Source organism: Toxorhynchites rutilus, chromosome 2, assembly GCF_029784135.1.
Source record: "Toxorhynchites rutilus septentrionalis strain SRP chromosome 2, ASM2978413v1, whole genome shotgun sequence".
Lineage (NCBI taxonomy): Eukaryota > Metazoa > Arthropoda > Insecta > Diptera > Culicidae > Toxorhynchites > Toxorhynchites rutilus.
Window position 1 is genome coordinate 121,735,963 of NC_073745.1, and position 72,089 is coordinate 121,808,051.

The following is a 72,089-nucleotide window of genomic DNA, read 5'->3' on the forward strand; positions in this document are numbered from 1 at the left end:
CGCAGCAGCAGCAGCAGCCGCTGGCTCATTTCACACAGATCACAATGCCCTTCTTTTGCCATACATCAACTTCATATCGGCGGTGGCCACAATGCCAAGAACTCACACCCGCCAGATCCGAGTCAAAACACGCGCCAATATGTACGCGCTTGTGGCGGGCGTGTGGCGCATGCTGCATCTGTTGGCGCTTATTCTATGCAACTTATTCCCGCCCTAATCGCAGTCCATTCGTGTGCGAGGGAGGTGGAGAAGCATTGTCGACGACTCCGCATTGATCGGTGCGGAAACTTGACGCGAACGGCTTGGCCGTTGTTAGTATAATTTTAACCGTTGATAGTTTTGGACATTCTGCCGGGTACCACCGCTGTGGACGCTATCGTTTCTAAAGTTCCAATCCTAGGTACTACCGGTTCAGTGTTCGTTGGTGTTCAGTCTCGGAATTCGAAATTTTAATCTCAGAAATTGGGACCAGAGAAACAGTCGCAGAAAAGTGACCAAGTGCTCGTTGCAGTGAATGTGTAACGGATTATCTGTAGTGGATTTGTAACCGAAATTCATTGATTATATCTCAGCAAATTGTTCCAAGAAACCAACTGCCAACGATTTCGCAAAAAGGTGTACTGTGATATATGGGCTGCTCTTCAATATTTTGGCAGCTTGAGCCAACGTGTGCTACGTGCTTCTCGCCCTCGATGCAAACGGAACTCTGACTAAGGATTGATTGAGTCTCTTTTCTGTTACTTTTATAGTTGTTCATGATTCACGTGAGGAATATTCACTTGTCCAAACACGCGACGCAACTTATTTGCGTAATAAAATATGCCGAAACGTTGTTGTTTGAAAATCGAACTTATGAGTAGATTTATAATCCCAGTAGTGAATGCTCTTAAAAATCTGGATAATATGCAGACTGAGCTGTTCAAACTCATTGCGAAATTTAATTACTCACGATGAAAGGCGATTCCCAAATTTAGAATTTTTCGATAATCAGATTGTTTATCTCAATAGAGTGGATGTCTTCATCCTGAAAATTAAAAACTCATATCTGACAAACTACTTTCCATCAAAGACTCTACAAGGGAGTAATTGGTTAGCTGTTCATCCTGTTCTAGATATTTTTACTTATTTTTATCCTCAAAAGGAGGATATATCAGATATGTCTAGAGCTGCCCACAAACCGTCAAAGATTTTGCATGAAAAACAATCTGGGTTTTAACGTATTCCAGTCGGCTTTGTTTGGATTATTCAAAGCATGACTATTCTCCTAATTATTTCAAGGTAAGCCTAAATTTCACATTCTGGAACATCCTCAATTTTCAGGCGAAAATATACCTATCTGTTCGAGAAATGGATACCGGATAGATCGAAAATAGTTTCTCATTCAAGAATACGATGATCAGAAGTAATTCTTTTTCCACTAAGACAGCGATTACACTCTGTCCAACTTCTATAAGACTGATTTTGAACAAGATAGTGTCATCTATTGAATGCTTAGAATAAAGTATATTTAACGTCAATTTCGTTCAAAAGAGTCGTTTGTTTATTTATTGGGCTTAAGGCAGTTTCCAGTCTAGAAATTTAAAAAAAAAGGAAAATTCTTCATATTTCTGAAGTTTTGGCATTCAAGAATCTCTCTTAGAAAGGATTTTTCGAAAATCCCATGATTTACCATTTTAGTGATGCGGTATCTAATTCAGTACGGACAAAACAACTAGCTTCAACCGCGTTTTTTCTCGAAACTAGATTTTTTTTTTAAACGGGCCTACCTCAAACTGGCGATATTTCAAGTTCTACTGAACCGTTTTCTGTCGTTTCTATATGAAAAATTTTCAATTTTACGGTTTAAAAAAAAAGGGGAAATGTTCGATTTTTTTTTGGTTAAGTTTGGTCCATGGCATGACTTTTTTTTTGAATTTCCTAGCTTTATCAGCTTGTGACTATTCTAATTATGAATATTTTTATCCCGTTCAGTTTTTGTTTTATTGTTGAAAGATAGATAAACAAATAACGGATAGTAAAAAAACTCATTGTTTTATTTTCTCGGAGCTCCAAAAAACGTCCGTAATTTGTGCTTTACACTTTACACTTAAATATGTCAATTTCAGCTGTCCAGTTTTTATAAAACTATTTCAAAATTCATAAGTATTATCAATGAAAAATTCGAAACAATCGACCACCTTCCTCTTTGAGAGGAGGAAGGTATTCCAATCCATCATAATCCATCATCCATCATTGTTCGTCCCAAAAGCCTTCACATGCCAAATTTGGTTCCATTTGCTTGATTAGCTCTCGAGTTGTGCAGAAATTTTAGTTTCATTTATATGGTAGCCCCTTCCCCCTTCGAGAGGGGAGGAGTGTCGAGCCACCATAGAAAAATTTACTGTAACCTAAAACCCTCACATGCGAAATTTTGTTTCATTTGTTTTATTAGTTCTCGAATTATGCAAACAATTGTGTTTCATTTGCATGTTTTTTTTTTCGCTTTAGAAAGGGGTGTGAGTGTCGAACCACCGTAGAAACATTTATTGCCCTCTAAAACTTCCACATGCCAAATTTGATCCCATTTGCTTGATTAGTTCTCTAGTTATGCATGTTGGGTAGGGGCCAGAGAATGTTCGGGAAAAAATCGACCTTAAAATTTCAAAAAGTTACCCTATACAAAATGTTCACCACGTCGAAAACACACCCTATGTAAAATTTCAGCTTAATCGGACGAAACAGAGAGTGGCGTAAAGCGACCAAAGTTTGAGTTTTTTGCAAATCGAAAAATCACTCCAGGGGGTGATTTCGAATCAACATTCGCAGCAAGCTCCGAATGAAAAATCGAGATAACTATTTTATTGGCACCGAAAACATCGCCTCGTATTCCGAAAAAGTTTACCCAGAGTGTCGATTTTTGACAATTTTTTCGAAAACCCTGATTTCCTTAACCGTTTGAGTGCGGAGGAGCGCTCCTCTTGTTACTGCGGGGAGCACCTTTTAACATAAAATTTTGTCTTTCGGGAACATATTGGGGGTACAGATTGAAAATGTCTAGTCTATTGATTTTGGCACTTGAATGCTGAATCTTTAATAAATATACCCAAACTTATTCGCATTTTGGCATATTTTGCTCCGCACTCAAACGGTTAACCATCCACATCCCCCATGGGTAATTATTCAATTTAAAAAAAACTAAAACTCTGATTGCTTTGCGCCACTCTCCCTTAAATCCAATTAAGCCAATATTTTGCATACAGTGTTTTTTCGAGGTGGTGAACATTTTTTAAGGGGTAACTTCTTGAAATTCTGGATGACCTTTTTTGGGTTACCAACATTTATGTCGGGGATTCTGCGGCAGAATGTTTATTGCTAATTACATAGCGTAGTGAGGATTCCAGGATTTCAGAAATAGTTACTCCAGCTTGCTCTGAAATCATATTCTGCGCAGTATATTCTGTCAAATATATATATATCGGGAAAATGAAATCTAAAGATTCTTACTGAACATGTTTTCTTACTTGGTACTACTGTCAGTGGTTCTAATGTCAGTTTAGAGTGCGATCTGTCATTCAGTTTATTTACAGCGTCATTAAGAGAATGTTAACCGGTATTGTTTTGTGAAATCTGAGGGTCCATAATGTTATGTTTCCCTCACAGAATCATTGTTTAGATTATTTTCCATGAGTTATAAGAAATATCAGTGCTTTTAAACAGAAATTTTGCAAGTAATAGTCACCTTACAAAGCTGATATAAAACAGAGTTCACCAACCAGTGCGGGTGAAACCGGCACCCCATGGGGGTAACACCGGCACCCTCAATTTGTCAGAAAATATTCTTAACACCAGCTGAACCAGTTTGAATGTGGCAACCGCCAAATGGGAGGTATTACAATTCTAGTTGTCGCTATCGAATATGGTTCGAATCGCTCAACTGATTCCGGAGATATGGTCGGAACAAGCGCCGGCGAACATGGAATATGGAAAAGAAGAGAATTTGATATTAGGCAAATCTATAATGCGGCACCTCAAACCACACCACAATTCAATTACTTGTTCGATGGAATCTAGGTCCTAGTTTCAAGCTTACCACTTTTCACAAAACATGATCCTGTAATGTAGACATGGAGATTCCAAAGTCTTGCAAGCACGTTTGACGGAAACTCCACCAGCGATTGCCTCTGTTGCAAGAATGAGGTTGTCCTGGGATCAACTGGCACGATTTGATTTCCTTGGGAGCTGCGATGCATCTGAAATAGATGGAAAATATGTCCCAATAACCTTCAAATAAACGGAAATCATGCCGGGATTACTCCACTCAAAGGGTGACGGTCTTACCCCAACAGCATACATTTTTTAAGAAGACTATTTGTATTAATTTATCGCTTTAACTTAACTCATCTCGTTTCCCAATGATAGTTAACAATCCAAAAGACAAACTGTAGAACAACGAAAAAGGATTTGAAATCTCGTTCAAGAATAAAAGCTTAAACTCCACTACTGAAAAATTATATGTTAATATATGCGTTTATATGCGTTTATTTTGTTTAATATTATAACATTCGACGGATCACGGTGGGTTGGATTTGATTGAAAACGCCTAAAATAATAAATACTAACATGTACAGTGTTCAAAAACATAGTTAATTAGAGTTCAAGGGGTGCCGCCAGTTCTTACCCCCAGTTCCCCTATGAATGGTACGAGGCATTCAAAGGCGGTCGAGAGGAGAAGAACGATTTGCCACGTCAAGGACGATCAACCACCTCTTCAACTGATGAAAAATATCTACAAAATAAAAGGAATGGTGCTCGGAAATTGTCATTTAAGTAGATGGAGTGGCGTAGCGAGACCTTGGCGGTTGTCAAAAATGAAACCCCCCAAATAAAATTTTTTCTCAAGTCTTTGTTGGTTTTTAATGAAAAATCAAATTTATCGAACCCAGAAACTTATCTCAGGAAATACCACAGAAACGCAAACGATTAGCAACAAACTAATTTCAAAATTAGGAAGCATTCCTTGGAAGTCCCATAATTCCCTTTTTACACTTGACAAAACAATTAGAGGAACAAAGTGCGAAATTTTTTGGTGGTTTTTGCTGTAACTTCGTGAAAAATCAACGCAAGAAGATGCGATGTAGGTACATCACTTTAAAGCTTAAACATTCAAGTTTAGTAATAGTTTAGGAACGAAAGTTGTGATCCGTTCATTTCGAGGGTACACATAACATTTTGTGTTTCTGGAATAATTTACGATAAAGTGCTCCTCTAATTAACTCCAAACCGTTAAAACGTTTTATTCAATGAGAAACGTTCACAGGATACATTCGGCAAAAAAATTGCCTGCGAACATTCGAACTTACTGCAATATTAAAAACACTATAACAATCCTGTTTTTGGCACGTTTTTGAAAACGATGCAAAAAATTCAAATAACTTTTTTTCGTCGAAGTAACGGATCATCATTGTACATAATTTAGTGTTGTTTGCTGCCTTTCCATTTGCGGTGTGATAATCATTTAATGAATTTATCATTATCAAACACGAAGAGAAAATTTTTCATTCAATCAAAAATATATCTGTATTGAAAGACCCTACAGAAACGTTATAGGCTTTCAAACGAAAGTTGGTTGATAAGGTTAAATGAATTTGGCAAACAATTATGTTAGTCTACAAAATGATTTAAAAAAACGGAAAGAAATCGATTGTTAATTTCTTCCCGATATATTTGTCCACTACATCTACACACACCAAGATAAAAATACGTACGTATAATATTCCTAAAGTTTGAGCTATAAAATGATGCACATCCTGACTCCATGCGTTGATTTTCCACAAAATTGCAGCATTCAAGGATCGCCTAAAAATATCGACTTCGAACGCTGTTCCTCTTATTTTTCATCGAGTGTATTATTCATTCCCCATCAACTTATGTATGTAAAGCATCGCGAACATAAACTATCCATTATTTAGGTAGTATTCCAGTGTGTTTTAATTTTCCAAAGTGTTTTATTTCTCTAGTGCAAGCTGTATTCAAACGGTCTTTATCAAGACCCAAGTACCACATTTATCCAATTAATGAACTGTCAACATCGAGGTCACCAAAGGATCCGCCATTCCCATCAATGGTCAGAATCACCAAATGGTCTTTTTGATTAGACTGCTTCATGAACCTCTAGTAGAAGAAATTCGTGCAGTCGATCTGTTATTTGAGCTTTCGGCAGGATCTCACGAAACTTCAATAACTTTGAGCAGCCCATCGCTGTACGCATAAGTCTCCGTCGAGTTGGATCTATAAACCCAATGAATACGCATTTATATTTTACTTTCTTAACAAAACCGTGACCTGCTCCATTCGATCCTGACACGATTCGAACGATTGTGCAATGCACTCCATGAAATATCAACCGTTACTCTCAAGGTCGTGAAGGATCGTTACTCAAATCAGCAGCCTTTTCTACCCAAAACGAAAAAAACTTAAGGCAGAATCTATTTCATGGACCATGGTGAAATTTTGGACGTAGGAGTACGTCTTTATTTTCGCTAGACTTACTCAAATCCACTTGTTAATTTATTCCAAAATTTTTATACTACTCTAATTCTAAAAACTTGTTTGTGGAATACTAATCCATGCAACAAACGGCTCTTTTCACCATTTGGAATATAAGATTAGTAAAATCTACAAATTTCTGAACAATTACAAGAATCAATTAAAAAAAATTTTGAACTTTTACAGTCTTACGTTAAGCTTTGGTTGGTGCCCTTTGGGGCCCGCAAATACTAATCGAAGAATCCACAATATTCTTTGGATCGTTCCTCAATGAAACGAATTGGGTCATGTAAACTGTAAACTGTCAAAACCATTTTAGGTTTATGTGCATAATATGCGCTCCATGATACAAACTAGCTGAATTCAAACGGTTCTCTGCGTATACTTGAATTTTGTTGAATTACAGGCATTTCTGGACTAGGTTCATTAGGACTAGGACTAGAATGTAGGAAATCTAGATCAACATGTCAAAAGGGTCTATTTTCTTTGATCGATTCTCTTCATCTACATTCTCTTTCATCAATAACTCAGAAGTAACAGGATTTCCTGATGTGTTCGACGATAAGGAGTGTGAAAGGGGACCTCGTTTGTCAAATTACATGGCAAAACTGGAGCAAAATCTGTCTGAAAGGCCGTGTTTATCGAAAGAGAAAGTCGGTGAAGAGATTCGATCAAACAAGATAGACCCTTTTGACATGTTGATCTAGATATCAGTTAATGTGACTGTTATTGTATGTTTTTTTTATCAATGATCCAAGGTAAAAAAATGATTGGTTGACCATCTTGAGCAGTGTTGTTACCAGGGTTGCCAACTATAATTTGAAAAAATCAGGAAGAATGAAATAAAAAATCAGGATAAATGAGGATAGCTCATATTGGGTTGTCCGAAAAGTTAATGTCGATTTTTGGGAAAACAAAAACAAAAACTTCAGAGTATATCTTCCTTCGGGCGAAGACCGGATATGTAAAAGAATTAATAAGCATGGTATAAATCCTCGCATGAGCGGAAATGCTAGTGTTTCGCCTGACTTTATGCTCGTTTATATTTTTCCCGGAAAACTTACAGCATCACTACAGTCAATTGCAGAGAAATCAATATTCAAATTTGCACTGAATCATCCATATTTTGGAATAAATCTTCACTCAACAAATGAGAAAAGCATATCAGCAAAGGAAGACTTTTTCCTAATTTTTATGATATTTAGTACAGTTATAGATATATTTACCATAGTCCCATCATTAAAGTTTATTTTACTTAGAAATGTACTCCTACATTAATAACTCTGGGGATACATCTACATACACATTATGCCCAATAAAGCAATGTTGTTCCTCAAACATAATCTCGTTGTAATTTCATACATTCGTCAGACAATCTGGTTTCATGAAATTTTCTAGCGCTGCTTTGGGAAGCCACAAAACAATTGAGAGTAGGAATAAAAAAAAGTTAAGTACACAGTTTAACTTAATGTAAGTGCGAACCGGAGAACTATCATGACAGAAAACTTTGGAAAACTATCATGAACTCAAACTTACGTGGGAAATTCCAATGCACAATTCACAGTTGGTAAGCGGGCGCGTCATTCCTCTTATCTTGGCATTTGTTACGATCCACACCGGCAGTGAGAAATAGGTGGATAAATTTTGAAGTCGGAGCTGACCATTTCTACCCTCATGTTAAAACCAACATTTGCTGCGCATAACGCATTTCATGTGGTTAACCCTATTATTTTTTATTATGTGTCTCATATTCATTTGTGAAGTGTGTGCATCCAAATGGGCTTGCGGTATTGACATAATAATAACTTATTATTATGCGTTAATGAATTCTCTCCATCAAATCCGTCGATGGCTCTCCATCGGTTTTGTATTGAAATTTGATGAGATTATTTGCGCTACTTGAGGTGGGGTGATTGATGGCATAATATTTACATGTGCGGCCCCAAGTATCTTTCTGTGTTGAGATATCACTTCGGGACAGTTCACTTGTTGATGCTTGTCATTAAAAAATGATTTGACATCAGCAAATTATTCCGATGTCAGTTCATTAAGGAAAAATAACATGAACAAACATGGTGTACGATTCCATCCCGGTGGCGAATGTTATGATCTGTGCCATACAAGAAGCCATAGTGTGGAGCGAAGGTGGCTAACATTAAAACCAGAAGTGATTTTGCGCATTTCTACTGCGAAATGCACCTTTCTTCTGGAAGGCCCATTCAAACTCAAAGACCCTGGCAGCAAAGCTGCTCCAGGTGCAGAAATAATTATTATTGATAATCTGAAAGCGAGTGGGCAACGTTTGAATCGCCCACGTAAAGCTGCAGCATGATTTGCCTTTCTGGTCGGAACATGGAACATATAGAATTATTACTAACTGCGATGCAATTACGTTTATAGGTCTTGCCGCGAAATGTGACTTTCGATAGAGGAACAGAATGTGGGCGTGAATAGGGTGAAAAATAATTATGTTGACGGTGGTAATCATGAAAAGTGAAACATAACAATTGCATCGATCCGCGGAATAAATGGGGCAGTTGGTTGGCTTGATGGTTTGCTGACGAACTATTTTTGCGTTTTTTCATCAAAATTATCTTTCGAAAAACAATCTAGCAAATGAATTTATAAATTCCGATATAAATAGCTGAGAAGGTGTTAGTCAACATGCGAGAACAATTGCGACCAATAGTTTGGGTGAGTATGTTCTTCATTACTTATTGTATATTCCATTAGTTATTTATGAGATTGGTTAACTTCTGCACCTCCAGTATATCCAATCGGGCTAACTTAGCAGCCGGTCTTCGTAGCACATTATCTGTCATCCAGGCCTGATCAATACGTCATCTTTGCTCTTAACGACGAGAAAAACACGACCTCTGATCCATCCGTTTCAGTTTCTTCTCAACAAGTGTCAGAAGATCTCTCAAACTGATAAGCAAAATAAAGGGCCCACCCCAATTTTTTTAAATTTTTTTTTCATTTAATTTGTTTAAATTAAAATAAAAACACTGCAATCCATTTTGGTATCGTATTTATTATACTTATTTATATATTCTTATGGAATATCGAGACAAAAATAATTTTACTTAAAGAAACAAAAAATCAATTTGTATTGAAAAAAAACTGTCACAATAAAAATGCCCACTTCGATAATCGATATGATTGGGATAAGTATACATCGGAAGATCACTTGATTTGATGTTTTGATATTTTGATATGTTTCGGAACAAACGGTTCTACCTGGTGTATTTGCACACGTATTCGCTTTTGATTCAGGTGAGAGAATTTAGAACGTAGTAATTTCTAAAGGAATTCATTTGTGTATCTAAAAATGGGTGGTTCGTGATATACAAAACGGTTAATCGCACCAGGCAATCGCTAGGCAGCGACCGAGAAAATTTTTCTGAAATTAAAAACGTTCTGATTAGTAGTGGATCGCCCGGGCAGGAAGCACAGGAAGCACAAAATGGATGCGAAAACGAGCACCAAGATCATGTGCGAAGTCAAGAAGAACCCGAAGGTAACTGTCCGCGAGATCCAGGAAACCCTCCAGCTATAAGTTTCCGGTCGAACTGTTCGTCGCCGCCTCGTAGCACAGAAGTTTAATAGCAAAAAACCTTATATGGAAGAGCCCATTTATCAACAATGCAAACTAATCCAAACGGCTTAACTTTGCTAAGAAGCACAATGATATACCTCTAGAGTTCTGGGAAACGTTTCTCTGGACGGACGAATCAAAATTCTCACTTCCCACCACCTCTTTCTACCCTTTTGTTCTGCCAGGCACTGTATTCCCTTGACACATCCCGTTTCAACCTCTCTGATTCCGCTCATTTCGCACTTTACTCAGCGTCAACTCGTTTCCGAAACTTTGAACTTTAAAACTTTTAAACTTTGGGCATCTAGGTATTTAAATGAAAGGCATAGTCCTACGTGAGAAAGTAAATAAACGGAAGAAATTCACTTTATTTTGCCTATTAGCTTCAATGGCTTCCAATCCGCGAACCACTCCGTTTACCTGGTGATCATAGAAGGGTGCCCCATGATCCACCTGTATCAGCCATCTCCAAGGATGGAAATTATGCGATCATGATTCGATCCATGATTAATCACAAACTGCACAGATCGCGATCTGTACAAGCTGCGACCAACATTTCTCCTCTCCCTTCCCAACAGAATGATGTTCTCTTGGTTATTCTGAGTTTATTAATAGATCGCATCAACGGGTCTAGATAGAAGAAACGAAAGACTCCTTCCACTCGGATTGTGTGCAAATCGCAGCAGTAATTTGCTTCGCGGAGGCAAGTGTTTTTACAGTATACGATTCTCAGTATCTCGCCTCTCCGCTCAGCTTAGCTTGCCACAATCCGAATGTTACCGAATGTAAAATTGACTCTCAGAGAGCGTCTTTGCATGCGTGACGGGAGACGGGTGTGAAGCAAACCGCACTCGTCATCAGCCGCTCGTTTCGGCAACTGCGATGTAATGCTCAGATCATAAATGTTCGTCAGTAGTAAACAGTCCGAACAATATCTGATCCCCAGCTTCGCCAGCTGAGATTAATCGTTTGTAGCGTGCACTTACGATAAACCTTCAATCGTATGAGCAAAGCTTTGGGAGTGGAGACAGTAATGATTCCACTGCCACACCGCTTTTGTGAGATTTTGGCAGTTCTCCATTTATAGTGTTCTCTATGTGTAAGCATGAAGAAAACGAAAGCATCGCTCGTTGCCGGTGACGTACATCTGACTAGTGATATATACCTATTCATTGATCGCTCGAGGCGATTTTTTTCCATCACTGGCCATCTCTTGATACAACTTCCAAAACATGGTTCCAACAGCATTCGGTTGTAGTAGATCCCGTGGTGGTTGTTCGAATCCGTTAGAATTGAGCAATAGGAAGTGATTCAGATTTTTAGAGCTCCGCGGCTCCAATGCGATGATCGTTAGTGGCCTGGAGGTTACCACTTTCACGTCTTATCAACCGTCGTCGTCGAAACGTTGGCAATCCATCTTTTCATGAGACTCCGACGAACTCGTACCATCATGGGCTTGACGTAATCTAAGTCCACGAATGTCGTCGTCGAGTTTCTTGCCGAAACCTGGATCTATAATTTCCATCGGATTAGATTCTCTCTGGATTTTACATAGTGTGGGATCTAGCAATTCCCATGTTCCAACAATTTCGACCAACTAGACTCGAAGTTTATTCTTAGCTTTAACGAAATCAGCAGGTTGCGTGGAGTTTTTTGACGATCCACTTCTCCACTCATTGGCGTCATCTGCAACGTTTCTCATTCCAAACACACTGGAAGAGTTGCTAGTTACGCGAAAGAATCGATTAAATTTAACATTCGGTTAATCGAATCTGTTGAAAATAATTGAGTCTTGTCTATTTCAGTTGAAAGGGGCTGGAACAAGTATTCAAAAGAAGCACTGTCTCATCTTGTTGTTTGAAACCTGGATTTTGCTGCAATAACTGATAATCTGGACTGGAAAGCAGCTGTTCTAACTGATATCTTGAAAGTGTGTACCAAAAGCTTAGTTTTTGAGCAACAAATCAATTTCAATAATTCGAACAGCTGGTACTCTTTATCACTCTTGCGTCTCAAACCTAAATGAGATAAAATGTACTCAAAGTTTTGTAGAAGTAACATCGAGAACGATTGAAAGAAGTACACCTGCGCGCGGAATATATATTTGCAAGCCTTGAAAAAGGCTAGATGTGAATATATACCGAGAATAATCGATCAACATCAGAATGACAGCAAGGAGTTATGGAAAATATTGAAAAGTTTACTCAACACTAAACATAGTTTGTCGTGGTCCATAGCTTTCAAAAATTTAGAAGAACATTCAGAACGGAAATATTCAACAGTTATTTCGTGAGCAGTGTTCAACTGATTAATCAAAGTATTGAATTGGTCAGTGAACCCCACGAGATGATACAACCGTTAAATAACAATTATAGATTAGATGGTTTTCTACTCATCACATTTACAGAGTTGAAAGATATTTGTTTTCTTTGCATAAATTGGCTGGTATCGACAATGTCAACGCAAAAGTGATACAAGATTGTTACTGAACACGATTTGCTGGGTCTAATCAATTAATCATTGCAAACTGGGCACGTGTCTAAAGTTTGGAAAGAATCTCTTGTGGATCCCATCCCCAAAGATAACGGAACGGATAGAGCCGAAGAGTATCGCCCTAACAACATGTTGCATATATTGAAAAAAATCTAGAACTTGTTGTGAAAGGCCAGCTAATGAAATTTATTGACAATAATAATTTGTTGATACCGGAACAGTCGGGATATCGAAACGAACACTCTTGTGAGCCCGCACTAAATCTGCACCCAAAATTGATTTTAGTTCATGTTTTGTCATCCTGATTTATTACATTAAACGAACCTAATAATAACAGATAATAACAAGAAACTCTCAAATACTGGTAAGCATTTGTAGAATATACAGTTATACCTCGATATAAGGCAACTTTATTTTTTTTCTCGTTACGTTATATCGAGTTACGTAGTATCGAAGCAAAAAAATGTTTTTATTGATGCAAAACTGTTCATGATCACTCAAAAATGCGCAAAAACTAATTTTCTATCACCTAGTAGTATTTATAAGCCTTTGTTATGCCCATTTAGGATAATTTTCGTAGACAAACATGATCAGTTTTAAGTAAAGGAAAAGGTTTGAAAAAAATTAAGTTTTGTGTATGAAGCGAATAAAGGATTACATACTAGTTTTTATTTCACACATTTTTACATAAAAATAATGAACTATGAATAAATTTCCCGTTTCCGTGGATATCCTTTAATAGAGATTTAAGTTTTCTGCAAGTAATCTTTAATCGGGGTTTTAAGGATTCAACTACTTCGGAGAAAATCAGAATTACAACCTTTTTAGACCCGAGAATCAAGTCAGACTATTTAGGAGTTCTAGAAACGTAAACAGTCTTGCTGACAATGTTATTGGAGTACATAATCTTGCGACGAATCTTCTGAGAGTAACAGCTCATCGTCGTCTTCAAGACCTGTAAAAGAAACAAAAGAGACGAAACTGAATCAAACCTTATACACGAAACTCACACAACACCTTTTAGGACTGTTTCAACGAAGTGGCAAATGAAAATAAGAGTCGCATTCAGGGAAAAAACCCGTTGCTAACGAACTCGTCTAAATTTGAATCACATTTGCAATCGCTTCTAAGTTTGATAGTCATTAAAATCTGAGCAGTCAAACGGAGGCAAGGATTGCTAGAGTTTATCTGTCAGCACCTTGCAGTAGTATTACAGCGAAAATTGTTCTCTGAAGTTAACCTGGTTTACGAAGCAATGCTGAATCGGTTGTCCTCATCAACTTTCGAAAATTTATTATTTATTCATCATAATAATAACCACTGGGTAATTTTGAGTACTGTTCATAAATTAATGTTATGAGTAAATATTAATTTATTGAACAAAAACTGGCATTTCAGTAATCAAACCTTATTTTTAATTATGGATAAATGGATTTGTTATGCTATGCTAGCTAGCGTATGAGTTATTTTGTTATGATTTATGTTGTTTTTTTTATCTTCGCTTATTTTTTGTCGGTCTATTTCCGCCACTTCAGTGCCAATCACCGACATCAGGGAGGCGACTACGCCTGTTCCTACCTATCAAACTCAACAACTCATAAGTCGGGCCAACATCTTTTACTTTCCCTCCAAAAGAAGACGTAACCAGAGATTTTTCGCCTCAGAAAATCCCAACGACGCCAGCTGGGAACCCATGTCGATCGGATTGTGAGGCTGTTACGCTAACCACACAACCACTGGCGCCGTCCGTTATTTATGTTGTGTTAATGAGAAACTGTGTTTTTTCTCCAACATCCGGTATTCAGCCGGACAGCAAATATTAGCCGCTGGTTTTACGTATTTATGATATCAACTTGTTCGCGGATGACACTGTTCTGTACATCTCAGCTAAGGAGTTAAATGAAATTGCAGAGCTCTTAAACGAAGATCTTCATTCTCTCGCTTGGTGGTTGAAATTTAAACAATTGAAGTGAAATGTTAGTAAGACAAAATACATTCTCATTTCTTCAGCAAACTCCAGATTCAAAGGTAATTTTGAAATCGTTGGTGAGACAAAAAAATTAAATATCTGGGGGTAGTTATTGATGACATTAACTTTTAATTTTAAAAGTCTCAAATTGATAATGTCATCAAGATAGCTAGGAAGTACGGCGTGTGAAGAATGAGTTAAACGAATTTAAAAACGCAATTAGTAAAGCCAAACTATATAAATCACTCGTGTCACCACATATAAACTTTTGTTCATCCATCTAGTTTCTTGTAAATAATACACAACTATTGAGATTGCAGCGATTACAAACTAAAATCATGCGATTATTTTCAATATATCATAGGTACACTTTATCTGTCGTAATGTTGAACGCTCTACAGTGGTTATCTGTAAAGCTAAGGATTTATTACTCGACAATGGAGTTAATCTGTTAAATTTTCAATGATATGCTGCCTCGATACTTGTGTTATCGAATTGAACGCGGAAGTGATTTGCATAGATATAATACAAGAATCGCGATTGATTCAAGAACACCTAACTTTTTATTTGACAGTTTCCAAAATTCACTATTGTATAAAGGATAAAATTTCTTCGATTCGAGCGGCAACAAAGGCTGAATTTAAAAACTTGTGTGTGACATCTGTGTTGTGAACTTGTAGAATTGCTTGAATGTTTCTATGTTTGCATAAGCTATCATATTCGTACTGATGATGATGGATTTTTTTTGCACTACTGTTGTTGTAAATTAGATTTAAAAAAAGATATATACATGAGTAGTCTACAAAAGCTTGAGCAACGCGCGTTTCGGTAGACATACATAACTTGATTTTTAACACTGGCGAAAACCGGTATACCGCCGCAGATCTCAGTGTAAGTATCTAGTGGAATCTTGAGGATATCGGATTCGATACCCGATCAGTCAAGAATCTTCCCGGGTTGGAAATTTGCTTGACATACCTTGGGATTACGTTTTAATTTTAATAACATTAAACAATGATGACAGTTTATGTCTGCAAAAGAACCAGTCGGTTTCATTTTGCATACTGGTTCATGATGTGCTTTGTTAAATTTTAGGAATTATCTTAATGATAAATCGTCCTGCTCAAACCAAACCAAAAAGTCACAGGAGGGTTGTGTCCGAGACACTACCACATAGTTGACGTAGGATTCCATTAGGCTATCTATTGATTTCGGATATGTTTGAAGAATTATATCGTTGAACTCTTTCATAATGATTTGGTGGCCCTGAAAAGGGCCGTTTTGTTTGGTTGTTGGGTATTGTTTGTTCACTCCAGCAGTGTTTAACGAGTGATGATGGCAGAAGGATGGTAACAGTCGTTGGATGGTGCGTATCAGATAAAACATACCGAAGTGGAACGAAATATGATGAAAACCACCCTCTGTGATCCTAGACGAGATGCCTTCTGTGCTATGTATGGATGAAATGAAGAAAAAAACTCACCAATGTAATTTAAGATAATTACCAATACCGAACACAATTATCAATTTTTCTCATCAGTAAAAACATGTCACTTTAATATAGAGAAAACATATTTGAAATGGAAAAAGGTAATTTTCTTTCTGAGTGTGTATTCAACTCATTGCGAATTTTAATTGGACTAACAACACCTAATATTATATGTAGAGCATATGGGAAATCACTTTTTCTTCACTTGTCCAATTTTTCTCGCCGTATAAACTTTTCTTGTGTGGAAATGAACACAACAAAACAGACAGCTTAAAACAAAAGACCCGTTCTCGAGCGGAAACACACCTTGGTTTTTATTTATGAAAATTTAAATAAATCGTTTCATATATCAAGTAATTATTAACATAACTGCTGCCATATACAATTTTACAATTACACTTTTGCTAAATTATTCACATTACACAATCGGTCATTGATATGAAGTTTCAAGAAGCAACCAACATTAAAGTTCCAAATTTAAATTTTATTTGCTAGAATTAATCGTATCACTCCCCTTACTTGCAATATAAAAATGCCCCCAACTTGCAATTATTTGCAATGCCGATTTCCCCCAGGCAGCATGGTTTTGATGTCTCGGTTAGGGACCCGCCGCATTTGTCGTCAATTTCGACCAATCAGAAGTGAGTATTTCTGTTAGGATATAGGTTGAGATTTTCCAATCGTTCGATAGTTAGTTTCATGACATATATTATTTTTTTCAATATAAAAAATTGTTATGGAGTGCCGAAATCGATTGACGCAAAAATTTCATTAATCCATCATGAAATGACTGAGCAATAAGCGTTTGAAATTAGACAATTTTCACGATGTACTCGATTTTCGATTTTCAATATGTTCCCGAAAGACGTAATCCTACGTCAAAAAGTTTGAAGACGAAGAGTTAGAGACATTAATCGATCCAGATTCGAGTCAAACGAAAACAGAGCTTGCATTGGGAGTAACTTGACGAGCTATTTCTAAACGACTCCAAGGCATAAAATAAAACCAAAAGCAAGGAAATTTTGTTCCATACGATTTGAAAACGAGAGATGTCGAATGGCAAAAACATTGATTAAATTACAGAAAAATAATTTCCTCGAATTAAATATCATACCCGTTGTCACACTCAATGCAAATCTTTTGTTTATTCAATTTTACGAGCAACGCAAATAAAACAATTCATTCGCTGCCATTGGATATTACTCTTCAAATTCGGAAACGTTGCTATCTTTTTATAAACCGGCGCTAACGTCATGTATCCCAAAGAAAGCTTTCGGTAAGGTTGGGAATTCCAACAAAACTGGTCCGGATTCCAAATACTATCCGGTACGTTTAGTAGTTGATTCCAGAATCGGAATGAGAAGCTAAATGCCACCACAATAATCCGTACCCGGAAACTCTTCTCGTAAATGTTCACTAAATTGTGTTTCATTGAAATGGATGGACGAAAAACACGAACAACAACGCACTGTCGGTGAAGAAATTTCTAGCCAATAAGGGCATTCCAGTGCTCGAACATGCCCCGTACTAGCCAGATCTAGCCCCATGCGACTTTTTTCTATTCCCCAAGATCAAATCCGTGTTGAAAGGTACCCGATTTCAGTCCGTAGAAGAGGCGAAAGAAAAAGCGACGCGGTTTTTGAACACCATCACAAAAGAAGAATTTCAGCACTGCTTCGAACAATGGAAAATACGTATGGGAAGGTGTGTGAGGAGCCAAGGGGAGTATATTGTTGAACCGTAATTTTTCAAATATAACCCTTTTTCGTAACCATATTTAATAGCCATACCTCGCACAAGAAAAAGTGTATTCAGAAGCATCCTTTTGTAATTTCTAGAAAAGCACAGTTTGTTTAGGCCTTGTCCTGTCATTCAACTCAAAATGTGTTGAGCTGGTATGGCGCTGAAAAGTTTTGTGCTAAAAAAGATTAATCTACCAAAAGTCCTATTAAATTTAGCTATCATGAGGACAACAAATCGTAAACATTCCAAAATTATTAAAAATAAGTTGAAGAATGTTTGGATGATTACTATTGAAATCCGGTGGAAACGTGAAATTTTGTTGTTGCAATAGGTGGGGTGAGAAGAATAAAAATGCGGGCAATCGGAAATGGTAGCGAATAAATAAAGCGCCTCATCATGAATTAGTAGTACCTTATTTCACTTCGTTAAAAAAATATTTTCTTTCTATACTCTACGATATAACGCGTCTACAACTACCTAATGAAACTACTTCATTTCTTTCCAGATAAACGTTGTCACTGTAACATTAAGATTCCATAAATGACACATCGAAACTAACCAACTTATGACTAATTACCGCTCACATTACTCTTTCCAGAAATTCTACTCAACATCTCTCTTCGGTGCACTACTTATGCTCTTACCACCCAACTATGTCATGCCCATTGAAACCCCGGAACCAGCGGCCTTGCTACGGCCTCGTGACATCAATCCACATCCTTATGACAATGCGTACGATGGGGTCAGCATTTTCGACAAGAGCGTGATAGTAAACAGCGGCAAATTAAACGAAAACCTCTTTAAGTATGATCTTTTGTAACACAAATGGTGCAGCCCATTAATCAGGCTAATGATGTTATTCTGAATTCCATTTTTGTTTCTTTCTCGTCTCTAGCCAAAGTCCCATCCAGTTCCCGCGGCTTGTAACGACCGCCGCGATGAATGCATTGCCCCATCCGTACGAGAAATTTGCGCTGAAAGAGCGTCTCGCGAAAACCGAGCGTTTTTCCGGGCCGGATAATCAAATAGTGAAACCGGCATATAGAGCCCTCGCCAAGTACGCGGCAAGGGTTTTGAATCAACACGCAGGTAGACAGTATGATGACGGCGAGACTGATAGTTATAATGTAAGTGTTTGTAATAGTTGAACTCGGTTGAGTTGGTAGATTACACGTTTAAATTTTTAGGATGCATCGGATCAGAAAAAACACTACGTTTTCTCCTACTCAGTCAAAGACGCAGCATCTGGAGATGATTTCTCGCATACACAACAACAGCAGGTTAATGGTGCTGTGAAAGGAAGCTACAAAGTTCAACTACCAGATGGACGAATGCAGATAGTCAAATATGTGGCGGACAATAATGGTTATCGAGCGGATGTAACCTATGAGAATGATCACAACCTCAATGTAATCAAACACGTGAATCCAACGCAGGCTGTTGTTCAGGTGCCAGTGGCCGCAGTGCCCGTAACGTCTCCTCTGGCATCAGCACAGCCGATCTATAACTACTACAAAAATCTCCAGCAGCGCCAACAACTCGCCCATCAGCAGGCGACAATTCAACAACAGCAACTTCAGAATCCTATTTACTATGCACGAACAACTCCAACCCAAATCCCCGCTCCATATTACCCATCCCGTTTGCAAGTTAATGGTGTAAAAATTCATAGCTACAACACCGCTCCACATGCCAATTCATTAGTTCAAGCTACCATCCCCCCATCGTCTAGGGGATATATAACCTACCAAACTCCGGCGAATCTGGCTTACGTATCATCCACCCCCAATCCTGTTCAGATTCAATCGAACACGCTAGCACAAGCCGGTCTCGTACCGGTGGTTGTGACCACTGCTCATCCCTCATTAGTTTACAGGGACATCAACATAAACCCAACAGTCCCGTCCCCACGAAGAACTACGATATACACCCCGCCAACTCCCGTGGAACAGAGCCAACCTGCGTATGATTACGATTATGTTCAAATTCCGGCCAGCAACCACGTGTACAAGAGAAACAGTGAAAAGGACAGCCAGGTGATTACGAGTTCCAAACAGATGAAGCCCTCCAAGCTGGCGATGAAGTGACGTGGAGTACGATGTATCCCAAGAATAGCAAAATATAGTTATAATTCGAATCCGGACGAGCTGTGTTATCATTCATCATTTTCAGTCTGATTCTCAAGCACTTTTCATTTACAAATGTGGTACCTGTTGTATATTTAGAATTTCGAAGTAATAAACTAATTAAAACATTGTTGGTTTGATGATTCGTCCGATAGACGCATTCAAAGTCATGCAGAGTATATTTAATCGAAGTGACATCAATTTTCTTTGCGATAATTACACGCAGGGGAAGCATGCCCTAATCCAACCGGGGCCCTGAATCGACTACCCCTTGGATCTCAGGAATGGCTATCTACCGAGTTTTTAGTAGTGTCAAATGAAAGAATTTGGAATTTTGTTATGTGGTGACTTTTTTCCTGCTCTTCTCCATTCATATGTTTTAGCGCCATTTTGTGTTATCAGTGTTTCAGAGGAGGGAAAAATAGATTTTTGACCGGTATGGAAAATGAGTTACACGTTCTTTTAGAAGGTGAAAAATTACAAAACTAGGCAATCCCGATTGCTTATGGTCTGATAAACAAAATAAGCTATATACATTGAATCAACCTTTTGCCTTTAGTAAACGGCATTCGGTTATTTGAAAAAAGTCGGGTTGGTCCTGTACCAACTCCCAAAAGGTGTTCCTATACCGACCCCTAAATAGTGTTCTTAAACCGACCCCCTCTTTGTCGGCCATATTACTCGCTTAAAGCAACGGCATACAAAATAAGGCAATACATTCCTGATAGCTAACAAGTTTCACCAGCTTGATAGTGATGGCGTCACTATAATCTAGCTCCATTTATCCAAACATAACAGATGAAAAATCTTTTTTCCGTATAACATGAGCGCGTAGAATAAATCAGAAAATGTCGAATTAAGCCATAGCCAATGATCATATAGAGCTCCAAACAACGGTGTAAACTAATTGTTTACCGTGTATGTTGAAGGGATCGATAACAACGACATCATATTTTCGGAGTGAATCACCTCGCGTGTATGTGTACCATGATTATAATGAGCTGTCAAACAGTAAAAGAGTTTTGTTACATCACAAGTAAACATCCTGTGTTTCAGATTTTTATCAGGGAAAAAGTAATTAAAAGTGAGTAAACATTATTTTCTAACGATGATTGACCGTATATTTTTAGATATGGGACGAACATTCAAGCCAAAAATCCAAAAACGAGATCCGGCAATACTTCGTTCGGCGGTTAACACGTTGACTGCCTCGTCAGTCAGCGGTGACTGACACCGAGTTTTCGCTCCGGTGACTGACAGTATAACACATGATAATAAAGGTAACTAATAAAAGCATATGAGCTTATGAGCATTCCCTTTCGAACAAAAATACCTTAAACTACGATAAGGAACGATGGCCCTAATACGTTTAAAAATTTCCATAGAGTCGCTATGAAACCGTGGCACTCAACGTGTTAAAGCAATGAAATCCGGATGGTCACGCAGCCGTACGTAAGTTTGGAATTCCGTGATAAACTTTATTATTACATCGAACGAATAATGAAAATGGAACGCCGAACGAGGAGGAACGAGTCGTGGGACAGTCGAACGATCAGTTGGACAATATTGAAATTGCGGAGAGAGGCCACAGAATGGTAAATACAGTCCGTGTTATATCTCGTTGTGGTCGGAAGCAGAACGGGCAAATCACATCTGCTGAGCGTGGACCATTGGTGACACCTTTTCAAGCTGTATCGGTAACTGGAATGCGTGCACCGTCGTATTTTGTGTTCCCATGCGTACGTTTCAAAGAGTGTTTTTTAAATGGTGGTCCGTCAGGTTCAACTGGAGCAGCAAATCCGAGTGGATAGATTAATGTGGAGCTATTTGTAGAATTTTTGGACATATTCAAAGATATCGATTTTATTTCGTGTACCACAACCGATCGAGCTGATCCAACAACTGTTAATAAAGAAGAAAATGAAGGTGAAGAGGAAAGAAATGAACCATCACTATTCGATCGCTATTCCTTAGTTCGACAAATGAATTGTTTTCGCCATTCCCGGTATCTCTACCACGCATTCAGAAGAAGCAAACAGGTCGTAAGCAAGGACGGACGATGATTTTGACAGATGTTGAAAAAATTGAAAAAAAAATTAAGAAGAATAAAAACAACGTCGTATCAATGAGATATCCAAAAAGGATAAACTCCAACAGAGAAAATACAAAAGAGAAACGCGAACATTTAGAAAATGTAACAATGGAAAATAAAAAGCATCAAGAAGAATGGAAGAAACTACAAGAAGTAAATATGACGCAATATGAAGAAAACAAATAGCAAAACGAAGAAATAAATAAATTACAACAAACAAAGAAGCAACGAGAAGGATAAAGCTAGTAAAACAAGAGAAGAACATACAAACAGTAAGATTATTGTAATAAATAATTTTAAAAACTACAAAATGTAATGTACAATAAAACACAGAGGAAAACGTCAGCTAATTTTCTTTATTGATTGATATCTCGAATAGAACTGATTGTAAGCAGCTCACTCATTGTTCATATCGTTTGTAATCTTTTTTATACTTACGTTTCACCCAATCTTTGGATACTATATCCGCTTCTCTCTAATATTATTTCAATTTCACTCCAACATTAAAATCTCTATTTTACTTTAACACAATCTCTTTCCCCCTCAAATACTTTCGTCTTTTTCCTATAACACCATATGCTCTTTTTCCATTCTTCTTCGCGTATGCAAGAGTTGTCATTCTCGATCGTATTGTGTAGATTCATTTCATTTCTGGTCTTCCAGGGGCGTTTCCAATGAACCGGAAGTTGCCATCATTGATTCCAAAATGACATCGGAATAGGATATTTTCGACTTCCGTTGTTAGGGTGAGGCCAGAATGGACGCAACACGCGATGCGACGCGAAATGAACGCGATTTTCAAAGCGACAGTGGCCAGAGTAGACGCAATTGAATGCGACAGATGTAAACAAGATGTGCTATTTTCTTTTCGTGTTCGAATGTTTCGAATTGAACTCTGATAAAGAATGAATACCACCATCTATATCAAGATATGGTTAACACGTTGAGTGCCACGAAACTTTTAAATATATGTTTGGCCAAATGGATGCTTCAGAAGAATATTTTAACTCCAGACTTTCCAGAGAAAGGATTGTATGTGCTCCCGATCCCATCTACGCTAAATGGAGACTCTGGAAACCAATTGAATGCGATGTAAGAACAGCCGAAGATCTAACTAAAGCTCACACAAGGTGCTACTGACACTCGACCGCAACGGTTATGTTTTTAGCGCCATTCTAAAAGAGAATAATAGAAATACAAGTTTTCTCCTACAACCGGATGCAAAGCTTTTTTCAAAGCTAATTTCGGTCCTAAATACAGCGTTTTTTTCAGCAACAGTTGTCCGGATACCAGGAAAGGAGGAAGCAGCCGAGAAGCCCCCAACGGCCATTCAGGAAGTTGGTTCGGTCGGATTGGCCACTTTGACCGGCAGTTTTCACTGCCCCTTGCGTGTCCCGCTGTTTGCGCCCGTCTCATCAGCAACGTTTTCCTGCCAGTGACGCGCGATTTTGGCGCGGTTTCTGCTTCAACCACCAGCAACTCAGGAGGTGTGAAGAGAGGTTTTATTCGCTTCGTCGCTTCGAGCCGCTGCGGCGATTGCCCTGCCGTCGGCGGTGTCCGGTCCCTTCCCCGCTGCCCCACTACCATTAGGTGGTGAATTCGGAGTGGTTCTTCAACACGATCGGTGAGTGACCAAACCTTTCTTTATACCAGGAGCTAGTGAGAAATAGGACGCCCAAAGGGTATAGGTTAAAAAATTTTTTACTACATATCCCAAATTGATTTTAATTTAACAGACATTTAAAAGTGATTTTTTCCAAGTGCCCCAGAGCCGTGTAGGGTGCGGCGATACGACATACATCCATAGCGGTTACTAGGACTGAGTCGAGCGAGAATAACGAATTTTGCAATAGTGTTTTTACAGTGTTTTTCCGCCAAGTGATTTCGGTGTTAGTTTTTGTAACTGCGTTGGCATTGTCCCCCGCCGTTACTGTCCTCCGCCGTTACTGTCCTCCGCCGTTTTCGTCCCCCGTCGCACGTCGTATAGTCTACCTTGGTGTGTGAATATTTTTCCGCGCCTGGCTGTATTTCGATATAGCCAGGCCCCGATCATGGCTTCCAGCAGCTCCGGCGCCGGAAGGCCAACCAATATTTATAACGGTGTTACCACCACTCGTACCTTGCCCAGATGGGCTGACCCTTTCGGTGGCAACTTGCAAATATTACTGTTGAGAGCCACTGAAGGTAATATTCTCCCATCAAATCCTTTTACCGTTTCCAAATCGATCCAAGGAGTGATCGGTAAGGAATTTAAAGACGCTAAACCTCAACGCGACGATAAAAATCGCCTTCAATATGCGCTTCATCTACGAGATGAAAAACTTGTTCAACTGCTTCTGGGTACAAAGTCGCTGATCGACGAAACACCCATTGAAATTTTATACCATCCCACCTTAACCAACGCAAATGCGTTGTGTCCTGTCGTGACGTAATGTTCTTAAACGAAGACGTCCTCATATCTGAACTAGCCGACCAAAATGTGATCGGTGTTAAAAAAATTCTACGATTTGACCCAGTCTTGAAGGAAAGAGTTCCTACTTCAACCATGATCCTCACCATTAACGGAACAGTTATCCCTGAAGCAATTAACTTCGGATTCCTCCGTGCTTCAACAAGAAACTTCTACCCAAACCCGATGCAATGCTTCGGATGCTTCGCTTTCGGCCACACTTCCAAAAAGTGCGCCAAAAAAATCCAACTTTGTCGTAACTGCGGTGTAGCCCACCCTGAACTTAACACAAATAGTAATGATAAAGACAAAATTAAAAATTTTATCTGCAATGCACCTGCCTCTTGTGTGAACTGCAAGGGAAATCACGCCTCAACCAGTAGGAAGTGCCCAGCGTGGATCGCAGAGGATAACATTACCAGAGTCCGAATTGACCAAGGTGTGTCTTATAAGGAAGCTAAATCCATTTTTGAGAACAAAAATGGTCCTTCCTTTGCAAGTAAGCTGCAAGAAAGACTAGAGAAAATCCAGAATACTGGTTGTTCTCAATGCAAGTGCAACTGCACTCAGGCTAAGCCAAGTTCTTCCGTAAAAGCAGTTCCAATCCCGTCCAGTAATCCACAGGAATCGGAACTCAGCACCTCCTCGTCAGATTCAGAATCCGACCCAAATATTTCAATGGAAATTGAAACTACCCCTTCCAACAAGAGGAAAAATACCAACAAAAGATCAACCTCAGATGAATTCAAATCATCAGAAGAGGAAATTTTTCGAGGAAAAGAATCCAATAGGAAGAAATCCAAAAACCAAAAATACAACTCAACCCAACCAGCCAACGAATCCAATCCATCCACTTCCCTCCAACCATCCACTTCCCCCCAACCATCCACTTCATTCCAACCAACCACCGCACCCAAAACTAAAACCTCCAACCAATCCAGCCATTCAAACAAACCCACCCCACTTGGCAACAAACCAACTGCCAACGTTTCCAAAAATGATCCTAGACTGAAGAACAAATCCGGCAAATCTAACCATTCCTAATCTCATACCCTTCTCCCATCTTCGAACCCCCATTTACTTACCTCAGCCCACTTACCTTTTTCTCTTTTTTAAAATTCACTCCTATAGCTATTAACAGCAACCCTTCGTCCGGTAACCAAACACCCAACCGAAAACTTACTATTCAATGGAACTTGCGTGGGCTATCCACTTCCATGAATGAAATTAAGCTAATGTTAGCTGAGGAACAACATCTCCCACTAGCACTGGCTTTTCAAGAAGCTAAAAAAATCAACGTATCGCTCTTAGAGCGGACATTTAGCGGCAAATTTTCTTGGTATTTTAAGGAAGGGCCATCCTCGGGGCTTTTTGGAGCCTGCCTCGCTGTCCTGAGTGACCTTCCTCATACCGTCATCCCCATAACATCATCATTACAAATATGTGCGATACAACTGAAGGGACCTCTACAGGTAACCCTTGCTTCCATTTATATTCCCCCATTGCACAGTAATGACATTGAAACTCAACTTACGGATGCCATCAAACAGTTACCGCACCCATTCGTCCTGATGGGTGACTTTAACGCCTCCCACTCTTCATGGGGAGGAAACAAATGTGACAAAAGAGGTAAAACAATTTTGGGAATCTTCCAAAAACTAAACCTCATCATACTTAACGATCACCGTCATACCAGGATAGATATCCATCACGGATCATCATCGGCCATTGACAACACGATTGCTTCCTGGGACCTCGCCCCCAGGTTGAGCTGGACAGTTGATAGTGACCTCAGAGGTAGTGATCATTTCCCCATCCACATCCGAACCCTGTCAAGAAACCCAAACATTCGTTTGCGCAGGAAGTGGATATACCAGTCGGCCGACTGGGAAGGCTTCGAATCCACAATCAACAGCTTACTTTCTGAACATGAAAGCTGCTCCGTGGAAGAATTTACCCACGCCATCGTTTTGGCGGCTGAACAAAATATCCACCGTACCAGTGGGAAACCCGGCCGAAAGGCTGTCCCATGGTGGAACGATGCAGTTGCACAGGCCATCAAAAGGAGAAGAAAATCCCTCCGTATCCTACGACGCCTTCCTGATGAAAGCGCTTGCAAAATGATTGCCCTAACCAACTTCCAAACGGCTAGAGCTCTAGCCAGGAAGGTAATAACCGAAGCCAAGCAAAACAGTGGATGGAATTTCTTGATTGCATCAACCCTAATACTTCGACATCTGAACTTTGGAACAAGGTCAACTTACTTAGTGGCAAGAAAGCTTCAAATTGCTATTCCTTCGAGATTAATGGCACCTTCACCGAAGATCCAGGCATCATAGCCGACCACCTAGCCGAACACTTTGCCACTATTTCAGCCACCTCCAACTACACCAACGAATTCAAGGCTATTAAGGCGAAGGCGGAACTTAAAGTTTTTCCTCCTGCTTCGGAACAGGTCCACAAATACAACGATAAGTTCTCTTTGGACGAGTTGTTATGGGCAATAAAAATATCCAAAAGCAAATCAGCTGGCCCAGACGGAATCGAATATCCGATGATCAAGCATCTACCTCTTCATGCAAAAATTCTACTCCTTCAGATATACAACGAATGTTGGGCTAACAGCTATTTCCCAGATACATGGAAAACGGGCTTGGTAATACCTATCCCAAAGGTGAAGGAGAGTAAACGGACCGCGAACAACTTCCGTCCCATAACCCTCCTCAACTGCTTAGGGAAAGTCTTCGAAAGAATGATCAATCGAAGACTTAGGATGGCCCTTGAAGAATGCCAACTATTTGACTCAAGACAGCATGGCTTCCGCCGAGGTAAAGGTACGGGCACCTACTTCAGTCAACTCGATCATTTCCTTCAAGAAACTATCGAAAAGGGCCAACATAGCGAAATCGCTTCACTCGATCTAGCCAAAGCCTACGATACCACATGGCGTCATAACATTATCAATCAACTCCACCGATGGGGTTTTGAAGGCTCCCTCTTCAACATTCTTCGCTGTTTCCTCACCAATCGAGGTTTTGAAGTTTACTTCGGAGGAGTACTTTCGGATCACCGTTGCCTAGAAAACGGAGTACCACAAGGTTCGGTTCTATCAGTTTCCCTCTTCCTCGTTGCTATGCAGTCGGTTCTAGAGGTTATCCCTAAAAACACCGAGGTACTGGCCTATGCAGACGATCTACTGCTGATGGCAAGAAATGCTTTCCCAGAAATGGCCCGCAGAAGACTGCAGGAAGGAATCTCGGCGGTTAGTAACTGGGCAAATTCCATCGGGTTTAAGTTTTCGGCAGAGAAGTCTAATATAATGCACTGCTGCAAATGTAAAGGTCATAGGAAAAGGTTTAGAACATGTCTAATCATTGGCAGGCCTATTAAGAGAGTCAGCTCTGTCCGAATTCTCGGAGTGCTAGTTGACAGTAAACTATCTTTCGGACAACACCTCAGAAATGCTAAAGCTAGTATGAAGTGCCGCCTGCGGCTGGTGAAAGCTCTAGGTGGCCGATGCCGCTTGAGTTCTCGTAAAACCATCTACAACATAGGCAAAAGCATTATCTTCTCTAAAATTCGTTACGGCATCGAACTTTTCAGCCGTGCCTTTTGGGCTCACTTGAATTACTTAAAGCCTGTCTACCATAATGTGATTAGATATGCATCAGGAGCCCTTCAGACCAGCCCAATAAACGCTCTGCTTGTGGAGGCCGGCGTAGTTCCTTTCGAACACTTCCTCACAAATATCCTAGCCACTAAAGCCATCAGGACGTCCGAGAAATACCCGGATCTTCTATCCATTTACTCCAGAGCCAACATTTGGCTGCAAAATATTAGCCAAGTCACCCTCCCGACTATTGCCCCATTAAGCAGAGTCGGTCAACGCCCATGGCATGCACATCCGCCAAAGATAGACTGGTCAATCAAAAATGCTGTCAGGGCTGGGGAAGCCAGCAGCATCGTTACGGCCTGTTTTAATAACCACCTTCATAACAAGTATCACACCCACCACAAAATCTTCACAGATGGGTCGCGACATCACTCTGTGATAACGACAGTAAAGTGGTGATCTTCTCGGATTCCTATAGTGCATTACGGGCGCTACAAAGCGACGATAGTAAACACCCTTGGATACAAAGCATTGAGGACAAAATTACAGGGAAGGACATCACTTTCTGCTGGGTCCCAGGGCACTGCGGAATCCAGGGTAATGAACAGGCTGATCGTCTCGCCAAGGAGGGTAGGCTCTCCGAACTATGGACCACCTCCCACCCAGCAAATGACACCGAACGAGACGTTGGTTTTTTTCCCGTGACCTCTTCTTAAGAAGGATCAAGAATACTACCCTTCCCTGGAAGGATAGTATTCTCCGATCTACTCAAGTATGTCTGACACGTTTACGTATCGGGCATACATTTTTAACACACAAATTTATCATGCGTAGATTGGAACCAACACTATGTGAGTCGTGCAATGTAAGACTCACGGTGGAACACATATTAATCACATGCCCTAAATTTAATGCTTCAAGAATAAAGCTTCAGGTAGCAGACACCATAAGGACAGCACTATCGGACGACGCCGTCGAGCAAAAAAGGACCATCGATTTCCTAAAGGATACAGGTTTATTCGATCAGATCTAATGTCAAATTACTAAATCTACCTATACTGATAAAACTACGTTTGTTTTCTCTTCTAATTTCAGCAAAAGATGAGCAGGTTTTTTACGCCCTTTTTAGAAGCGAGCTCCTCAAGCACACTAAAAGGGGCTTTTTCCCTGCTTCATTTGTTTGGTTGTGTTTTTGGCCCCAGAGCCGTGTAGGGTGCGGCGATACGACATACATCCATAGCGGTTACTAGGACTGAGTCGAGCGAGAATAACGAATTTTGTAATAGTTTTTCTTAGTTTTCCTTCAGTTAAATTTCCCGCCCTCAAGGGCAAGAGACGAATGAACTCTCTGAGTTTAAAGTCTCTTTAATTCAATACCGTTACCGTTACCGTAACTAAAGCTATATGTATTTCGCATATTACTATCAATAGAGAAAGATATTTAGATATTATGATGGAGAATGTGCATGTTGAGGTTCGGTAATCGGTAATGAATTAGAGAGACTTTAAACTCTGAGAGTTCATTCGTCTCTTACATGTTGAGGTTGATTTTGTGTCGCGCTTAAATTCGTTTGTCGCATCGCACCGCATCGCGTTTGTTCTGGAATATGCGGCAGTTTTTTTGCAAGAAACAAATGAACGCAGCTTGGTCGCGATTTTTGACAAAAGTCGCATACAATCGCATCGCATCGCGTTTCGCGTTCACTCTGGCATCACCCTTAGAGTACTTTCACCATATCGCACCCGTTAGTTATTTTGACACATTACCTATATAATTGGGTGTGTGTCATTTCCGGATAATTGGTAGTAGATTCGCTGCAAAAAATAGGGAGTCGGTTCAGGAACACAATTTTTGAACATGTCGAAAAAGGCACTTCCGATTTGGCCTCTGTTTTCCCCTTTTCTCACACTCAAGAATCATTTCGACTGGTAGAAAACATAGTTGAAGAGTTATACTATACATTTCAATCCCGAAGTCGCCAAAAAACAATATTTTTATGTTATGAATTGCCATTGTAATTGAGGGGGTCGGGTCAGGACCACCCTCCCCCTACATATTACGGATGAGAGTCAATTCGAAAATTTTCTGGCTTCGCTGTTTTGATAATAATTTGCGCCGCAAACCATTAACTTTATGATTAGATTACATCTCCACTATATAGGAATAAAAAGCAACATAAACATTTATCGACAGATCGTAGATATGTATGCGTCAATTGATAGCATTTCCTACAATTACAATAATAAAAAAAATAATTACAACAAAGAAAAAAGATCTTGAGTTCAGAATGAGTTTCTTAAATTGTCCTTTTCCAAGGGTACCGGCGAATAACTGAAAAAATTTGAAGTCTCTATAATTATAGACATATCATCATCATCATCATTATCACCTAAACACTTTTGTGAACGTTTAGAAATATTTAGATCTAAAGCCCCAATAAAACAAACTAAGAAAGTGAAGAAGTCAAATGTATGTGAGAAAGAATTGAAAAATTGTGTAGAAATAAAATAAAAACTCATCGGAATCAAGCGAAAAACGAATTTAGCAACACCTTCGACGGTACCAAAGTTATGATCCAGCAACACAAACGCCTATGACAAAACAAAGCCTCTTTTCAGAACCACCTAAAGAATTTATTTTTCCAGTCAACTAATTCATTTTCCGGGCTGAATTAGAAAAAAACCCAGGGACCCAGCTGGTCCCACCAAATAGACAGCATAACTTTCTGGCCGTGAATATACCGCGCGGCCGTCGATGTTGATGCATGGCCGGGGTATTCATACGTTTCCCGACGATTAGGACTGTCGTAATGGACCCACTTTTCATCGCCAGTAACGATTCGATGCAAAATCCCTTTCTTTTATGCCGTTGGACCAGTTGTTCGCACGTGAAAAAACGGCTTTCGACGTGTCGTGGCTTCAATTCATACGGCATCCAATGTCCTATCTTTCGGATCATTCCCATTGCTTTTAAACGATCGGATATGGTTTGCTGAGTTACTCCAAGTGTATCAGCAAGTTCTTGTTGCGTTTTTGACGGATCTTGATCGAGTAAAGCCTCCAATTCTTCATCTTCAAACTTTTTTGGCGGTCCGGAACGTTCTTCGTCTTCCAAGTTCGTCTTCCACGTTCGCTCAGTTGGAGCATGGTCACCATAAACTTCCACCAAAATCCGATGACTTTGCGCAGCTTTTTTTTTCATTTTGAAGTAATGAAGTAACACTCCCCGCAAAAACACTCTCGTTGGTACGAAATTCGACTTTGTGGCAAAAAACATACAACATACGCTTCAACTTTTTGCCATATACTGAAAAAGACGCGCAATGACAGTAGCTTTCCAACGAATGTCTGAAAAGTTGATTCACTGGAATAATAATCAAGTTACGCCATCTGTTGTAAAACCGGTGAAACTTACCGGTACACCTAATATTAAGCTTATCCTTATTCTTTCAGTGAATGCAGGAAACACCAGCTTATAGTTATTGGTTCGGGGTTTTTCATTGCGTCTCAAACGCAACAACGAAATGGCAGAGGGCACGTATTCCATTTCGCAACTTAACATTGAGTCATGTAAAGTACGAAGAAGAGAAGTTACTCTCTATTCATAAGATTATTTCGATTGGGATGCTGTCATTTCTGTTGTTGTCTCTCACGTTGGCGTGTTTGCATACTTTCATCATACACTGCGCTCTTTAGCGAACACTACCACCCGCACGTAACGCACTCAACTGAACGTGATAATTGGTAATGTGTCCTACTGGGTTGAACACGTTAATCAGTTCCTTATCTCCGGTTTATGTTTACATTCTATTTCGATTATTTTTGGGTACATCAAATTCATGCTTGTGAATACGAGAGAAATGTGTTGGTTACTTACCTTAAGGCACCAGCCTTGTGGCGTAGCTTTAATTCAGGGCCTGCAATGGTATACGTATAGTGTACATTAAATGAGAACAAAGTCTTATACACAGATATCAGTTAAAGCTGATGAACATCTTCCCACATCGATACACTGATTATATTTTGAATATATTTTAGTACCCTTCATTGATTGGAAATCCACTGAAATGTTACTGTTCACTAGGTAGTTTGAATGAATAGTTTACAGCATGTTCTATTTGTGAATCATTAGCTATAACTTGTGTTTCTCGCCGGACAGTCTGAACGCAGCCCTTTCAGTCATTCGCGTCACTACAATTCTTAGTTAACATTCTGTAGTCAAATTATACTTCTAGATAGGATTGCAAACGTACTTTCTCTTTACGAGTAGTTGAGTGCTACCTTGAGCCATTAGGGAACAAGACAAACTCAATATGATTAAGCAGTATCCGCCTCACAATTCTCAAATTATATTTCAATTATTTTACATCAATTCTTCGGTCATCGGAAGTACTTGTTTGCTCTCAAAGTGATTCTCAATAATAATCAGTGATTGAATTACCCCCTCGTAATAATAATCGGAGGTAAATCCACAAATTCATCTTCGTTATTTCCGAACGTAAACTAGTTCTGGAATAAACCAACGCATGTTCCGATCATGATATCCATCTGGAACTTAAATAATATTTCCCGCAAAGTGATTCGCTTCAAAACATATTCATTAATAAAAGTTACCATTTAATAACCGTTCAGGTGACACAGAAGTACATGATGGTAATCACGTACATCCAGCCATGATGAGTGTTCGAGAACACTAGCTGTGGAAACAATCAGTCACAGCATCAATCATCTGTCAAAACATCTCGCGTGAAGACACATTCACACTGGAGGTCAACATCGTCACTCTTCGGTACGCTGACGAGACAAATCAAACATTATTACTTGAGATGCTATTGGACCCTTACGGAGATCGATATCACCGATGTTGGTCTCGTAGCGCTTATAATGTTTGGAATATTCACCCATACTCCGGAACCCGATCGAGATCGACTTTTGCCTTCTGCAATCCGTTCGAGATTTCAAACCAATCGACATCTGCAAAAGTAGTAGCATTGTCTTAACGCTAAATTTTATCAATCTATATATATAAAAATGGAGTGATGTCTGTCTGTCTGTCTAATTCTTATAGACTCGGAAACTACTGAACCGATCGACATGAAAATTGGTATGTAGGGGTTTTTGGGGCCGGGGAAGGTTTTCGTGATATTTTGAGACCCCTCCCCCCTCTCTAAAGGGGGGCTGCCATACAAATGAAACACAAATTTCTGCATTACTCGGAAATTAACCAAGCAAACGAAACCAAAGTTGGCATGTGAAAGTTTTAGGGTGCAATAAATGTTTCTATGATGGTTAGACAGTCCTTCCCCCACTCAAAGGGGGGGCTGCCATACAAATGAAACACAAATTTCTGCATTACTCGAGAATTAATCAAGCAAATGAAACCAAATTTGGCATGTGGAGGTTTTAGGATGCAATAAATGTTTCTATGGTGATAAGATACTCCTTCCCCCTCTCTTAGAGGGAGCTGCCATACAAATGAAACACAATTTTTTGCATTACTCGGAAATTAATCAAGTAAATGGGGTGGACGAAGTTTGCCGGGTTAGCGAGTATAATATAAAATCTTTATATGACACAATTTCAGTATCGATTTGTTTGTCAAAGTTGCCACATTTGCACAACCCGATTTGATTTGACTCAAGCGGATTACAGAGTACAGCAATCTGCTACTTTCAAATCTGATTGGATACCGGAATAGAAGATATTGGAAGAATGTCCCAGATGAAGATAACGGTAAATAGAATGCATTTCCTTCTGAATTCGTTACTTTCAGGTCAACTTCGAAAAATCAAGAGTATAAAGCTAGTTTTATAAACGAAATAATTATGATATCCTACATTGTATACATCATTTCGTCACATAAAACTAGAAAACTCGACGAACTTCATCTTGACCGCAATTGATTTTGTTCAATTAGTGATTTAAAGAAACACATATTCAATTGTATTCAGTACCTTTTATTCACTTCATAGGTAAAGAGTTTCAGCTTGTGTTGAGTTTGAATCACATTTTAGGTCAATTCAAGAATTTTCATCACTTACATTTTGCATAGAACACATATTTGATACAAAAAAAAATCATAATATTTTTTAAGGTGTCAAAATCCTATCATTTAGTGTGAAGCGAAAATGCTGATGGATTTATGGATGATATAATAAAATTAAAAAAAAAATAAATAAATAAATATTATTAATGAAAATGAACTTTCCCGTATCAAATATGTATTCTATTTAATAACTTTTTTTTTGCAAGTGGTGAAAAATCTTGAACGAGAATTGTGTCTGAGCATGGTTTTATATGAGGTTTTACACTACTCATCTACCTGACGTACATAATTGTATTTACATTCAATTAGTGAACATTTCGGCTAGTTCTTTTGCTCGATGCACGGATGCACTGGATACTCGTTTTGTCGTCGCTGCGACTTCTGATATCCCTCGGTCAAAGCTTTTCAATGTATTGATGACAGTTGATTTGGTCACTTATGACGATTTCGATAACTTGACGTGCGAGTAGGTCGAAGCTTCACGATGCGAGAGCTACGTTTCTCTAGCTTGAACGTCATTTTAATTACTGAAGAGCAAATTTGATTTAGCATTATTCTTCGCACACACGCCTACAAAAAAAAATGAAAAACAAATTTTAATAGTAACACACTCTATTTTGGTTAAATGATTACGCCTTTGCGTAATCTAATTGAGAGTGAAGAGGACCCTATTATCGAAATATCAATCTGTCTGAAAAAGCAACTGCTTGATGCGATTAATGGATCCTTGGAATCATTGGTTCGATTTTTTCTTGAAAAATTATGCCGACCAGAACGTGGCAGTTCATGATGATTGCTACAGGGCCGACATAATCGACTTTTTTTGTGCTGCAATGTTTTATGCCAGAAACATAATCAAATGAAATGGCGAAGAATTACATTTCGAGTAAGCACAGCGTTGGTTTGATCGATTTCGTTCTGATGTAGTGGCTGTCGAAGATACAGCCCGTACTGGTAGGCCAATCGTCGTGGAAACCGATAAAATCGTTGAAATCATCCAAGTAGACCGGCATGTGAGCACTCTCTCGATTGGCCAAGAACTGGGTATAGACCATGAAACCATTTGGAAACATTTGCAGAAGATTGGATTAAAAAAAAGCTGGATGTATGTGTGCCACACGAGTTCACGCAAAAAAATCTTTTAGACCGAATCAACACCTGCGATGCACTGCTGAAACGGAACGAGCTCGACCCATTTTTGAAGAAAATGGTGACTGGTGATGAAAAGTGGATCACGTACGACAACCTGAAGCGAAAAAAGTCGTGGTCGAAGCGTGGTGAGCCGGCCCAAACCATCACCAAGCCCGGATTGACGGCCAGGTAGGTTTTGCTGTGTGTTTGGTGGGATTGGAAATTGATCATCCACTATGAGCTGCTCAACTATGGCCAGACCCTCAACTCGGTTCTCTACTGTGAGCAGCTTGACCGTTTGAAGCAGGCGATTGACCAGAAGCGGCCAGAAATGATCAATAGGAATGGTGTTGTTTTCCACCAGGACAACGCTCGGCCTCACACATCTTTGATGACCCGCCAGAAGCTACGGGAGCTCAGATGGGATGTCCTATTGCACCCACCGTATAGTCCATACCTGGCTCCAAGTGATTATCATCTCTTCCGGTCCATGCAAAAAGCTCTTGGTGATACTAAGTTGGCCTCAAAAGAGACTTGCGAAAACTGGCTGTCTGAGTTTTTTGCAAATGAGGAGGGGGGGTTTATAAGGGGGGATAATTAAGTTGCCTTCTAAATGGCAACAAGTTTGCGAACAAAACGGCGCTTATTTGACTTAAATTGGATAATTTTAAGTATGTTAAATAATGCGTCAAATTTCGATCGGAAATACGACATTTCTTTTTCCCAAACCCAATATGTTGAGTAAGAGTTGCTTCAATAAACATAAAAGATGGATGATTATGAAATAATTGCCCACATACCAGTATAATTAAAAAAAAATTGCGATTTAAAATAAAAGTCATAACACTTGTTTCTACACGATGTCAATGTTTCAACGAGTATATGGGTAATCTCGCTTGTTTTGAGAAAAGAAAATCAATATCGAAAAATTATGTGAATATAAATCTATTCACGAAAACAGAGTGAAACGCAAAAACAGATGACAGTGCAGCAAGACGTCTGGATAACGGAATTCTCTTTCTTCGATCTTCCATGAACTGGGCTTCTCGCCTTGTATACCATGGTCAAAAACGCTCAATCAACAAAAAAAATCAATTGAAAATATTGACATAAGAGTTTTACGGGACTTACTGACACAGTCACTTGAAACCCAAAGAAGAAGACCATATCATCAAAACAATAAGAGATAAGTCACAGGAGGATTGTGTCCGAGACACTACCGCATAGTTGACGTAGGATTCCGTTAGGCTATCTATTGATTTCGGATATGTTTGAAGAATTATATCGTTAAACTCTTTGATAATGATTTGGTGGCCCTGAAAAGGGCCGTTTTGTTTGGTTGTGGGAATTGTTTGTTCACTCCAGCAGTGGTTAACGAGTGATGATGGCAGAAGGATGATAACAGTCGTTGGATGGTGCGTATTAGATAAAAGATACCGAAGTGGAACGAAAAAAAACTCACCAATGTAATTTAAGATAATTACCAATACCGAACACAATTATCAATTTTTCTCATCAGTAAAAACATGTCACTTTAATATAGAGAAAACATATTTAAAATGGAAAAGGTAATTTTCTTTCTGAGTGTTTATTCAACTCATTGCGAATTTTAATTGGACTAACAACACCTAATATTATATGTAGAGCATATGGGAAATCACTTTTTCTTCACATTTCCAATTTTTCTCGCCGTATAAACTTTTCTTGTGTGGAAATGAACACAACAAAACAGACAGCTTAAAACAAAATACCCGTTCTCGAGCAGAGACACACCTTGGTTTTTGTTTATGAAAATTTAAATAAATCGTTTCATATATCAAGTAATTATTAACATAACTGCTGCCATATACAATTTTACAATTACACTTTTGCTAAATTATTCACAATACACGATCGGTCATTGATATGAAGTTTCAAGAAGCAACCAACATTAAAGTTCCAAATTTAAATTTTATTTGCTAGAATTAATCGTATCACTCCCCTTACTTGCAATATAAAAATGCCCCCAACTTGCAAATATTTGCAAAGCTGATTTCCCCCAGGCAGCTTGATTTTGATATCTCTGTTAGGGAATACATTTCGGTAGGAACAAAAGTTCCCCCTACTTTTATGTATTTGCAATGCCGATTTCCCCCAGGCAGCATGGTTTTGATGTCTCGGTTAGGGACCCGCCGCATTTGTCGTCAATTTCGACCAATCAGAAGTGAATATTTCTGTTAGGTTATAGGTTGAGATTTTCCAATCTTTCGATAGTTAGTTTCATGACATATATTATTTTTTTCAATATAAAAAATTGTTATGAAGTGCCGAAATCGATTGACGCAAAAATTTCATTAATTCATCATGAAATGACTGAGCAATAAGCGTTTTTAGACAATTTTCACGATTTACTCGATTTTCGATTTTCAATTTGTACCCCAATACGTTCCCGAAAGATGTAATCCTACGTCAAACACAGGAACATAAAAATCCCACGCAAGTGCATAGATCTTATCTCCGCTGCTAATTCTAATCGGATTTCGGCGCAGAAAGAAACACCACGTGTGCGAGAGGGTAGAGCTGCTACCCCAACGAGAGCGAAGAGAGTTTTCATGCTGAACACATTCGCAACAGAAAGTCATTCCGAAAGTTATCATCTTACTGAGCAGTCTTGTTTCGAGTGTTTACAACAGAATGGACGGGGCTTTATTACCGACACCGGCATTGTTGAATATTCCAAAGTTCGAAGAAAATCCTGGCCAGAAAGTCATCCGGAAGGCCCGCGAATCACCGCTGGTTCCACTTGGTCTTGCCGGTCTGGCCCTTGTCTGTGCCATCGGTGCTCGTAGATTTAAGTTACGTGGAACGATGTCCCCCTCGGTGTACCTAATGCAGCTTCGAGTCGCCGCCCAAGGAACCATGGTGGCCGCACTGACTTTGGGACTTGGAGGCACAATGGCCAATGATTATTTATTCAGCCAGAAAGATAAAACTCGTGCGAGGGTAGTGTGGTGATGGTTTTGTTAAAAGTTATAACCCGACTTTACATCATATCGCTTCTTGGGTTGCTTATAAATAAGATACTCACCGTTGATACTAAACAAAAGATAAAATGGAAACTAGATTATCTATTTGTTCAGTAGTTATAAGTTTCTTATTATAAATAAATAATATTTAAAGGGCTGTAATAGAACTGTAATAGATAAACATAACGTTATGATTAAAAAAAAAAGTTCTATCTACTATGTCTTCAGAATCTAAAAAAAATCAATTATCTGAGCCATGTCAACAAACTGTTTATTATCGAGGATAGTTGTTCCTTGTCAAAAACTGCGTAGAAAATAACGTAATCTTGTTTTTATTTCCCTCGTGTTCTTTGACTTGAGCTTCGAAAATCAGTGGACGCTAAATAAATTACCGATGAATCTTACCAACTGCGTAAAATGTGGTGCATTTTTATCAGCACTAAGCGGGATCTTGGGCACGGACCTTTATGCATCGTTGCAGCGTGAAATGATAAGAGGAACGCCAATCATGCACTGCGGGCGCTTGGAATACGCAGTATTTTCCAAAAGTGTTATTGATTCTGGTGGCATGGGAAAAATTGCTTATTGCTAAATAAGTGTTCAAATTTGAGTGGAACCGCAGATCGGAGTGAATTTCATGTATTAACACTTTTTTTTTAATCGTAGTTAAATTTCATTGTAGTCACTACGGAGACACAGATTTCTACGACGATTTAAGAATGTCCTCGCTACTGGGACACCGACCGCAAAGGATCAATATATGAATGTATTATAGATGGCCTTAAATATTGAATATATTGAACAACTTAGTATATATCTACAAGATCTCGAGAAGTAATATAATTGTGACGGAGTTTGTGTACACTAACAAATCGAAAAGAATGTTTTGCACGTTTAGTCTCGACCGAACTAGCAGATCGACAATAAATCCCCCATCCGGCCCTCGTTGAACCATGCAAACCGATAGTGGACCTTCCTAAAATAATTTTCTATGTGTGTTATTATAGTTCCCAGTGACGAAAAGTCTGATGAGACTGGCGTTCATTAGACGGAAATTCGAGTGACATTCCTCATGGACCGATGCGGGGTTTAACATGTTAATATTGGCACATTTCAGAAACATAACATGTATTATATGATAATTTTCTGAAACATTTAGTGATCAAATGAAGACAATATTAGTTTAATGACAATCAAAAGGCGTCGGTATAGGACATGTGTAGAGTAATGCATTTCGGAAAGCGTTTCTCAAAAATATTTAAATAAACCTGTATATTTTATTTTGGAATATCAGTTTTATTCACTATTCTAATCAAATCAACAACGTACTAAAATAACCTTAACTGCACTAGTAACAGGTGGATCTAAAAAACAGAAAACCATCTGAGCTGCAAGACATTGTTATCCATACAGAAATTGGATAATTGTTGATAATTACTCAAACTCAAGAAGAAGGCACTATTAAACTGTATCTTCATCGTCCGAATAGGTTTAAAAGCATTTGCCGTCAAATATCAGGGCTCCATCATTAAGACTAATATAACTCGTCTGAATCTAGAAAAAAAAAATAAACGGAGAAAATAAATTGTAATATTGTGTTCAACAAAATGAATATTTCTATAGTTGCACACGAAACAACAATGTTTCTAGGTCTAAACTAGGATTGAGTTAAGATGACAAATTTAACTAAACCGAAAAACATTACATACCTATGAAAGCCTAGGTTCTTATTCTGCAAACAATCACCACACCACTCTCGCACGAACATTATTTTTCTTGTTGAATAAATATTCGTTTGCCATTGATCCGCCAAGTCCCAACGTCAGAGCGGCTACCATTGTTCCTTGGGCTGCGACTCGAAGCTGCATCAGATATACCGAAGGGGACATTGCACCACGTAACTTAAATCTTCGAGCACCGATGGCACATACAACCGCTAGGCCGGCGAGACCAAGTGGAACCAACGGTGACTCGCGGGCCTTCCGGATAACTTTTTGTCCAAGATCTTCTTCGAACTTTGGAATATTCAGCAATGCTGGTGTCGGTAGCAACGCGCTGTTCATTTTGAGGTAAGCACTCGAAATAACACTATTCAGTATGATGATCACTTTACGAATGATTTTATGTTGCGATCGAGCTTAGCAGGTAAACTTTTTTCGCTCTCGGCTGCATGCCGGTCTCTTGCGCACGTGAAAATTCTCTTTCACGCGTCTCTTGCGTGGTTGCGTATGTACGAGTGAGTATTTATGTTTTGATCATATCGCTTTCTACTCGATTCGCATTCGTTTGGTCACGTAGAACATTTATGTCAATATTTTGAACTTTGTTTCTTGGGGATATTTCTAGCTCGATAGCTCATGGCCTTTCCCAAACCACATGTTTGGAGTAGAACTGCAGGTCACCCGACCGAAAAAATAGGGAAATTAAGATGCTAAATCCTAGGAGTTAACGGTTGATAAGATAGATTATTGAAAAAATAATATTTCATTTCATTAGTTTTTCTAATGAATATACTATTAGAAATATGAAGGGATTTCCTGGTAAAAGAGAGATAATTCATTAGTCACATAAAACACATAATGTGCCCAGGAACAGAGTCTAGTTCATAAACACGAACTCGTTAACTCGACGCTGAGAGCTTATTTCACTCACGGGATGTGCCGATAAATATTACGAACTTTTTTTTTGTTTCTTTCAAATTTAATTTCCTTCTGCTTCATGTATTTTTAGCAAGGTTTTTGTGTTATTAAGGGGATATTCTAGTCTAGAAATCTGAAAAAAAAACAATTTTTTTCTTCATATTTCTGAAGTTTGTACACATATACTTAAACATATCGTGTGTTGTAGTTATCGCGTCGGCTATTTAAAGACGACAATCTATGCTACAAGAGTCGTTTTGACAGTGTTGTGATTGTCCTTTTCAGTCTCAAGTTATAGCGCGTCAAAGATGGAGTCCACCAAGCAAGAAATTCGCCATATTTTACGTTTTTAATACCTGCGAGGTAAACCTGCAACGAAGGCGGTCGAAAAAATTCGTGTAATTTATGGACCCGATACTGTAACGATTCGCACAGCACAGCGTTGGTTTGATCGATTTCGTTCTGGTGTAGTGGCTGTCGAAGATACACCCCGTACTGTTAGGCCAATCGTCGTGGAAACCGATAAAATCGTTGAAATCATCCAAGTAGAACGGCATGTGAGCACTCGCTCGATTGGCCAGAAACTGGGTATAGACCATAAAACCGTTTGGAACCATTTGCAGAGGATTGGATTCAAAAAAAAAGCTGGATGTATGGGTGCCAGACGAGCTGACGCAAAAAAATCCTTTAGACCAAATCAACGCCTGCGATGCACTGTTGAAACGGAACGAACTCGACCCATTTTTGAAGAAGATGGTGTCTGGTGATGAAAAGTGGATCACGTACGACAACCTAAAGCGAAAAAAGTTGCGGCGAAGGGCGGTGAGCCGGCCCAAACCATCGCCAAGCCCGGATTGACGGCCAGGAAGGTTTTGCTGTGTGTTTGGTGGGATTGGAAGGGAATCATCCACTATGAGCTGTTCAACTATGGCCAGACCCTCAACTCGGTTCTCTACTGTGAGCAGCTTGACCGTTTAAAGCAGGCGATTGACCAGAAGCCAGAAATGATCAAAAGGAATGGTGTTGTTTTCCACCAGGACAACGCTCGGCCTCACACATCTTTAATGACTCGCCAGAAGCTACGGGAGCTCGGATGGGATGTCCTATTGCACCCACCGTATAGTCCGGACCTGGCTCCACGTGGTTGTCATTTCTTCCGCTCCATGCAAAACACTCTTGGTGATACTAAGTTGGCCTCAAAAGAGGATTGCGAAAACTGGCTGTCTGAGTTTTTTGCAAATAAGGAGGGGGGGGGGGATAATAAAGTTGCCTTTTAAATGGCAACAAGTTTACGAACAAAACGGCGCATATTTGACTTAAATTGGATAATTTTGAGTATGTTAAATAAAGCGTCAAATTTCGATCAGAAATACGACATTTCTTTTTCCCCAACCCTATATATAAATGGTTTGCTGTCTGTCTGTCTGTCTGTTTTTTTTTTCATAGAGGTGAGGAACGCTCTACCAGCCTTATCTGGGAAGGGGTAATCCAGACGTCGAGTGGGGATCTCACCCACAAAACCAAGCCCTCTACTCATTCCCCCTGGGACCACATATAGGCGACTACTTCAGGGGGCGGCTGTGCTCATGCACTCTACGAGTCTTCAACGCTGACTAGCATTGATCCTTCCCTTTTTCTCAATGTTCTCATTCACCATTCGTTTTTGTCTTTCCATTGCGCTTATGTCCATTTCGCAGGCATCCATTTACCCGTCGAGACGTGAACCGATTGTGAATTGCCCTTCAAACTGACACGCAACCCGTCACAGCCAACCTCGCGGGATTTCTCACTTGTCGAGACGTGAACCGATTAGAAAGCGCCCTCCAAAGTAACACGCGCCCCGTCACAGTCACCCAGATTTCTCTTCTCAGCAGAGAGCCGATTAGGTAGTGCTCTTCAACATGACGCGCACTCCGTCACATCTACTCTCGTGGGGTATGCACTGATTTGATGACACCCTCCTAGGGGCTCGCTCTGTCGAAACGTTCGCAGTGTTCCTCCATCCAGGCCACGACCAGGTGTTGTCAGGCAGGCATTCTGCTGTTCTCCGCGGTAGTATCCGATTACCTGCCGAGACGTGCACCGATTTCGAAGCGCCCTCCAACTTAACACGCGTCCGTCACGGTCACCCTCGCAGGATTTCTCTTCCCAGCGGAGAGCCGATTATGTAGTGCCCTCCAACGTAACGCGCACTCCGTCACAGCTACTCTCATGGGGTACCATCCGTTGCAACAGCCGTCGCCGTTGTTTCCCTTTAACCGTCAGGCGTTGTCAGCACGTTGGTCAGTCCTCCACTTTCACTGCAGCTCCGACATGATTTGTGTGATTGCACTGCTCACGACATTCCAGATCCTCTCGTCGCGACGCATCCTCCTCCATTTCTCCACACTCCGGGCAGAGGGGTGAAACTGCGTGCCCGAACCGATGTAGATATTGCCCAAAACAGCCATGTCCAGACAGAAACTGCGTCAAGTAGAAGTTAACCTCACCGTGTTTCATGTTCAACCACGTCGATAGTACCGGTATCAGCCTGTACGTCCATCTACCGTTTTCTGCCGTATCCCATCCCTGCTGCCATTTGTCCAACGACTCCGCTCTCATCAATTTCCGGATACCTCTGGTTTCCCGCCGCTTGTAGCACTCGCTGTCTTCCGCCAGAGTGATGCAGATGGGAATCATTCCGGCGATTACACACACAGCTTCTGTCGAAATGGTCCTGTACGCGCTTACGACTCGCATGTTCGTGAGTCGGAATGTACTAATTAGCTTTCTCCGATTTTGGTGGGAAATCTCTAAGAGGGGGCTACCATATAAATTAAATGCAAATTTCAGCATAATTCGAGAATTAATCAAGCAAACGGAACCAAATTTGGCATGTGGAGGTTTTAGGGTGCAATAAATGTTTTTATGCTGGATAGACACTCCTCCCCCTCTCTAAGGAGGGCTGCCATACAAATGAAACACAAATGCCTTCATAACTCGAGAATTTATCAAGCAAACGAACCCAAATTTGGCATGTGTAGATTTTAGGGTACAATAAATATTTCTATGTTGGATAGACACTCCTCCCTCTTTGTAAGGGGGACTGGCATGCAAATGAAACACAAATTTTAGCAAACTTGAGAATTAATCAAACAAACGAACCCCAGATTGTGATATGAGGGTTTTTGGGTACGAGATATGTTTCTATGATGGTATGATTATATGGATTGTTAGTCCATTTGATGTTTGCGCCAACGAAATTGATTTTTGTTCGAAATTGGAAATGGATTTCAATGTGATAAAACACACTCCTATATCTTCTTCTATCTAGGTAAATAAAAATGGATAGCCGAATGTGTTGACAAGAGCAAAACTCGAAAAAGGAATTATCCGATTTAGGGCTATCTTCTTTCTATCATATTTTCTGTATCAAATATTCATTCGATGTAACGGAGAAACATGTTATTTACAAGTGATTGAAAAATCTTGAACGAGAACTGTGTTTGAAAATAATCTGATATTATAGTGACGAGTTTTGGAGTTTTGGTAGAAGTCCTAGGAAATTTATATTAGAAGTAAATTGTAAAGGGTCAATTAGAAGATGAATCAATGAACAGTTCTGCGATTGGACCCATGATCGTAAGTAAGAAAACGTGAATGTTTGGAGGTATTGATAACAAAAAATAAATTTTGGACGGGATTTTTCGAAAATGCTATTTTTACTATTTATTAAATTTACTATTTTAGTGATGCGCCATCTAATCTAGAATGGTCTCGACAAAAAATAAAAACTTGAAACTAGTTTTTTTCAAGCAGACGTACACTATATACATTATGTTCTACCGAACCGATTTATTCCAAATTAGAATGTGAATAAATCTTTATACATTTCTATATCGCATGAAAGAATAAAAATTATTATTTTTAATTTTACTATTTAGAAAAATCAAATTGGCATGAAAAACGTGCAAGAAAAGGCAATTTATTTTTTCAAACGGCCGCCATTTTGTCAAAAGAAAATTTTTAGCTGTTCGAGGCTCACGCAATAGCAGCATCTTCACTGATTCAGAATCTCTTTTTTTTGTCTCCTATAACTAGATAGGCTGAAATCGTGTACGCCATGAAACAACTCTTTTAACCCCATCACTTCACCAATTTGTAACCATTCTATTTTTTTTTTTCAAATTAGAATATATTCGTCAAAACATTATTTTGGTAATGAATTGGAGGAATGTTCCATTCTAACTCACCATTCAACTCTGAGCAACTTTGAATGCAATATAAATACCACATATTACAACATAATTTTGTTCTCTATTTGTATAACGCTCTAAAGTGGTAGTTCCCCTTCTCTATTAGTACAGTAGAGCAGATGATCCGTGAAAGCGAGTTCTAGTAAATCTAGAGGGCTTCCCGAAATTTCTCAATGAGTGATAGACTCATGCTCTTTTGCTTTGGTCTTGGCTTTCACATACATACATTAATACATGCATGTCATGGTTGAACGACACTTGACTTTATCAACTAAGCTGTCAAATAAATTTATAAAATTTCAATTCAATCCGTTTCTGAAGCTAACTGTATATTGAGAGTACTTCTTTATTTGAACATATTATCCCGAAATTATTTTGTTGGAAAAACTAGTATCTCCAATTTGTAGAAAAATTCATATAGAATAAACCGCTTAAAGTAATTGAAATTTAATTTTTTTTTCAAGTTTTCATTTCTGTTCAATGGTCTTAATGGTGATTCACTCAAGGACATCTAAGAATAATACTTGAATCTTCATGAGCGCTTTAATGATGCAGGAAAACAAATATTTTGAAGATTGTGTGCACCAAAATAATACGACGTTTTATAAGCTATCGTTGAGTAGCAGCGTGGGTATTTTATACATTCGTTATATTCATAACTTTTCTATACCTGTGTTTGATCCTAATGTAGACTAAATAAAAAAAAATAATACCAGCAGTGAAATGAAATATCGAGAAGTATGTCTATTTTTGTCCATATTAGAAACTCAACTCACAGTTAAACAAGTCATTCAGTTATACAGGGTAACTTCGATATAACGTACATTTTACTTTCAAAATTGTACGTTCTATCGAATTGTACGTTATATCGAAGCATAATTAAGAACTCAGAAACGTAGCTTATATTACTTTATTGTGTTGCGGTTTGAGTAAGGTTAATGAATAAATTCAACTAGAAGACGAACCCAACTTTCTCATTTCCCTTCGTACTGTTGATTAAAGTTTGATTCATTTAGATTCTGGAATCACAAAACAGTTGTATTTCGGTATTGGTTGAAGGTATAACACAAGCTTTAGTAGCAACATACAGAAAATTTATTGTTCTTTGAAACATTGCATTGACTTTGAAAATGTGTACGTTATATCGAGGTAAAATGTTCGTTATATCGAAGTTCTCCTGTAGTGCCTAAAAGACCTCGAAAAGCGTTTTCTTATAAAGATTCAATAAAGTCGCATGTTCTGTTCTGGATTCTTGATTTTACTCGCAATTATAATGAAATAACAAACTAACAAAAATTACAACAATTACAGTTCATCAGAAGCAGCTAATATCCAATAAATGATAAACCATAAGATCTGCGAGGCGAGCATGAGCATCCCTAAAAATAGATATTTACAAACACCCAAACGCAAGAAAATAGCATTGGAGACATTCTCCGCTATACTATATATCTTTGTCGTCTCAATATTTTTTATAGCAGATCTCATTCAAAATAATTGGTCATAAAGAAGTTCAATATAACTTTCATAAATAGAAAGAATACACAATAAAATATAGATATGAAACAACGGCTTTTTTCAATTTTTTTCGTACCATAACAGATCAATAAAGGTCATAAAGTTCAAGCCAGTCTGATAAACAAGTACAGTTGTTTTCCCCTATTGCATGTAGAATTTCAATCAAGCTCTTACATATCTGTGGAAACTAAAATAATTTGAGTGTTTCTACATGGAACATAGCGTACATTTCCAACCATTCAGTAATAATCTATCATATTGGACGTTTAATTAAAAACATCCAGAATCTTCATTGTTCTTTCTTAGTGGGCGACGTTTAGTTCAAATCGAAACATGTGGTTTGAAAACGACCATGAGCTACCGTGCTAGAAAAATATCTCCAAGGAACTCCGTTCAAAATATTGACATAAAAGTTCTACGTGACCAAACGAATGCGAATAGCGTAGAAGGCGAAATTATCAAAACAAAAACACAAACTGGTACACACACATATACGCAAGCGATGCGCGGAAGAGAATTCTCACGTGCGCAAGAGACCGGGATGCTGCCGAGAGTTTACCTTCTGAATCCATTCGCAACAGAGAATCATTCCTAAAGTGATCATCGAGCTGAACAGTTTTATTTGGAGTGTTTTTAATCAGAATGGATGGCGCGTTGCTACCGACACCAGCATTGCTGAATATTCCCAAGTTCGAAGAAGATCTTGGACAAAAAGTTATCCGGAAGGCCCGCGAGTCTCCGTTGGTTCCACTTGGTCTCGCCGGTCTGGCGGTTGTCTGTGCCATCGGTGCTCGTAAATTTAAGTTACGTGGAACAATGTCCCCTTCGGTGTACCTGATGCAGGTTCGAGTTGCAGCCCAAGGAACCATGGTGGCTGCTTTGACTCTGGGGCTTGGGGGGTCAATGGCAAACGAGTATTTATTTAACCAGAAGAATAAAGTGCGTGCGAGGGTGGTTTGGTAAATGTGCGTGAGAAAAGTATCATTGAAAGGTGTGTATTCTAGCGTTTGCAACAGTTTATATATAACACATTTTCTTCTATTTTCTAGCTGTGAGACGGTTGCATGTTCAACGTTTAAAGTTCTCCAACAAAGTTCCGTAACTCCGTAACTTCACCACATATCGCTTGTTTCAAAACTGATAAAAATTAGATGGATAAGATAATCACCGGTAATGCCAAAACAGATACCGAGTAATTCAAACAATATTTGTTTATTGATTGTCAGGTGTAAATTGTCCTATTTCTGTAAGGATGTTTGAGAGATAATATTTCACCAGATTTGTTTGCATCTGTGTATTAATGATATATGTGAACCACAAATAATGATTAAGGCTGTAATAGTTGTATAGTTTGAATATTAATAAAGTTTGTTAAAATCGCAATAAATGTTTTATCTTTTTTCCACGATAGCTAAAGTTCCTATAGTAAGATACCCAGTTCAAAAAATATCTATAGAATAGATATTTTTAGTTTTGTTTTGGGAAAGTTTGTACCGATTTTTGAGGAAAAATCAAAAGAATCATTTTTGTAGGTAAATCATGACTTTTGAATAAAAACTATGGGTTTGAAAAGTATAACTGAAGTCTCGTCAGGGCGGTTGTATTGTTTTAATGTATTAGGTGTATGTTACCAATGCATGTTACCAATGGTCTTTAGTTCCCTCGTCACATTTTCTCTGTTCTCCTCGATCGAACAAAAAAAGTCGCACGGGGTCATATCAGGTAAATACGGCACATGCACTATGCTATTTACTTGATATTTAGTCAAATAATTCCGTACAATTCGGGCTCGGTGCGATGGCGCGTTATCATCATGCAAAATCCAAGAATTGTCGGCCCACATTTCCGGCCGTTCGCGACGTACAGTCGAACGCTAATGGTCGGATGGTCGAGAACTAAATCAGCAATGCTACAGATACAGTATGTAAAACAAGTTTATCCACCCCTGCTCTTAATTTGCATATGTTTTGTTTTTCGCTCGAAAACCGGAATAATTATTCTGCTATTTGTATTTGTATTGAAATTATGATGCGGCTCCCATCAATATGCAATGATTTTTCACGAAGTTACAGCATGTCAAAAATCACTTAAAATTTCCGACTTCACATTCTGTTCCTCTAATTTTTTTGTCGAGTGTATATTCGCTTTACATATATTAGGCTGTCAAAAAAGTCCTGCGGTATTTTTTTTGAATTTTCATTTGTTCATAAAATTAGTTACAATCATCTGTTTTAAGTCAAATATGCGCCGTTTTGTTCGATGACTTGTTCCCAACGAGATGCCAACTTCATAATACCCCTGTTATAGAAGCTCGGTTCCTTATTGGCAGAAAACTCGGATAGCCAATTTTCACAGGCCTCTTTTGTGGCTAACTTCTGACTACCTAGCTCGTTCGCCATGGACAAAAACAGGTGGTAGTCACTTGGTGCAAGGTCCGGACTATACGGCGGATGCAAAAGAACCTCCCATCCGAGCTCCCGGAGCTTCTGGCGCGTAAGCAAAGAAGTGTGTGGCCTGGCGTTGTCCTGATGGAAGACAATGCGGCCTCTGTTTATCAAAGATGGCCTCTTCTTCATGAGTGCTACCTTCAAGCGGTCCAGTTGTTGGCAGTACAGGTCCGAATTGAGCGTTTGGCCATAGGGAAGCAGCTCATAATAGATTATTCCTTGACAATCCCACCAAACACACAGCAGAACCTTCCTGGCCGTTAATGAGGGCTTGGCCACCGTCTGAGCCGCTTCAGCGGGCTTCGACCACGGCCGTTTGCGCTTCACGTTGTCGTAAGTGACCCACTTTTCATCGCCAGTCACCATCCGCTTCAGAAACGGGTCGATTTTATTGCGATTCAGCAGCGATTCACATGCGTCGATACGGTCAAAGATGTTTTTTTGCGTCAACGTGTGTGGCACCATACATCGAGCTTCTTTGTGAATCCAAGCTTCTTCAAATGGTTAATAACGGTTTGATGACTTATCCCCAGCTCTTGGCCGATGCTACGGCTGCTACTATGCCGGTCTTTCTCGGCTAATTCAGCGATTTTGTCGCAATTTTCGACGACAGGCCTTCCGGAGCGTGGCGCATCTTCGACGACCTCTACACCAAGAACGAAAACGTTGAAACCATCGTTGTGCGGTGGAAATGGAAACTGTATCGGGTCCATAAACTGCACAAATGTTATTGGCAGCTTGAGATGCATTTTTGCTTTTATCATAGTAGTACTGTAAAATATGTCGGATTTTCTCTTTATTTTGCTCCATATTTGCGACACTATAACTCACGAATGACTTAACCAAACAAAACACTGTCAAGGACTATATTATAGCGCGCAAAAATACCTTTCCAACAAGCTATAGTATGACTCGATACAATGAATACAACTAGAACTACGCGCTTACAACGACACCTCGCGGAAATACCGCAGGACTTTTTTGACAGCCTAATACGTTTGATAAAATGATTCAAAAGTTGTAAAAGACTTTTTCGCACCGTGAAAAGGATGTCCATTTAAAACAACTTCTCTTATTGGCAGAGCTATCGTATCAACAGTTAACCAAAATCGAGGTTTATCAGCTTCTGAAATTTCGAAACAAATAGACATTTCCATCCAGATGAAACCTCAATCATCGACTTCATAAACAAAGTTTCAAAGCATATTCTAGTCTAGAATTGTTCTTCATATTTCTTCATATTTCTGACGCAAGCGAGTACAAAAGTATTCGCAGCTTGCATCTCATTTGCAATGCCAATTTCCCCAGGCTCCATGGTTTTGAAGTCTGTGTTAGGGAAACATTCCGAATTGCAAAAACGCAAACGAGTACAAATGTACTCACTGCTTGCATCTATTTTGCAATGCCAGTTTCCTCAGACTCCATGGTTTTGAAGTCTGTGTTAGGGAAATATTCCGATTTGCAAAAGCGCAAACGAGTTCAAAAGTACCCGCTGCATGTATCCATTTTGCAATGCCGATTTCCCCTGGCTCCATTGTTTTGAAGTCTGTGTTAGAGAAACATCCATTCATTCTTGCGATGGTACCTCAATCGCTGTTCAATTATAACTAAGTGGTTTTCCGAGCGGCGCTCGCTTATATACCGATTGGTGATTTCAATAGCCTGTTTGGAAAGCAATTTTAAGGCTATTGAAACAAGTTTTTGGATCAAAAAGTAACAAGTATATAACGCGTAGACATTTTATCTTTCGAATGAAGTGTTTATCATATCATTTCGTTCAGTTGTTTAGGAGCTATTAACGCTCAAAATCTCGGTCTCCGGAGGAACGCTTTCGTTTTCGAAACTTTGATTTTACACCCCGGTATAGAAATGAAAGACGTAGTCCTACGTCAAAAGATGTCTATTTTTTGGCCATATTAGAAACTCAAAAACAATAAACACAACATTCAATGGGTGTATTTTTGTGAATCGAAAAGCATTGATCCAGATCATGTGTGGTGAAAAGATGTTGGGAAGAGTTTCTTAGAAAAAGTTGAATAAATTTCTATGATTCATTTTGAAACTTTTATTTTTTTTTTTAATTGTGATCCACAGTTCTAATTATCTTAATCCAAATTAAAACCACAAATATAACTACAACTACCTTATAAATATCCAAAAATGGTAAACCGCATGAACCACAAGGCGTCAATATCCATACAAAAATTGGATAATTGTTGATCAATTGTTTGAACACACGATTATAGTATCAGCACTACATATCCATCGTCCGAATATGTTTTGAAGCAGCTATTCAAAATGTAATAGCTCCAGTGTGAAATGGAATACAACTCTTTTAAGCTGGAACAGGAATGTACATAAATAAAATTTAATAAACGTGTAAGAAATAACATACAACACCACATACCTGTGAATGACTAGGCTCTCATCCTGCATACATTCACCACACCACTCTCGCACGGGCTTTATTCTTCTGGCTGAATAAATACTCGTTTGCCATTGAGCTGCCCAGTCCCAAAGTCAGAGCGGCCACCATCGTACCCTGGGCTGCTACTCGAACCTGCATCAGGTAAACCGAAGGGGACATCGTTCCACGTAACCTGAATCTTCGAGCACCGATGGTACAGACAACCGCCAGACCGACAAGACCAAGCGGAACCAAAGGTGACTCGCGAGCCTTCCGGATAACTTTTTGTCCAAGATCTTCTTCGAACTGTGGAATATTCAGCAATGCTGGTGTCGGTAATAGTGCACCGTCCATTCTGATGTACACACTCGAAACAAGGCGACTGCTCAGTAAGATGATCACTTTACGAATGATTTTCTGCTGTGAAAGTGTTCAGCATGAAAACTCTTCTCGCTCTCGGCGGTATCCCGGCAAACATCAACGGCGGTTTAGTTATGGCGGTTTAGTTTTTTTAATGTTTCGCGCCTGAATAGAACAAGTTACAAGAGATTGCGCACGTGAGAATTCTCTTTCACGCGCCGCATGCGTGGTTGCGTATGTACGCGTGTGTGTTAATGTTTTCATCATTTCCTTTTCAACTTGATTCGCGTTCGGTTTGTCACGTAAAACTTTTATGTTAATATTTAGAACTCAATTTCTCGGAGATGTTTCTAGCATGGCAGTTCATGGCCGTTTGTACAGCACAAGTTCCGATTTCAACTGCACGTCGCCCACAGATATATAGAAATGAGAATTATAGACCAAAATGATAGATAAGATATCATAGATAATTTTTCGAAGCACATTGATGCCGATATCGAATTTTTTAATAGATAAAAAAATAAATGATAATACGACACAAAGTTCGCAATCAGGTTTATGTAGGGTTGGAAGAACATTTTGGCAAAGTGAAAGAATATTTTATGTATATGGCATCCAGAGCGTCTCTTCAAATGCTTCAAATTCACATTAGGGGTAGTGGGGGCAAATTGGTCACTTGCTTGTTTTTTAAAATAACTGTTTAATATTGATATCGTATTTGGAGTCATCTCATGTTTGAAGAGTTTCATGACTTTTGAGTCACCCTGTACTTCAGTTCAAAATATATATATAAAAACAGAAATCATTCACTCGGTAGCCAATCGGCCATAGTTTTGTACGCATCGTATATAAGTAATTTCTGATGATATTTAGTTTATTCGACCTGATATCTTCGATATCTTTGACAAATCATCAGTTTTGACGACTGTTCACATATTCTAGGAGAGGTGTACAGATATTTTGTTTAATTTCGACGTTGACTGTAGGCAAAGTGATCAGTAGAGGATAACGACATACCATTTTTGTTTAGCAAAGCTGATAGATCTTGAAGAGCTCCCTTTTGCGGCTTTGACCCTGCAAAAAATATACTACCTCAATCCCAAACCAAAACCAACCCGGAGCATTAGGTAACGTTTGTATAAAAAAATGGACTTTTTTCGGATGGTGATAAAACAAACTAAGACAGAAAGTTGAGTTTGATAAATTTCCCATGGAAGGTAATTATATTGGCTTACTTGCAAAAAAATTATACGCCCTTGCGAGCGGCCTTCCGGCAGTTAACCGGAACATTCGTCATGGACGACAAAACTACGCGTGTAGACATGTTTTTGAGTTCTTTCTTCGTTTTATTTATCAATTCCTTCTTAGTTTTTGTGACAAAATTGTTGGAGTGGATCTTACGCTTCAGGTTTGCCCAGTTTGTCCAGATTTGGGTGGCTTCGCCGACTTGGGTAAAACATCGCTATTCAGTAGCTCCATCTTCTCTAATGATCGCTCCGAGTAGTGGGCCGACGCCAGATCCGGCCAGAACACAGCGTCTCCGCCCTTATGGTATTTTGATGAACGACGCAACTTTCGGCAGGCACTTCGTACTATAACTTTCCCCGTTCACGGCCAGTCCGGGACTAAAGAAGAGCGGCTTTGACATCCCCTTCTCGCTGATTGTCAGCCACAGCAGCACCTTCTTGAGGAACTTGGTGGGTGAAATAAACTTCACTTCGGAGTTCACTTCTTTCCACCACGTTGCGATTCGCCGGAAAAATCGACTTCACGCTTCCGTTGCGTCGTTGCCTGCAGCTTCGAGACCAGTGGACGGGACTTCTGCTTCCTGACATATGTGTCCATGTTCGACAGGTACTTTTTCACTGTTTGGCCGATTTAACTGACCTCCCGGCCAAGCGCACGCAGCGATGTAGTCACTCTTCCCTCGATCTTCCTCTTCAGCATCCTTTGGGGCTTCATATCGCTCAGGGTCGTCGTTGATCAACTTCAATTTTTTTATGAAAATACAATTTTGTGGTGGAAAAATGGTCACAGAAATAATCCTGTAAAATATTACACTTCACTAGCTACAATTGTTTCCCATCTTTCTAACAAAGCTCCAATACCGTTACGGCAAAAGGCTTCGCTTTTTGAATCTATCCACTAATTGAGCCATTTTTTTTGTTTTACATGAGCGTAACTGCCACACCGTTTGCCATTGAACGGAGTAATTTATAATCGCTCTGTCGCGTCAAATAAATTCAATACCTTTCCACAATGATGTTTTAGTTCGGTTTCAACAGCTCATAATAAATAACACCGAACTGGGCCCACCAAATATACAGCATAACCTTCGCAGCGTGGATTTTTGGTCGAGCCAACGACGTAGAAGCAGGATCATATGACCTATGACTTCTTTTTCTTTGGGAAAAAAGGATATTTGGGGACAAAAATATCAGGAGAATCGATTTCTTTCGTGTTTTCAAAGTTTTTGTGGTCTAACACTACTTATAGCCAACTAATTCAGTAGCAAATCTAATTATCCTAATCAACCAGCCTTAATTTGATGTCTATAATATTCCTGTAGGACCTTCCAATACAGATATAGTTTTGTTTGAATGAAAAATATCCCCTTTGTCTTTCATGATTAATTCTTCAATAAATAATGATCACATCGAAATTCGATAGTCAATTTTTAGTTGGCAAAAAAATTTGTTAGTCCAAAAAAACTTTCAAAAAACAGAAAGATATCGATTTTTATTTCTTCCCGATATTTTTTTCCACTATAATTACGCACACCAAGATAAAAATTTGTTCGTAAAATATTCCTAAACTTGAGTTTAAGTTTCAAAATGGTGTACCGTTTTGTCTCACATTCCGAACACTTTGTTTCCCATTCAACAGCGTCTCATTGCTGAATATGGCACTGTTTCATGAAAATAATTTGATTTTTGGATGCAATAAAGCCATTTTTTCACCTGACTACAATAAAATTGATTTACAAAAGCATATTAAAAAACTAAATTTTTTTTTGTCTCAAACTTCGAACGCCATTTTTGGCACTGACTCATATTCCGAACACTTTTATCGCAAATTCCGAACAGCAAAAATGATCGGAAAGATGTTTGTATCAATTGATAGGAAATATTTCTAAGCATCTATTACATATAATAAAATGTTATATTTCCTGAGATATACTATTGGGTAACTGTAAAATGTCAAACGCTATTGAAATGCCCCAACTGCCCCGTTTTGATTGCCCCGACAGTTTCCATAACACAGCCATCAAAACCAAGGTGACTGTGGAAATCGGCATTTCAAATACATGCAAATTGGGGCAACTTTTGTTCCCATCGAAATGTGTTCCCTAACACAGACATCAAAAGCAAGGTGCCTTACATTACATGGCGTTTGTTAAAAAAAAATATAATAAACTTGGTTGTTTGTAAACTAAAATGAAGCTCTGTAAACGCCCTATATGCTCACAGGAAAGAGCCATTTGTTTACAAATGGTGTTAGTTTTTTCTATATTGTTGCTCCAGGATTGGACTTTTCTTATACCCTAATTTGTGAACTATTGCTGTATTTGCCTGAAAATATTGTGTTCAAACACCTACTACACCTACTGTTCGGAATATGAATCATGCGTCGAAAATTGGCTCAAATTCCGAACACTTAAGCTTCTTTGGCCATTAAACAATGTCTCATTACTCAAAATGGTACTTTTCCGAAATTAATGTGGTTTTTGGATACAATAGAGCCTTTTCTTTCATTTTGCTACCATAAAATTTATTTACAAATTCATATTCATGGTGAACTAAAAATATGTTTGATTACATTTGTCTCAAATTCCGAACACCCAAAATGCATTTTTTTACAAAAGATCATAACTTTTGAACTACTAGACCGATTCAGATGATCGATATATCAAATCAAAGAGAATTAGCTTTTCTTCTTTATAATTTATAAAAATATAATATCTCAAAAATTTGGATATTGTGCTCCGAAACTTGATTCGAATTCCGAATTTGCTAACGCAAACATTTTATCGCTGGTTTTGATAGTCACTTTTTTGCAAATGCTCGAGTGGGATACATTTTGCACGAAATTTTGGACATTTGTGCTACTCGCACGCTTAAAAGCAAAAAAACTTTGAAGTATCTCGGTTGCGAGTAGCCCCATACATACAAATCAAATGTCAAATTTTGTGGTATGGGTACGTTCGTCATTCTTCGGTTCGTTTGATGTTTAACTCACACCGACAACTGGCAACGTATAAACCCGGCATAATCATCGCAGTCGTTCAAGACTCCAACATGCTTTGTCGATCGGATAGCTTTGATTGACGAAGAAGTTTCTTCTAAAAAGATTAAATATATTGATTTATTTTGTTCAGTTTTTTTTTCTTTTATTCACAATTATAATAGCACAGAAATATAACAATTTACAATAATGACTCGAATACACTTTTCACATTGGGTTCTTAAAACGAAAAATCACTGAATCTGTAAGGCGCAGATATCCATACAAAAATTGGATGATCTTTAAGATTTACTCAAACACAAGAAGATAGGATTAGCACTAATGAATTATATCTTCATCGCCATGTTTTGGAACAGATGTCACCAATTGTAGTAGATCCAACGTGAAGTTGGATATAGATCGCCAAACGCTAAAACGAAAGTAAACATAAATCACAATGAATTAATAAATGTTAATTATGCATGTTGATGCGTCAACTTGTATCCATTTGAACGCGTCACGCGTATTCTAGAGCTTGCCACTCAGAATGCATTCAGGGCGTGATATTTGGCATAGAAATCTCAACTAAGTACCAATAAAAATGACGCAAGTAATACTACGTTGAGACGGCTAAGTTCCTCTAGGAACGTTAGTGCCATTTAAGAAGAAGAAGAAGAAGAAGAAGAGGGTTGGTTTCATCAGAAATAAATCATAGGAAATCGAGGCGAACAAAGTGCCTCGAGGAAAAACATGAATGAATTATCCCACTTGAATTCGTCTCATTCACTCATCTATATGTTTGTGATTTATTCACAAAAGTAGAAGAGTCTTCAACGTATGGAATATATTCTGCGATGAAAACGCATGTAAACAAACTTTGTTCGCCTTCAATTATTCCTGTGATTTCTTCCTAATGGAGTCCCACTCTTAGAAAAAAAAACTTGCAACTCCACATACCTGTAGATAACTAATTCTCATCCTGTATACATTCACCACACCACTCTCGCACGGGCCTTATTCTTCTGGTTGTCCAGATACTCTTTTGCCATTTTACCGCTTAGTCCCAGCGTCAAAGCGGCCACCATCGTTCCTTGCATCATGTAAACCTGCATCAGGCTAACCGAAGGAGCCATCGTTCCACTTAACTTATATCTTCGAGCACCGATAGCACAAGCAACCGCAATACCGGCGAGTCCAAGCGGAATCATAGGTGATTCGCGAGCCTTTTGGATAATTTTTTGTCCAACATCTCGGAACTTTGTAATATTAGGCAAAGCTAGTCTCGGTAATAACGCACCGTCCATTCTGACTTGAAACACTCGAAACAAGACTGTTAGGTTGGATGATCACTTTGCGAATAATTTTCTGCTGCGAGGGAGTTCAACAAGAAAACTCTCATCGCTTTCAGCAGCCGTTGCGATCTCGTGCGAACGTGACTGCCCGGTCTATCACGTGCCTCTCGCGTGGTTGCGTATGTACGCGTATGTATCAATGTTCTCAACATTCCGTTTTGTACTTGATTCGCATTCGGTTAGTCACGTAGATCATATGCGCTCATATTTTAAACTTAGTTGCTCGGGTGGGTGATGCTCCCAGCGAGGTTGCTCATGACCTGTTTAAAGCTGCAGGTTTCGCTTCGAAATGCACGTCGCTCTCATAGGAAGCGAATGAAAATTCTAGATACTTCGGGGCAAATTCCGGGCGGATTATTTTTCTTGTTTTCAGTAATTCAACAGATAAAAGGAAACTATCGGTACAAAGTTCTACAACCGTTTTAAATCGAGTTTTGAGTATATTTAAATACACAATCCAGAATAAAGTCTTTCTATATGATGTTTTATTATAGTTCGATTATTATGTTTCGAACGAACATCAGAAACATTGGCTTTATGGTCTCTGTAGGCTTTATGATCGCGATCATTACATTCTGAACGTCATAGAATAAACTGGCATCAGTTAATGCAGTGGTGCTCAGGTGTAATAAATTTGCGGGTCAAATTAGTTCTTTCTATTAACCCAGTGGTTTGTAATCGATATTGTTCATAAAAATCTGTAAACAATACGTGTGAAAGACTTCAGCATTTAAACTAGAGAATTTTAATGTTGTAATCAGACAGAAAGATTATATCTTATATCAATACGTTTACATTGTAGATGACCACGAATACATCATGAGTACTTTCAAAGACATCAGGGTAAAACAAACTAAATTCACTTATTATTTTTGAAAAACGAAAATTGCGTTTACGTAATTCTGTACAACATTGCAATAATTCAGTTCCATTTGCACATGACCTTTTAGGTCCGAGTTAAAATAATATTGCTCAAACACAAGAAGATAGGATTAGTATTAATGAATTATATCTTCATCATCCAAATATGTTTTGGAGCAGATGTCACCAAATATAATAGATCCAACGTGGAGTGGAATATAACTCGCTTAACGCTAGAATGAAAAGACAGAAAAATAAAAAAAAAATAAATAAATTTTAATTATGTCTGTTGATGCGTTTACTTGTAACAATTGAAACAGATATTTTTGAAAATGAGCTTCATCAGCATATCCATTCATTTTTAACGCATGTTCCCATTCTAATTGACATAGAACTTCTTCATAACTGTAATAACTATGGTACAAATCAATCAGTTTCTGATTTGGTTGAGTTAATCTGAAAGATAATGTAAATAAAAAACAGAGAACGATAAATTCAAATATTCTTGAATCAACGGATCGCAGGATGAGCAACAGTTAGTTTACGTAACCCCGGAGAACCAGAACTGAATAGAATTGTGTCCGCATCGTAATGATATTTTGGATTGAACATGCAAATTACTTTCACCTTCATTCTCGTAATTTTAATGTTTTACTTCAATTTCCGAAGTTGAGGTTAAACGAATATGGCAATGAAAACAAACTTGCAAAAGATGAAATGAAAAGTACTACTCCTTCCGCTTTATTCTCCAGACCTGCTGACCAGCACTTTCGGTCTTATAGATTGGCCAAGACGTGAAATTACTTACTTATTTCCCATGCGGGATTCGTACACTGCCCGAAATTTTTTTTTAAATACTCAAGTTTAGAAAGAAATAAAGACGGAAACAAAGTTGTACACCCAATAACTTAAAATTTAAAATTATTCATATGTAACAATAATATTGAATAGCCCAAACAATTTATAATAGAAGAAATAGTTAGCTTGATGCACTAATGATTGACATCCTAAAACAAACAGTTGTATTTAACTCAGTCAGCTATAAGCCGACTTTTCGAACCGAAATACCAATTGTGGAAATTTTTAATTATTATCATTTAGGGTCACCTCAAGAAATTCTATCTCATGATAATGACGAAAGTGAAAGCCGAGAATGAGTCGCCGCCACAGTATAAATTTTACTTTTTATTGTCATCGCATCGATTCACTAGAATGTTTTTAATCGGATATAAAGTTCAAATGTTTACAAAAAGAATCCCAAATTAAGGCCGCCTCCTGTGAGAATCGAACTCACGACCGCTGGTTTACAAGACCAGCGCTCTGCCTACTGAGCCAAAGAGGCTTGTTGGAAGCACTACATTTGTCGTTCTGATAGATCCGGGATTCATGGTTAGTGAAACACTATGAACAAAACAATAATGCATTATTCGGAGCGTTCTGAATACTGTCGAAGAAAAGACTTCAATATCTTTGTTTGGGAATTAAATTCATTCTTCTTTCAAGATTAGCCCACAATTTTTCAATTGGACGTAGTTGGGGCATATGAATCTGTAACTACCACTGGTATCGAGAGATGCTGCGTTTCGTTCGAACACCTTTTCGCGTAATGAAATTATGCAAAGTCAGGCCAAATGACTACATTGTCATTCACTTGGTTTTCCGAATAAAACGGGTAACTTTCGGGAAATGATTGGCACTGTAAGTTTCGGCATTGACTGCTAGGCCTGAGCGGAAGAAAAATAGTTTCGACATTTATTTTTCGTTGATTGTTTACCACAGTAGGACTTTTTGGGGAAACTTTAAATGGGCAATGAACATTACTCCGTCAGTTACAGGTTTCCTCGGAGATGAATAATAGCCGGTTTCTTTCCATTCGTTTCAATCGAACGTCAAATAGATCTCATCATCCATAATCACAGCAACGTAGAGAACATTCTTACCCACCATAACCAATCGTTGCTTTTGGGTTATAACTTGTTTATCTGATACTGCCGGGAGAGATTTACGCTTCCTCGTTAAAATACCCATTTGATTCAAGAAATTTTTCACGTTTTTTAACTGTTTCTAACTCTCTACCCAAGGAAGCATCGGATAGGAGCCTCCTTTCCTATAGCTCTTCGTCTCTGTTTTTGCATAGGGGAAAGTAGCCCTCATCCGACTCCCTAAATTGCAACGGCCATTCATAACATAAAATTATCGTTTTTTGGTATCTTCGGCATTGAAATAAATACTTTAAATCTCAAACTATGTTTAGAACGCGTCGGCGTGGTTTATGAGTGGAACAGAGGGGAACAGAGGCCAAATCGAAAGTCTCATTTTTCCATGGTCCTGAACAGATCTTCGATTTTTTGCAGCGATTCTGTTCCCAATTTCCTGGAAATAACATCCACCCCTAATTATATAGGAAATGGATAAAAGTAACTGGCGAGCGGGAAAAGAATATAGTCTTGTTTTGACTTCCGGTTTGCTGATAATGGCTCTTAATGACCTGAGAGAGAGGAGCCAGCTCGCGTTTGTTGTGATCACTCTAATGTCAGCGCGAACCAGTCACGATGAACCAAGGGAAGTATTGAAATATGTAGAAAATTTCAACATGAATTTTTTTCCAAACCATTTTATATGAAAATAATTTTGACATCGGACTACATCTTTCATTTCTATACTGGGGTGTAAGTTCGAAGCATCGAGAACGAGAGTGTTACATTGGAGAAACAGGATTGAGCAATAATACCTCTTTGCCGGTTGAAAGAAAAAGTAAAATATCTACACGTTATCTGTGTGTTACTTATTGATCCAAAAACATGTTTCATGTTTAGCTCAAAAATTGCTTTGGAAGCAAGCTATTGAAATCACAATAATCTGTATATAAGCAGGTGCCAGCTCGGAAATCCACTCAATTATAATTTTACATTTTGTCATGTTATCGCTGCTCAAGATTGATATGGCGAAGCTATCGTTCATCAAAAAAGCTCTGATGAACGGAGTCTCCACCAAGAGCATGTTTGTGCAAACGAAGAGCACTGGAGCGTCGTGTTCGTGCAAGCAAGGTCAAAAAGGAGTCTACCGCTAAGAAGGTGACCAACAAAGCGCCAGCATCGAAAACGCCACCGTTTCCGGGAATAAGAACAGGGCATAGAAGACATCCGGAAAATATCATCGCTGCTAGCAAATAATCTACCGTTGCTATCGGGGGAGAAGGAAACAGTTACATTCCGTGTACTATAGGTGACAAGTAGATTCAATTTATATAGCTTGTTTTAAAGAGCAGACCATAAGCAATCGAAATTGCCTAGTTTTGTAATTTGTCGACATCTACAAAATATTTAACTCATTTTCCGTACAAGTCGAAAATGTAACTTTTCCTTTTTTAAGCATTGAAAACATAAAACGGTGCCAAAACGCTAGGATGAAAGGAGCTGGAAAAAGGTCACTATAAAACCAAATTATCAGCGTAGTAACACCTTTCATTTGACACTATTAAAAATTCGGTAGGTAGTACCGTTCCCGAGATCTAAGTGGTGGTCGGTTCTGGACCACCGGTCGGATTAGGGCAACCTTCTCCTACTTCTGCGTTCTTCAGCATGATGAGGCGACCAGAACCAACAAAGGAGAATAGATTAACCATTGTCCAGTAATGAAAAACTTCTAAAAATGTTTGATCGGCTGTAACCCATTCACTATAAAGTTCGTAAAGTTCCAAAAGTGCATCCCCAAACCCATCTGCAAAATAAAACATCTCTCTAATTACATTTTTATTCGTCGACCTGTGTTGTTGCCTAGTCTACATTTTCTTAACTGACCAATGTTTTGTTATTTTTGTACGAGTAAAACAAATCTCGAGTTTCCACTCGGTTCATGGCAGTTCAACACCCGCGGAACATTTTTTGATTACTCTTCGAATAATTATTCAAATTTGGTTAAGATTGATTCAAGGTAACTCCAAGCGCCTCCTCCAGTAATGTGTTGGTATAGAACAAGCTTGTAGGATTAAGTTTGTGTATAAGGTGGAGTCAGAAGTAGAGTAAACCTTACAGTGAACGATTCAACAGAGACAAGACAAGATGTAGTTTTAATTACTACGTCAAAACATTAATCGTTAATTATCTTTCGGTTCATGTACATAACTCCTGGACTTTTATTTATAATCGCGAGATATCATATTTCGAAGCTTATACTGATAGACAGATGGGTTTGGTTCATAACATCGATAACAGATCACGTTCAAAACAATTATGGGCCCTATTCCAGAAAACGAGACGAGCAGACGAGCGCTCGTCTCGTTTGTTTTCATATTCCAGAAGCCGAGCACCTTGTTGATTGAAAGCATCGGTATTCTTCTGCTCCGCCTTTATCTTCAGAAATTGTTTCACGGCTAAACTAGTATTGCATAAGCAATGTATGTTTTCAACTGCAACCATCAAATTCAGTTCAGTAATTGCTAGATTTTACAGATTTTCAAATGGGCCTCTTCCAAACAACACAACCAAATGTAAACATTGAACTCATATCCAGGGATGCTAGATGACTGTTTTGAAAATATTAACACGGCACGAAAAGGGTCTTCACATATTGAACGAAGATAAGTAATTCAAAACAACTACTTCATTGGAAATACATATATATATATATATATATATATATATATATATATATATATATATATATATGTGTATATATAGATTTAAAACTTTTTTTGAATAATCGTTGATTAGGTGAACAAACATTGCCCCCAATAAACAATAAATCCATAATAACAGAACGTCTGAGTGATGAACACATATGCTCGAGGAAAAATATCAATGGAACCAAAAGATATATGAAACTTATTCCTTTGTGTTATGTTTTTTTAATATTTTGGCACTGAGAAAAGAGTATCGATTGATCAATTTTAAAACTGTTTGTTGTTTTTCTCAAAACAACATCTGTCTTCTCATCTGACATCACTGATCATACTGAGAAAAACTGACTGAAGTCTCTCCAGTCTACCAAATAAAACATTTCAATGAAACTCGTGTACTGGAATTGGATATTTTGCTCGTCTCGACAGTGACTGAAAACGAGACGAGACGAGACGAATTGCTCGTCTCGTTTTCTGGAATAGGACCCTATATTGTATTATTATATATGTAGCATTACGGCACATTTTCATTACTCATTTTTCATATTTTAATTAGCTGTATTTTCCAATAATATTTACAATATCATATGTACATATAGCCTTTCAAATTATTAATTTAAATTATAACTAGCACACTTAAAGCTAATCTCACTCTCAAAACATCCTTACAAAAGTAGGATAAATTTCGACAAACACTCAAAAACAAGGTCGTACATTCAAACTATAACGTTGCTAGATTCGCAACTCAAGCTGGTATCATCCTTTCTACATCCAAAAACTCTCCTTGCGATTGAATATTTCTTGTCTATCACTGCAATGAAAATGAAAGTAAAGGTTATGCTATTGCGTTCTGGATAATCTAAATGACCTCAACGTACCTGTGAGATGATATTAGTAACCAGGTTCCATGTGTGCTCGCAGGAGCCACAGCGACTCCGCCTTGTTCTCGATCCGCTTATCCAGTACATGTTCGTTCACTATTGAGCCGCTTATTCCTAATACGAGGGCCACCATCATCGTGCCCTGTGCAGCGGCTTTAAGCCTCCTCAAAAGGACCGATGAGGATAACACTCCGCAGAATCGTTGTCTGTAGGCACCAGCCCCGCAAAGCATTGCCATTCCTGCGATACCGATCGGCGTGGACACAGAATTCCGTGCCTTCCAAACAAACCTTTCACTCATGTTTTTCTCGGGCCTTGGCTCAGACAACATTGTTATAAATTAATCTTACTGGTTAGACGTTCGCCGTACGAATGATTCTTCTCGCTGAATGGCTACAGTAAGAAAGATTATTCCATGCTCTCCACTCTTTACATTGAATGAGACTTCTCACTCACACGCGCTCGACTCGACTTTCTCGCACACAATCAATCCCGTTCGACTCGAACCTGTTTGTTTTGACGGACTGCGGCTGTGCGTGCGTAGGTCATCGTTTACATGTTTTGAACGCTTCTCTTTCAACCATATTCGTAACAATCCCTTCGTCTAGTCACGTACAACTTTTTCGTGGATGTTTTCAATTGAACTTGTTGTTGACTTCCCATAATATGCGTGGTACAGTCAGGAATAGCACATGCGGAACGAAATCGTACGCATCGCTTGGGAAAAATCGAGATAATTCATATTAATAATCGGAAAAATAATCATTGCTGGGTTTAGCCTCAAAAGCGATCGAGTCATAGGGTTATTCAACTGAGTGTTCATGGTCTGAGGTACATAGAAATAACTCTAAATAAGCATGAATGCCATCTGCGTGAATGTTCGGACAGTTGGTATTCAGACGATTATCACTTTCAAAATCAATCTTTTGATTTATTCTTTAAATTTATCAATTGAGCCTGAAATCCGTTATTAATTGTGATAACGTGATTTTTGAAACGAATGTTTTGCATGGAAATCAATAACTCAATACACAAATTCTGAATTATCGTAAGAAAGACACGAAACATTCAATGCGCTGAATTTATAATTGAATCGCCAAAATGGTTGTCTTCCATTACTGAATCGAAAACCACATGGATGGTAATCACAAAAAATGTAGATTTTCAACCTAAAATTAAAATACACCTTAAAATAGACAAGGCTTTCGAAAATTTAGAATTACTCCGGTGTTCTATAACTTGTATTGCATTTTAATTTGGACGGTACAAGAAATAATTTATATCGAATTGGTTAACATTTGAAGAAGTTTTAGCACTTCAAAGTTACTCGAAAACGGACATCCTTCTCATTTTGAGTACTCCCTATTTGTGCAAGGAGATTCGTTGTAAGGTTATCTGGCTGATGAATGGACAAATATGATAATTTCAGAGACTCCTCCTGCCACAAGATCTAGAGGAAGCACTTTAAGGTAATGTGGTTCATTAAAAACCAGGGTATGTCTAGAGCTTTATTCATTGCATATCGAGAGACATACACAAAGATTCGTGATTGTTTTCAATAAAAGGTAATATTATGTTCATCGTTTACAGCAGGGGTTATCAAACTGTTTTGGGCAAGAGACCCCTTTTCCAGAATAAAGTGATACCATAGACCTCCATAGCAAAATTTCTTAAAAAATCTCTATTTTTTCTTATTCATACATAATACTTACCAATTTGAAAACTTTGCGGTTGATGAAATGAGAAAACATGACCTTATTTTCTCATTAAAATTCAATAAAATAAATATATAGAAGAACTTCAGTAATTATCAAGTGTAATTAATTTTTAAAACTAAATTTAAGATCGCAAAGCAAAGATAAAAATATGTTCCGGAAAAACGTAATCCTACATTAAAAAAACTATGGGTGGGTTATACCTAAAATACAACCGCAAGGACTACCGTTGACTTACTTATCATTTGAGTGTATTGAATAAAATATTGATTAAACCAGTGATTGAATGAAACAATTTCCGAATTCGGATGCGAACAAATCCCAATTGTGGTCAATTCATGCGTTGTGAAAAGATTACTTTCTTCGTTGCAAGTCGTATGGCATGATGCCATGTTCATTTCATTCATTTCTCGTGGACTTCCAAAATATGTGAATGAAAGAATGGCTAAACGATCAATGTATTTTACATTTCCTTTTGAATTTATTGCATCTCCCAAGAGAGTATCTCTCGAACCGCAAATTTGCATAATTTGTTGAACTTCAAGCAGTCAATTTTGATTTTGACATGTAAGTTGTACGCATATTGTTCAATCGACGTTTTCGACGTTATCGCAGCAATTTTTTAACAGAATTTTGTCAAACGGTATAGGTAGAAGTTCAGTCAGCTTAAGACATCAAGGGATTTTTTTTATCCAATAATGGAACATCGGCAACTTCTGAACCACGCGACCAGAATGACAACATGATACGTGATTATTACAAGAAAAAAATATTCGCTCGATTAATCGAATATTGAAAGACGATTATTCGAATGAATCGAATATTGAAAAATTCCTCAACGATTAATGGATAATCGAATAAATGAAAAATTTAGACATCACTATTTGCAATGCCGATTACTCCAGATTCCTTGGTTTTGAAGTCTGTGTTGGGGAACTCATTCCGGTCTGCAGAAACGCATGCGAGTACAGAAGTACCCGCGTCTTGCATCTATTTCGCGATGCCGATTTCCCCAAACTCATTGGTTTTGGAATCTGTGTTGGGAAAACTCATCAAGTAGCCTCACCTTGCACCAAATTAATGTGGTGAATGAACCTGGTGACTTTCTACCAATCTATCTAAATCCGGTTCAATATTGGTGAGTTGAACTATTAAATCTCCGCATTCGAACGGTTTCTTTGTTCATCGAACATACCCTGCCAACAGAGCTCCATTGCCAGGTAATGCAAACTCGTCTAACTGGAGAGAGGATCTGTTGATCTGTAATAAAATCTCGTCGTTTCGCATCAATCAACGTAAAAAACGAACCCAAGAAATCCAAAGATTCATAATTTTCGGTAACAAGTATCCTAAAGTAATAGAAAAAACGCTACGCGCGTAGGTAACTAAATATCTTTTAAATAATTTTTTAATCACTTCATTTAAGTTCACTTTCAATGTGTAATCACGTTGTAATATCTTGAATTAAATTAGTCGATGAGTGTATTATAATTCAGGGTGGCAACTCAACCAGGAAAACCAGGAAATAGGCAGGATTTTTTTTCACCAGGAAAAGCCAGGAAATAACCAGGAATTTTTATTAAAAACCAGGAAAAATCGGATGGATTCATCAGATTTTTTCAATTATTATTTAAATGTAGTGCACTTGTATGTTTTATATATATTGAACTTCAATCTGAGAATCAAAGGAGTTTACGTTGACACCTGAGTCCCGTCTAGAGTCAGAGTCTCTAGTCGGCGCAAGATTGATTTTTCATCTTCCAACAAACACAACCATAAAACCATTTCTTTCAATTGATTATTAATTCAGGCTGTTAAAAAGCGTGAGTATTAAGAAATCAATCACTAAAAATAGTAAAAATAATAAAAATGCAAATAGACGCTGCCAAAGAAGATGCAACGAAAATCGCAGTCGTGGATACAATTCAAGACAGCTGTGATTTGTCCATTTCCACTGAAAGGCAGAATACACACACGAGTCAGGTCTTGAGCTCATTTGGACAATCTTCCTCAGCATGTGATAAATCTGATCCCAAGAAACTCTAGTGCTCTAGTGCTAAGCTTTTTCCGCATATGTTTCCGGACAGTGGAATGGCACCAAAGATGCAGCTCAGCAGAACTAAAAGCAGAACTACCTGATCACATACGGTTTTGCGCCATACTTTTTGAATGGCACCCTTCGTTTACTCGAAATTTACCAGGATATCGTTATCGGATTCCCCGAAACGTTAAATAAGATTTCTCAAAAGCAGCAACGTCCGTTACTGGAATGTAACGAAGGAAACGGTGGAATCCAGGTACATTGGCTCAGCTTTTCTAAGCTCAACGCGTGCACTGGACTTGTTCAACAGACTGAAGAAATATCTTGATACTAAACCTAGGTTGAAGTAAGTCAACTCAGCATTGACGGTCCCCATGTCAATTGGAGAGTAGTGAAGCAGTTTAATAAAGAAATTCGTGAAATCCGAAGTAGCCAAAACGAATATAGGTAGTTGCGGTTTGCATGTTTTCACAATTCATTCAAAGAAGGAATGAAAAAGATTGTTTGAAAAAATTGAGAATTCCTCCAGTCCTTGTACAGCCTGTTTGAGAACGTTCCGTTAAGATGTGCGGAGTATTATGGAACTATTGGAGTTTTGCGGAGTAAGATGGATCGAAAATCAACCGGTGGCATAAATAGCCCTGGACATGCTGCCGTACTTTAAAACCTACGTAGCCGCAGTCTTAGCACAAAAGGAACATAAGTACAAATATACACATTCAAATTTCCGTAGGAGCTTTGCTGCTGTTTTTACAGCCAGTACCTTTAGAGTAGTTGTAGAGGTTGTTGAAGATGATTCGTAAAATTGAATTAGGATTCGCTGTAAGAGTTGCAATCAATAGTGTTGTGGAAAAAAATAAAGTTTCTGAGAAAAATATCTTGATTTTCGACAGAACTGTAAAGAGAACTATAATTAATTTCTTCGAAAAATGAGGGAACGTCGTATCCATGACAAAGACACGACACAATATATTTCTTGTATATTTCTTTATCACTGGATACAATCATCGATTCCGCATCGATAGTTTAGTAAATAGTTTGCAAAAAAACGCAAGAATTTTACTCTCGAACATTTCGTCGAGAAAAAATAGAATCAGTGATACCGTGGTGGACAAAAGTAAACAGGAATTCCTCGAGTTTGTGATACTTTGGGTTCGTTCGATATGCTAAAAAACTATTTCCGAAAAGAAGAACGTTTGGACATTTTATGAGCGAAGAAACTCATAAGCGTAGTAAATTCATTGGAGCGAAGTCCTCCGTGAACAAAGTATATTTGGTAGTAAACCAAAATGATCAGAGCTTGGTAGCTCAGCGCATTGTTCACAATGAATTTATCTTGTTTTGCAAACAACAGACAGTCTGCATGTATAATTAAAACCAGGAATTTTTTTTTTCAAAAAATTACTGGGAAAATCAGGAAAAACCCAGGAATTTCAAAACACAAATCAAGTTGTCACTCTGATCATTCAACGAATTCTAGAACGCAATTAAACCAACCTAAACCTAAATACAAGCTTGTTACGTTTGTTTGGACTTGAATTTGATCTTCATTCTTCATTCGTTCTACTAAAATATTATTGTAACAAATTGCTTTACGTAGTACAACTTATACAGTATCATGAAAGTTTCAAATAAGAACTAGTTTTAATGAATAGGGGTCGATTTTTAGACCACGTCGACCCCAAAATCAATATTCGTCTTTGTCGACCCCTTGGAAACCGAAATCGACCCCAAGGGATCGATATCGACCACTTTGAGAAACCCTGGTTTACAGTATATATTTCGGAACAACGCCGCCTTTTGACCGGCTTCAAACTAGGATTGGTCGATCTTTATAAAAAAGATCGATCTTGTCGAATCGTTTTTCCAAACGACGTAGGGATCGATCCACTGATTAAATCAGCACCAAAGAATCGATCTTTGAAGAATTAAAAGTTTTTGACGTGGGACTACGTCTAACCGGAATATATGGAGGGTAAAATGAAAACCTAAACACAGAACATGCAGGAAAAAATGAAAGATTTCGAATGCTTATAGCTCGAACATTTCGTACTGGATAGGAGAGATGTTTGCATCACTTGATAGGGAATATTTCTACGCATCTATCGCAACTAACAAAATGTTGTTTTTCATTAGATAAACAATTAAATAACTGTAAAATATTAGGCGTTATCTAAACGCCCTAACTGCATCGTTTTGATTGGCCCGATTTACGGTTTCCCTAACACAGCCATCAAAACCAAGCAGCCTTGGGGAAATCGGCATTGCAAATACATGAAAGTAGGGGGACTTTTGTTCTCATCGAAAAATGTTCCCTAACACAGACTTTAAAACCAAGCAGCGAAATCGGCATTGCAAGCACACGAAAGAGCCTAGAGGCGAGTGAACTGAAAAGTTTAAACCCTCTTAAAGCCAAAAAGAAGAAAAAGAACACACGAAAGTAGGGGGAGCTTTTGTTCCCACCGAAATGTGTTCCCTAATAGAGATTTCTAAACCAAGGTGCCTGGAGAAATCGGTATTTCAAATTCATGCAAGTCGGGGGTATTTTTGTTCCGACTGGAATGTGTTTCCCTAACACAGACTTCAAATCCATGAAGCGTGGGGAAATCGGCATTGCGAATTCATACAAATCGGGGGTATTTTTGTTCCGATTGAAATGTGTTTCCCTAACGCAGACTTCAAAACCGAGGTTTCTGGGGAAATCGGCTCTGCAAATAAATGCAAACTGCGAGTACTTTTGTCCTCGCTTGCCTTTGTGCCGAGTGGAATATGTCTGTCCTAACATGATCTTCTAAACTTAGGAACCTGGGAAAATCGTGCAGACACTAGAAGCGAATGAGCTTCCCAGTTTCAAGCAAATTCGAGATTCGAGAAGTATGTACACTTTTGGGATGTAAACTTCAGAGGGAAATGTAAAATAAAATAATCGTTTGATAATTATTTTTTTTGTCTTTATTGGAAAGATTTTCAGCCTTAGGCTGGTTCATCAAACGTTTGATAATTCTTCCGTACATATATTTTGTTCTAGTCATCATACCAAACGTAAAAGGTCCGTCATTAAATTTACTTGTAACGAAGAACAATCAATCACAATAAATGAATTGACTTTACACGGCATTTGTTCATTTTTTTCACTCACAGAGCAAATATATTGAACTCAATTGAATTTGGAAACTGTTTCATTCAATAAAGAATTTAATCAATACAAACGAATGATTGCTAAGCTAAGGTAGTTCCACGTGAACCTTGCGGTTATATCATAGATATAACCCACTATTTTTTTTACGATTTATCTTCTTATTCTATATGAATGCCGTCTTTTCTTTAAACAGGGAATAAAAATTTCATTTTTCTATTCAAACATACCACATACCACAAACAACGCATTTTGGTTTGATTTTCAGCATGAAGGCCACAGCCACAGGGCATTCATCATGTACCGTCAGGTAGTCGTTTTATTTAATAAATTACTTGAAAATGCATAATTAGAAATTCAACAACTACCCAGAATAATACCGCCCAGAATTCAGCTGACAATGATCCCTTAAAAATTGATCGTGCCATACATCTGTCATTTTGTCGAAGCCGACTCTTGATTTTGGCGCTAGTTCTAAGAAACAACCTTTAGCCTGTAATTGATATCAACATCAGGTTCAGTGATCCTATGCGCAACTGGTTACAGTTCATCCCCTCAGTAGCTGCCGCTAGTTCTGTCTCTGTCATCATTTGTACAGAAGTAAATCGTAGAAAAAGCGATTCAAATGTTCACATTGTGTTTGAAAAAAAATGTTTGGTGATATGAAAAATCGATGCACACTGAAAAACAAATCTACAAAATGATCAAAAGCAAAAAAAAACTCGATTTTCTCGAGTACAAAAGATCGATCAAAAATTTGGAAATCGGAATGGAAAAGATCGATCTTCTATGAATCGATTCGAGATCGCCCAATCCTACTTCAAACGTTTTTCAAGACCGTGGTAGGCGACATGCATGGCTTCCATCGGCATTTAGTACTAAATTAGCCCCTATTCAGACCATACGAAGTAAACCAAAGAAATGTAGATCTCGTAAACTAGGAAGCCACTCATCTTTGGCCAAGAGGTCGGTCAAATTTTCCCGACGCTAGTTCTGAATCAGATTCGTTGTTTGGGAAAGCGACCCATCCTGCTGAAACAAGTAATGATCATTCCCGTAGAATGTTTCCATGCTTGGCTCTAGGACATTCTGCAAACCATCCGTTACTTAATATGAAAAGCTAGTTTTAACACATTGTTCTATGAAAACATGTAGAGATTTGCCACTTTTGTAAATACCTACCCAAGCCATCACGGATTAAAGAACCGTATTCGTGATGAACCGTGAAATGTTTCTATCACTGTCTGGAATATTCCTCGGACTGTATGCTCACAATCTGTCGTTTTAGACATTGTTAGATTGTTACAATACGAATAAGTTTTCATCCGAAATGACTAAGTCTTGTCCACCTGTTAGTAGAAGAGTTGACCTTTCAA

At 38.6% G+C, this 72,089-nt stretch overlaps 1 protein-coding gene, 2 long non-coding RNA genes and 1 other non-coding gene across 9 annotated transcripts; 1 reads left to right on the forward strand and 3 right to left on the reverse strand.

Moving 5' to 3' along the window:
* Positions 1 to 281: 281 nt before the first annotated feature.
* LOC129770879 (uncharacterized) lies at positions 282 to 20,046 on the forward strand. Of its 6 annotated transcripts, none has more exons than XM_055774030.1 (5): positions 282 to 400; positions 9,139 to 9,219; positions 18,416 to 18,621; positions 18,713 to 18,944; positions 19,005 to 20,046. In XM_055774030.1, the coding sequence occupies exons 2-5, from the start codon at positions 9,190 to 9,192 to the stop codon at positions 19,902 to 19,904; spliced, it is 1,368 nt and encodes a 455-aa protein (XP_055630005.1). In that variant the 5' UTR covers positions 282 to 400; positions 9,139 to 9,189; the 3' UTR covers positions 19,905 to 20,046. The 6 variants fall into 6 exon arrangements, with proteins under 6 accessions (XP_055630005.1, XP_055630010.1, XP_055630007.1 ...); XM_055774035.1 differs by having other exon boundaries at positions 293 to 311; XM_055774032.1 differs by having other exon boundaries at positions 383 to 518.
* A 36,186-nt stretch (positions 20,047 to 56,232) lies between these two features.
* On the reverse strand, positions 56,233 to 57,508 carry LOC129770646 (uncharacterized). Its single transcript, XR_008742158.1, has 2 exons — positions 57,067 to 57,508; positions 56,233 to 56,539 (listed from the first exon to the last, which is right to left on the reverse strand). It is a non-coding gene; the product is annotated as an uncharacterized LOC129770646 (long non-coding RNA).
* Positions 57,509 to 59,591: 2,083 nt separating this feature from the next.
* On the reverse strand, positions 59,592 to 59,664 carry Trnat-ugu (transfer RNA threonine (anticodon UGU)). Its single transcript has one exon. It is a non-coding gene; the product is annotated as a tRNA-Thr (tRNA).
* Positions 59,665 to 63,477: 3,813 nt separating this feature from the next.
* Positions 63,478 to 64,198, reverse strand: LOC129770747 (uncharacterized). Its single transcript, XR_008742188.1, has 2 exons — positions 63,819 to 64,198; positions 63,478 to 63,751 (listed from the first exon to the last, which is right to left on the reverse strand). It is a non-coding gene; the product is annotated as an uncharacterized LOC129770747 (long non-coding RNA).
* Positions 64,199 to 72,089: the final 7,891 nt, after the last annotated feature.

Coding starts and splice junctions, on each gene's coding strand:
- LOC129770879 (XM_055774030.1), top strand. CDS start 9,190: ATGCGAGAACAATTGCGACCAATAGTTTGG. Junction 9,220..18,415: donor AATTGCGACCAATAGTTTGG/GTGAGTATGTTC, acceptor TACTCTTTCCAG/AAATTCTACTCAACATCTCT. Junction 18,945..19,004: donor GCGAGACTGATAGTTATAAT/GTAAGTGTTTGT, acceptor TTAAATTTTTAG/GATGCATCGGATCAGAAAAA.